General features: G+C 37.8%; 4 protein-coding genes, 1 long non-coding RNA gene and 1 pseudogene across 5 annotated transcripts; 3 read left to right on the top strand and 3 right to left on the bottom strand.

Annotated features, from left to right (window-relative positions):
* Positions 1-1,526: 1,526 nt before the first annotated feature.
* LOC116106433 (RNA-binding protein Y14-like) lies at positions 1,527-4,230 on the top strand. Its single transcript, XM_031392800.1, has 4 exons — positions 1,527-1,860; positions 2,599-2,735; positions 3,365-3,516; positions 3,826-4,230. Exons 1-4 carry the CDS (start codon positions 1,599-1,601, stop codon positions 3,869-3,871), a joined length of 597 nt encoding a protein of 198 aa, XP_031248660.1. The 5' UTR covers positions 1,527-1,598; the 3' UTR covers positions 3,872-4,230.
* Positions 4,231-25,707: 21,477 nt separating this feature from the next.
* Positions 25,708-29,890, bottom strand: LOC116106431 (annotated as a pseudogene).
* Positions 29,891-38,442: 8,552 nt separating this feature from the next.
* On the top strand, positions 38,443-39,359 carry LOC116106437. The gene is made up of 3 exons (XR_004124317.1): positions 38,443-38,697; positions 38,932-39,016; positions 39,333-39,359. It is a non-coding gene; the product is annotated as an uncharacterized LOC116106437 (long non-coding RNA).
* A 1,312-nt stretch (positions 39,360-40,671) lies between these two features.
* LOC116106436 (ATP-dependent zinc metalloprotease FTSH 4, mitochondrial-like) lies at positions 40,672-59,235 on the top strand. The gene is given in 6 exon segments (XM_031392802.1): positions 40,672-40,795; positions 40,909-41,033; positions 57,281-57,729; positions 58,158-58,575; positions 58,577-58,885; positions 58,888-59,235. Coding segments are annotated over 5 exon segments (1,449 nt in total). The 5' UTR covers positions 40,672-40,795; positions 40,909-40,940; the 3' UTR covers positions 59,068-59,235.
* A 3,483-nt stretch (positions 59,236-62,718) lies between these two features.
* On the bottom strand, positions 62,719-65,645 carry LOC116106434. The gene is made up of 4 exons (XM_031392801.1): positions 64,755-65,645; positions 63,641-64,228; positions 63,496-63,561; positions 62,719-63,361 (listed from the first exon to the last, which is right to left on the bottom strand). Exons 1-4 carry the CDS (start codon positions 65,544-65,546, stop codon positions 63,254-63,256), a joined length of 1,554 nt encoding a protein of 517 aa, XP_031248661.1. The 5' UTR covers positions 65,547-65,645; the 3' UTR covers positions 62,719-63,253.
* Positions 65,563-68,093, bottom strand: LOC116106430. Its single transcript, XM_031392795.1, has 7 exons — positions 67,159-68,093; positions 66,952-67,073; positions 66,656-66,718; positions 66,437-66,526; positions 66,176-66,341; positions 65,788-65,977; positions 65,563-65,594 (listed from the first exon to the last, which is right to left on the bottom strand). Exons 1-7 carry the CDS (start codon positions 67,735-67,737, stop codon positions 65,563-65,565), a joined length of 1,242 nt encoding a protein of 413 aa, XP_031248655.1. The 5' UTR covers positions 67,738-68,093.
* Positions 68,094-72,089: the final 3,996 nt, after the last annotated feature.

Here is a 72,089-nt window from a genome sequence, read left to right as displayed (position 1 = left end):
GACACACACACACGATCTATGTTGAAGTTCCTTGAAAGCTTTCTAGTCATAGAAGGAATCCCTATCCAAGTCCTTTTAGTACATCCACAAAGGCACGTACAGAACAGAAAAGGAAATGAAGACCACATGCTACACATTTGATAATTTTTTTCAAAATTTTCTTAATCAACGTTGAAACAGCCAGATTATAATTTCTAAGTCGTAGATCACTCTCAGAGCATGTTGTTAGAAGCTTTCACCAATTCAAATTTTCCCATCTAAACCGGACAAGACGTCCTTCTGAGAAGGCTAAGCCTAAAATATCAAATTAACACAAAGCAACCATTCAGCAGCAGCGAATAAACAAAACAGTTTCTTCAATAATCCAATAAATCCCAAAGCACCTTTCAAGGATCAAAACCCCCACTCTTCGCTACAATGATTTACATACATACACGCCCGACGCCATGAAACACACAAAACATCTCACCAAAACCCACCACCTTCCCCCATAACACTTCACATTATTATGTTTCTCAACAACCTTATAATCTATTATCTCTTGCCAATAGAAACAAGAAATCATATGAAATATGCATCTTCTCACTTCTGGTTTGTAATGATTAAAATTAGAATTCACATTTCTGTTGCAAAACATATCAAACTCTTCACAATTATCACATTTTGCTTCTAATAACACCACAACAAACAGGCAAGGGTTTAGGGTTTTAGTAATACTGAACAGCATAAAGCAATATGGAGTTTCAGTTGCTAGAATTCTAGAAAAAAAACTCAACCTTTTTGAAACGACGATGATTACCTGTCGTTTTGGATGGCTGATAGAATGGGATTGTCGAAGGGTGGAAGAAGTTTGGATATGATTGCGGCAAAGAGGAAGCCCAGAAAGGAAACGGAGCCAATCACGATGAAGAACCAGCCTGAATACGGTGTCGGTTTGGAGATGGATATCAGTTTCATTTTCTTTTACCAAAACAAGAAGACGAGGAAGAAGTAAATGGAGTGACAAATGGGCCGCATTCAACTTGGTCCGGGCCCATTAATTAAAGTCCAAAATTAATTCCCATAGGCCCATTATGAATAAATAACAAAAATTCTCATAAGATTTCTTAAATAATAAAATTTCCTTTGTCGTCGTTGAAACATCAATGAGTTGATAGGAATTATATTATTATGAATTGATAATATTTACATAATTACTCATTTGAGTATTTATTTTTAAGATCTGAAATTTAATGGTAAAATAATTTATCAATTAAAACGTCGTCACTTAGGCTTTTAAAATAACAAAAATTCTTTTGCAGTTAATGAACCGTAGTAAGCCGGTTTTATATTCGGTAAATAACTTTTACTTCGAATAAAATATCTAACAAAGCCTATCATGATGAAGAGCCATGTCGAAACGCCGTCGTTTCGAGGAAGTGATTGTGGGCCGCATCTAAAACCGGCCCAATAATAGAAGCCCAAAATTGATTCTGAGGCCATTTAATCGCAAACAAAGTTTATTGACTCTTTACCAAGCACAAAACGAGAGGCGAATACAGCTCGTCTTCAACAGAGAGAAATAAGAACTCGCAAAATCCCTAAATTGACAAAACAAAATGGCGAACACGGAAGTGGATGCGTTGGACTTCGAAGACGACGACTTGATGGACGAGGACGGTGCCGTCGACGTCGATGCTTCCTCCTCTCCTCGCGCTGCCGCCCCTCAGCCCAAGCTCAAGTCTGCCATCACCGGCGGCGCCCCTAAGAAGACCAAAGGCCGTGGCTTCCGTGAAGAAGGCGACAACGAACGCCATAGCCGCCTCGCTGACCGTAACTTCGACTCCCTTGGCTCTGATGGTGGGCCCGGCCCCCAACGATGTGAGTTTTACAGACGCTTGCGCATTCTAGGGTTTTGTTTGTTTTACTTAAAATTGTAGATCTGGTTTTAACATCTCTTGTAGTTTTGGTTAATTTCGCTCAGTCCCTTGGTTTAGAATTTTGGTGATGTACCTTCTTACTTTAGTTTTGTTAGAACGGATTGTTTTAGTTTACCTTGTTGATTTATTTGTCTTTGAGGTTTATGGTAGAAATTGGGGATAAAATCATTGAATTTCTCTAGAGTTGTGGTGAGCATCACATCAACCTACGTAGTTTAAATTTTGTTGAACCTCTATTCTGTTAGATTTTTACATATGAAACTGGTGGTTGAGGAGATATGGATGGACCATTCGAAACTGATTGTTGGGGTTGAGCTTAAGTGGGTTATTGACTGATTGCATACTTTTTGAATTTCACTTCGATGCGTGTCATCATGTATACTAGGAGTTCGAGAGCTAGTGGATAATTTTTAGGTGTGTAAACTATTAACATTTCCTTATATGAAAATTAGAATGAACTTTTACTTTGTTAAATGTAGCTTCTAGATGGTATCACCTAGGTATTATTGTTTAATGTAACTTTCATACTTTTTTAGGCATAGTTTCAAGGTGCATCTTGTATTTTACATTTCCTAATGGAAATGAATGTGTACAACAATTACAGGAGTTTATTATCTTCCTATTTTTTTATTTTATTGTACTAGGTATTTCATGTTTCTCATTAAAAAATTATGTGCAGCCATTGAGGGATGGATCATTTTGGCCACTGGGGTACATGAGGAGGCGCAGGAGGATGATTTGCAAAATGCTTTTGGTGAGTTTGGGGAGATAAAAAACTTGCATTTAAATCTTGATCGCCGTACCGGTTTTGTGAAGGTACTTTCTTTTGCCCCTTGGTTCTCAAAATTGTAAAAGTATCATTAGTTATTACATTCTTCTTTATGCTCAGAGTTGTTGCAAGTGATGTTAATGTACTACTATCCACATAATTAGTTTCTTCTGGATGTATCCACAATAAATTACGTTCTTTTTGGTTCATACTGATTGTATTCTGTTATGTTTGTTTGCTTTTAATGCTAGTTTCTCCTGGTGTATTTGCATTGCTTTTAAAATTTATATTCAGTGTAAATTTGACGTAAAAGATATGGATTCTGGTTTTTTTTCGCTGGATTAAATCTGGAACACCAGTTGAATTGGAGCCGTGATTGGTTATGTTTACTCCATTCCACATATGACATACAACATATGAGAATTATCAATAAAGTGAGCGATGTAGGTCAGGTTGATTGTGATTGGGAATGGGCTGAAATTAGGGTTTGGATTAGTCCTGGCTAGCTCAAAACCAATGTCTATTTTCATAAATCTTTTATCAAGTTATAATTTATTTGTTATGTTTTGCAGTTATTTTGTTGAGTATTCAACAATACCATTAACTAATTCTCAGTTCTGAAGGTTTATGATGATTTTTCTTTAACGTAATCTAACATGAAACTTTGATTTAGTAGGGATATGCACTGATTGAATATGAGAATTTCGAGGAAGCTCAAAATGCTATAACTGCTATGAATGGAACTGAACTTCTCACGCAGACTATTAATGTTGACTGGGCCTTCAGCAATGGGCCAAGCACTGGACCCTTCAAAAGAAAGAATATGAGGTTTGTTGCTGTTCTCTTCTTTTCGTGAAATGTAGATATAATTTTGTGTGCATAGGCAAGAGGTCTCTACTTGTAGTTACATTAAGGGAAGCTCCTCCTATTAGTATTACATGTGTAGGATGACAATATATGTCTAAATAAAAAACTGTTGTGCTGGCCAGAACTATGTTTATCAAGAGGTCTTGTGTAGACTGATTTAAAAGAGGAAATAGTGCTTCTTTAAATGACCATGGAATAAACCGTTTTAGTTGTATAAAACTTTTATTACGATTTTTAGAATATTGCTCTTACCTGCAAAAACTTTCGCAGATCTGCACGGACACATCGCTCAAGGAGTCCTAGGAGGCGATACTGATCTTCTTTTATGGCCTGATGCGAGTGCAAGAAGGGTTTTCAAAATTGATATTTTTGATGAAAGAGATTAAAGTTGATGCTTATGATTTTGTTTTATCCAATTGTGTTTGTTTGCGGAAAGTGCTCCACAACTCCATCCATTTCCGTATTGTTGTGGTGTATTATGTGATGGTTTATCCTAACTTTACATTAATGTAGTAGTGATTACTGATTAGTTTTATTTGATAACCTGCAACTTTTTTCAGAACTAAAAGTGTGGGAATTTCTAACTAGGCGATCCCATTTTGTAATGTCAGTTTCTTGTTTCAGAGTTTCTTGAGACATAATTTTCGGGGAGTAAAGTGTGTACATGCTTGAATTTCCCAGTTTGAGATGGGCTGAAAAATTCCCTTGGGATTGAGCTCAAAACTTGCTTTCTTTTGCATTTGCATAATGGCTCTATTTCTTTTACAATCAATTGAATATAAGAGTAAGGGCATTTTAATATATGGTGGGCGGCAGTGGGCGAATGTAAGTTCATAAAAGGTAATCACAGCTGGCCGCCTTGGTTTGCTGAATGATTTTTGGATTCTGTTACAGTATAACGTTGTATTAATACATCAATGTAAATTGAAGCATTCAATACAACAATTAGTGGTTAGCTAACGGGTCCTGCTAATTCTGGGTTTAAGCATCTCCTGAGCATCTATATGGTCAAGCATCCTAAAAATTGACTTGGATATTGATTAGATACAAGGCAATGCATGTGCATATGTTGCACCTAGGGTTTCTATTCTTCTTGTTTCTTGATGGGTAATACTATTCTGTTGTTTCTTGATAGATAATATTCCAGAGACTGCTGAATAGCTTTTTATTTATTATAAGCAAAAGTCTTTAATTAGTACATTAATAAACGAGCACAAGGGCACTCGTTTTTAAAACTGTAGCAACTCTTTCAACCAAAAATTGGGGGCAAATGATTGAAAGTTCATATTGGCTTTGAATTTAATTACGTAGTTTTTTAGTTTTTACTAAATGACTTTATTTTTTATTAAGATAAACTAACAACAATTAAATATTAATCATGACTTAATTAAGATTAAAGAAGTATTGCGTAATCTTTTAAAAATTATAATATGTACTAAAAAACTTGAAATTCTTGCAAATAAACCCAAACATAACATCTTCTTCTTCTTCCTCCCGCCATTAACGCATCCCTCCCCTGGTTCCTATTTATTCTAAGCTTCGTCTACATCTTCTTCTTCCTTTGCATCTTCTTTTTCCTCTGTATCTTCTTTTTCCTCTGCATCTTCTTCTTCCTTCTTCCTTCTTCATGTACATCTTCTTCTTCCAGCCATTAACACTATCTTCTTCCTTTGCCATTAACATCTTCTCCGTAACAGATCCTCCTCCTCCTTCTGACATTTTGTCAAAGCATGTGTATCTCCCCTTTCTATTTTATATTTCGATTTACAAAGATTTAATGATGGATTGGGTTTGGGTTATGATTTTGATTTAGTTGTTTAGGTTGTTGGGTTGTGTTTGATATAATGCAAGTTGAAAAGAGTGAATTTTGTTGAATATTTTCTTGCATTATGGGTAGTTGGGGGTGGTAGCACCGATTGTAGGTGGAGATGACTAAAAATGTGTTATGGATATAATGGATCGCTTAAGCGATCTGGTGTATCGCTTAAGCGATTTAGTATGTCTGGTATAATGTAGCAGATCGCAGATCGCTTAAGTGATTTGCTATAAGTCTGGTATATGACAGCAGATCATTTAAACGATAAGGTAAATGACAGAAGATCGCTTAAGCGATCTTCTATAATTCTAGTATATGACAGCAAATTGCTTAAGTGATCAAGTAAATGGCAGAAGATCGCTTAAGTGATCAGACTTATTTATACCAGATCGCTTAAGCGATATAATGGATCGCTTAAGCAATCCAGTAAGCGATATACCAGATCGCTTAAGCGATACACCAGATCGCTCAAGCGACTCTGTAGATGCTTTTTAAAATCTTTCAACCCTTAATACATCAGTTAATAATACTTTTTTTCTTGCATTATAGGTACTTGACTATTATTAGACATGGGACAAATTGTTTTGGGTGTTGAATATTTTGGTGAGTGGGTGGAGGAAGAAAGTTGTTGGAAGTGGATTAGGAAGAGCAAAGAAGTTATATCAATTGCTGTGAGCACAAATGTTAGTTTTGATGAGTTGATTGATGAAATAATTAGAAGAGGTGATTTGAGTTGCTCAAGTAGTGATATAGTTGTGAAGTATGTTTTAAGCAGAGTTTCTGAACATTATAAGGTACCTTCTGCTATATTAAAGTCAGATAAAGGTGTGAAGTTATATATGACTAATGTGGGCGATAATGGTTCAAGGTCGATTTTAAGGGTTTCTTTTAGAGATAAACCGTTGGAAGTTGGTTCAAAGGAAGGGGATAACGAGGAAGTTGGTGGAGAGAATGCTGGTTTTAATTTGAACTACGAGGGCATTGATTTCTTAGTTGAAAAATCAAAAGTAGGCGGTGATTTGAGTGGTGAGGAGGACACTATAGAAGAGGTTGGTCATGTGCGACAGAATGAAAATGTTGACGAGGAGGACCCTGTACATGTCCCCGCAGATGTAGAGATTCCTTTAAATACAGATTATGCAGAAGGTGTAGTTTGTGAGTAAGAGAACACTATGGTCCTTTATCCAGGTTCAGAGGCGACAATTGCAAGTAGTAGTGAATCAGCTTATGTTTTTACTGATGGATCGGTCTTGCGCATAGGGTATTTATTTGACAAGAAAGAGGAAGTGGTGAGGAAGCTAAAACTTGTTGCCGTGAGAGGTAATTTTGAGTTCATCACCAAAAATTCTAATTCATCGGTAGTGACGGTTGCATGTCGTAACCGAAAGTGCAAGTGGCGAGTTTATTGTAAAAAGTTGGCGGAGTCTGAAAAATTTATTTATAGCACATATACTCGTGAGCACACATGTGGTTTGGGACATATTTCAGGTGAGCATCGACAAGCCTCCGCTAATGTTATTGGACAATTTGTCAAAAATCAGTTTGTTGAAGGGAAATGTCCATCTCCTAAGGACATTCAAAGACTTGTGCGCACAGAGTTGGGATTCGTTGTTAGTTACTGGAAATGCTGGAAAAGGAGACAACATGCACACGATTTTGTGAGGGGCATGCCAGAGCATGGGTACGCAATACTAGAAGCGTACTGTTATATGCTTGAGTTGACAAACCAAGGTAGCAAGACGACTTTGAAGTGAGACAAGAATATGAGGTTTAAATATTTTTTTTGTTGTTTACGGTGCTGGTATAAGGGGTTTTGTAAACATGAGAAAGGTGTTGGCTGTTGATGGTTGTTTTTTGACGAGAAAGTATGGAGGTACATTGTTGGTGGCGACTGCACAGGACAATGAGAATCACATATATCCCGTTGCATGGTGTGTGGTTGACTCTATGAATGACAAATCATGGACTTGGTTTTTTTAGCAATTACGTACGATAGTGCCTAACAGTGACGAGTTGTGCATAATATCCAATGGGCACAACTCTATAAAGAAAGGGATTGCCACTATTTACCCTCAAGCACATCACAGATTCTGTATGAGGCACCTTGGTGAGAACATAAAACAAAAGTTTAAATGTGCTGGTCTCTTTCAGACATACTACATGGTAGCAAAAGCTTACGAGTTGATGAGTTTGAGGAGCACTTCTAGCAAATCCGAACCAAGGATGATAAAATTGCTGAGTATCTTGAGCATGATGTTGGTTTCGAGCGATGGAGTAGAGCTTACTTTCCTGGAAGAAGGTTTGAAGTTATGACCATGAACATATCCGAGTCCATAAATTCGAAGTTGTTAATAGAAAGAGAGTTTCCAATAGTTGCCCTTTTGATGCAATCTAGAGACATTATCATGGTGGTTCCATGAGCGTCGTACGAAGTCAGATAATTTTACTACAACCATTGTTCCGTCAGTTGAAAAATTATTGCGAGAGCGTATGGAACTGTCAAATACACTATTTGCCTATCCTTTTAATGTTCAAGAGTTCACCGTGCACAGCTATGGTCTGGATGCCCTAGTTAACCTTCTTAGTAAAACTTGCAGCTGTAAAGTGCTTGACATTCAACATGTACCTTGTCCTCATGTATTGGTAGCACTGAAACACCAACGAAAGCCAGATTTTGGTTTAAGAATTTACATGGAGCTTTGCTTCCTTCTCTATATGGCAAATCACTACATGTTGGCTTATTCGAAAATGATATATCCAGTTCCTCTAGAAGAGCAGTGGGTGGTGCCGCTAGAGTTGGGTGGCATTATCATCCATCCGCCATTCAAGAAGACAAAAAAGGGAGAAAAAGAGTTAAACATATTCCATCAGCCTATGAGGTTCCCCAGAGGATGAATAAGTGCTCAATTTGCAAGCAACCTGGCCACAAGAGAAGCAGTTGCCAGAATCAATCACATGTAGATTCAGAAAATTAGGTTCGAATTGATCAGTAGCAAAAAAGCAAACAATCTGCAGATAAGATCAGATCATCTAAGCGATAAGATCGTTAAAGCGATCGACTATTATCTGCATATTTGAACAGTAGATCGTTTAAGCGATCTTAGGTCGCTTAAGTAATCTGATGTTCAAATCTTCAGATAACAGCCGATTGCTTAGTAGGCATGTTGAATGTCTCCATTGAATATCATGTGATGGTATTAGTGTGGGTGATTATAAGAGGTATGTCACTAAGGCATTAGCATGGATAAACGGTTAGTGAACTTGTAATATCCCACTTGAGGTACGTATTTAAGATTTGTTGTATTAGTTAAAAGTTTATTGTTTTAATTTAAATTGAGTTTGTATGTGGAGTTGGTTGGATTGTTGCCTTGAAAATGGGTTGAGTTTTGGTGAAGTTGGAAATTCAAACTTCGCCGGGGCGAAGAAGAAACTTCGCCGCGGCGAGGAGGAGAAGTGGCATTCGGGTAGGTTCTGCCCAATTTCGCCGAGGCGACGAAAAATTCTTCGCCGCGGCGAAGAGCCTAAAATAAAGATTCTTGAGTTTTCTAGAGAATTCTTCTTTTGGGACACAATGACCATTCTACCCCTAATTAGTAGGAAAAGTGGGGAGTAAAATGAAAGGAATTAGTAGAGATTGTGGTTGTATGGGGGTGTAGTTGTAAGAATCAAAGGATATAGATGGAATTTCCAAGAAAGGACAAGGGCAAAATGGGAAATGAAGCTTATATATGAGCTAAAAGAGTAAAGTGTTGAGAAAGCCCTTGCTCATTCTTCATTCACAGCCTCTTCCAATTTCCATATTCCAATTCTCTCATTCTCCACTCATTTTCCAAGAGTTCTAAGGGTTTTAAGAAGCTTTTTGAGTAGAATTTATCTAAAGCTTTCTAAGGTAAGAATTCATGCTTTAGATGTGAGTTTTCTTGTATTATAGTGAGGTCTTATTGTGTTGTTGCTGCCCTGTGGGTGTTTTGGTTGTGAGAGAAGAGACAAGTCCACAAAGGGAAGGAAAAGTGCTAAGGAAGCCATCTTTGCACAAGGTAAGTAAATCCAACCAAGTTGAGTTATGACTAAGCTTTGAGTAGAGACTTATTTTAATTATGTATGACATGATATATCTACTGAAAATTGAGATGAGATGTGTGCTTAGTTTAGTAGTTGGGATTGATTATATATGAGAAGTGTTGTTGATATGTGTATTGAGAATGGAGTTTGAGATGAAGTTTGAGAGATGGTTTGTAATCTTTTTGGGAGTGTTTTTCTTGACAGGATATGAGTAATTGAGGGAGTTTTTCCCCAATTGGAAGGCTAGAAAAATGAAGTTTAGTAGTAATTTTCGTAGGTGTTTTATGCACATGAGATGTTGAGGAAATGCCTAAGTGAAATCTGCCCTGTCACTGCCGTAACGTTCAGAGTAATTTTTGAGTATCTTACGGTTCGAACTGGCGGTGACCAAAACAGAGAAGTTGTAGCCTGTTTCTAAGCTTTGAAACGAGACCAGAACCGTAGTAATCCGAGGTGTATAGCATAAGTTATGGCCGTTTTAGTGTGACCGTGCAGAATGACGGTTTTGAGGAAATCTGTAGTTGGCATTTCATTAGTGCATTAGGGGCATGAGTAGCCTACATTGTTTATGCACTTAAGCAGTAGATATAGCTTGAGATATAGTATAGAATATGAGTATATGCTATCTCTTAGAGAAAGAGATAGAGTAGGTTGTGCGATGGGGAACCCGTGAGTAATGGGTAGAGTATTCCCGATGTCGCCGCATTGAGAGAGCGGCATGAGTATCAGCTAGAGAGTGGTGTAGTCCGTGAGAGTGCATGCGGATGAGGGCTATACCCGAGTACCCGAGAGAGAGAGATTATAGACTCACATGGCCAAGGGTTCCGAATCCATGCATAACCGAGTCCGATCGGCTAGCATAAGTAAGAATCACGTAGAGTGGGAGTGAGTCCCGGCCGTGCCCCCGGTGAGATGGGTCGTGATTTATGAAAGAGTTATGAGAAAGAGTTCTAAGAGAAGAGAAAGAGGAAAAGAAAGAAGTACCCAAAGAGTTATTGAACGGGGAGTGTAAGGAAAGAATTAGAAAAAGAGAGTTACGGGGCAGTTTGAGTAGAGAGTACTTACTGAGCATTGTTTTAGTGCTCACCCCGTTGTTTTTCCCGTTTTTGCAGGACCTAGGTGAGGACACTGTCGGATGGATGTCGACGTGCGAGGAGGAGTGGCTACACTGTCCCTGATGTTTTTGATGACCTTTTGTATACCTGTACTTTGTGTAAAATGTTTATGTTGTAAAAAAGTATGTATATATGTTTAATAAAGAAAAGCTTGGGCCCAATTCTTATGTTATTTTATATGTATTTCATTATAATCTTTGAGTAGTAGTAGTTATTAATTTTTGGTACAGAGCCGGATTTGGGATTTGACAGTGTGTGCATTCTCGCTACGACGTCCGATAGCCGACGGTGTGGTTAATTCTTTTACTTTAGTGTTCTTTTGAATTGATCAAGTATGATTGTTTTGTAGATGAGCGTAGTAATGGAGGAAGGGTAAGAGTGTGATGCATGAGGGAGAATCCTCCAACCCACCAGAATCGACTCCCCCTACCCTTGATGAGAAGAGGATTCGAGCTATAGTACAGCAGGTCTTAGCTGAGAGTCAGGGGAGAGTTGTTCAGGAGAGAACTGGACTCCCATTAGAGTACCGCCTCCGAGACAAGAGCGAGAAGGGCCGGTACCTGCCATACAGACTCGAGGTGATCGATTCAGGGGCTTGTAAATCAGAACCAGCCGCCAGCATTTAAGGGTACAAGGGACCCGTTAGAGGCAGAGGAATGGTTTAAGTCCGTAGAGCGGACGACGGCATTGTTTCCCCTGAATGATCGAGAGAAGATCAGATTTGCTAGTCTTGTTCAAGGGAGATGCCGGATATGGTGGGAATTAATGGAGGAGACCCATGACATAGCCTCGATGACTTGGGAGGATTCAGAAGGTTGTTGAGGCCGAGTACCGAACAGAAGATCGAGTACATGAGAAAGTCAAGAGTTTATTTACTTGAAGCAGGGGACTAGTACGGTGAAGGATATTCCGTAAGATTCAACTCCTTGCTCGCTTTGCACCCGGAATAGTGTACACCCGGAGTTGAGGAGAGACAAGTTTGTGCAAGGGTTGAGATCGGATATTGCTCGAGATGTAATGACAGGAGTCGAGCCCTCATACCTACAGTGAAGCTTTAGCACGGGCTTTAAGGGCAGAGATTTATGGGAACAAGTATATTGCCGAGGGGTTGGCTTTGAACGTACCTAGTGAGCCATCCACCATTACAGAGGGAGAGAGTAGATGACACAAGAACAGAGAAGTAAGGGCCAAGAAGAAGTTTCATCAAGGAAGAATAGGAGAGGGCAGCAGTTCAAGCGGCCTAGAACAGAAGTGTTTCCCCCTTGTGCTAAGTGTGGGAGGAACCACCCAGGAGAGTGTGAGATCAGAATGTGTGCTACAAGTGCCGACAACCAGGGCATATGTGGAGAGATTGTAAAGTTCCCCTTCCACGCTTCTCTTCCACCTATGGCTCAGACTCCAGAGGTACGAATGCCAGGGTGTTTACAGGGCACAGGGTGAAGCCGAGGCCAGTCCACAGCGTAAACTGGTCAGTTGTTATTTCATGTGTTTCTTTATATGCTTAATTGATTCTGGAGCTACGCATTCTTTTATTTTCTATGGAATGATAGAGAGATTAAGCTTGAAACCTGTTAGAGTAGTCAGCCCATTAAGATAGAGTTGCTGATGGGGTTAGTGTGGTTGACTCAGAGGATGTTGATAGAGTCGTAGTGATTCATGGTGGGAGTTGGTGGTTGACTAATAGTTTTCGTATGCCCGATTTTGATGTAATTTTGGGTATGGATCTAGGAGGAATGGAGTAGAAATTGATTGTCGGAAAAAGAAAGCGAGATTTAATCTCGATATGGAGAAAGTTTAGTTTCGGAGAGGGCCACGATTGAGTATGTTGATTAGAGTGTAAAGGCGAGAAAGATGTTGAGAAAGGGGTGTTCTGGATACATTGCTCACGTAGTACAGAGTGGTGATGTCCACAGCCAGAAATTCAGAGGGTGCCGATAGTTAGAATTTTTAGGTGTTTTCGGAAGACTTACGGGTTTGCGCCGGAAAGAGAGTTGAGTTTAGTATTGAACTGGCACAGGAACAGCACCTATATCTAAAGCCCCTTATCGAATGGCCCCAGCAGAGTCAGGAGTTAAAGAAGCAACTCCAGGAACTTCTAGACAAAGTTTTATCCGACCGAGTCATTCTCCCTGGGGAGCCCCAATTTGTTTGTGAAGAGAAGGATGGATCACTACGGATGTGTATTGATTAAGAGAATTGAATAAGGTGACAGTGAAGAATAAGTAACGCTACCTCGAAAGATGATTTGTTTGATCAGTTGAAGGGAGCAGCAGTATTCCCAAGATTGATTTGAGTCAGGGTACCATAAGTAAGAGTGGCTGAGCAGGATGTAGCTAAACTGCTTTTCGTACACGGTATGGGCCTATGAGTTTGTGGTGATGGTTTGGTTGACTAATGCCCCAGCCGTCTTTATGGACTTGATGAACGGGTATTTCATGATTGTCTGGATCAATTTATAGTGGTTTTTATAGAGATGATCCTGGTTTATTCTAAGTCGAGAGAAGAGCATGAGGAACATCTGAGAATAGTGTTGCAACGGTTGAGAGAAAGGCAGTTGTATGCTAAATTTTCGAAGTGTGAGGTTGGCTCGATCAAGTGATATTTCTGGGCCATACAGTGTCGAAGGAAGGAATTTCAGTGGATCGAGTAAGATAAAAGCAATCCTTGAATGGCAGAGGCCGAAGACAGTAAAAGAGGTTCGAAGTTTCTTAGGCCTGGCAGGTTACTACAGACGATTTGTTGAAGGTTCGCCCAGTGGCTAAACCATGAAGCTCTTACCAAACAGAAGACTCCTTATATGGTCAGAAGCTTGTGAGGACTGTTTTCAAGAGTTAAAGAAGAGGTTAACAACGATCCGGTGTTAGTATTGCCCAGGAGGGTGTAGATTACGATATTTATACAGATGCCTCTTTCCAAGGACTTGTGCTGTGTTGATGCAGTTAGGTAGGGTAATAGCGTATGCCTTCGGCAATTGAAAGAGTATGAGACGAGATACCCTACGCATGACCTAGAGTGGCAGAGTGGTCTTCGCTTTAAAGATTTGGAGGCATACCTTTATGGGTGCCAAGAGTAATATCTACACCGACCACAAGAGTTTAAAGTACTTCTTTACTCAAAAGGAGTTGAATATGAGACAGAGAAGATGGTTAGAGCTGGTTAAGATTATGAGTGTGAGATTAAGTATAAACAGGGAAAGCCAACGTAGTAGCCGATGCCTTGAGCAGGAAAGCTATTTGTCCCGGCTCATAAACAAAGAGAGTTTAGAAGAGTTGTGTAAGGAACAGATTGAAGTGCTACAGGAGGATTGCCAGATTGGAGGTTAGTCCACTTTACTAGCGGAAGTCAGAGTTAAGCAAGTGGCGATGAGTGGTGGTTCAGAAAATAGTTCAACAAGTGCATGAGGGCAAGGTAACGGAGTTCCACTTGCAGGATGGTGTTCTCTACTTCAGGAATCGGTTGTGTTTCCTCAAAATGATGAGTTGAAGAAGAGAATACTTACGGAGGCTCATGACACACCATATACTGTCATCTGGAGCAACCAAGATGTATCAAGATGTGAAGAAGGGTTACTGGTGGCAGGTATGAAGAAGGATATTGCAGAGGTTGTAGCCAAATGTTTGACTTGTCAACAGGTTAAAGCAGAACACCAAAGGCCATCAGGGTTGCTTCATCCACTTAGTATTCCAGAGTGGAAATGGGAGAGTATTTCGATGGACTTTATCACAGGTCTCCCGAGAGTTCAGAAAGGGTATAATACCATTTGGGTGATTGTGGACAGGGTAACGAAGGCCGCCCATTTCCTTCCAGTGAAGGAAAGTACTACCTCCGATCAGTTGGCTCAGATTTATGTGAAAGAGGTAGTCAGATTGCACGGTGTGCCCAAGACAATAGTGTCAGACAGAGATTCGAGGTTTGTTTCAGCTTTTTGGACTAGTTTGCAGAGAAATTTGGGTACCGTTTGGCATTTAGTACAGCCTATCATCCTCAGACGGATGGCCAGAAAGAGAGAACGAATCAGGTGTTGGAGGACATGTTGAGAGCTTGCTGTATGGATTACAGAATGACATGGCACGAAAGTTACCTTTAGTGGAGTTTGCCTACAACAACAGTTATCACTCTACAATAAAGATGGCGCCTTACGAGGCTTGTATGGTAGACGATGTAGGTTCCACTACCTTGGGATGAGTTGGCGAAAGGAGTGAGTTGAGTACATCTCTGGGCCAGAAATGACGCAGAAAAGATAGAGGATGTAAGATAATCCGAAGTAGAATGAAGCAAGCCAAGATAGAAAGAAGAGTATGCCGACTTAAAGAGAAAAGAAGTGGAGTTCCAAGTGGGTGATAAGGTATTTTGAAAGTTTCCCCTTATAAGCGAGTAATGCGCTTCGGGAACAAAGGGAAGTTAGCACCAAGGATATTGGTCCATTTGAAGTATTGCAACGAATTGGGAAGGTTGCCTACAGGTTAGCACTACACCTCATATGGACAAGGTGCATGATGTCTTCCATGTCTCAATGCTGCGAAAGTATGTAAGTGATCCCTCCCACATCTTGAGTATAGAAGATGTCGAACTTGTAGAGAACCTTGTGTATGAGGAGCGCTGTACAGATTTTAGATCGGAAGATTAAAGAGCTCCGAAACAAGAGTATCCCATTAGTGAAGGTTCTTTGGAGGAATCACAAGGTAGAGGAAGCAACATGGGAGACGGAAAAGACATGCAGGGAGGTACCCGGAGCTATTTGTGTGGATTTGGGGAGAAATTCTTTAAGGGGGGGAGAATGTAATATCCCACTTGAGGTACGTATTTAAGATTTGTTGTATTAGTTAAAAGTTTATTGTTTTAATTTAAATGAGTTGTATGTGGAGTGGTTGGATTGTTGCCTTGAAAATGGGTTGAGTTTTGGTGAAGTTGGAAATTCAAACTTCGCCGGGGCGAAGAAGAAACTTCGCCGCGGCGAGGAGGAGAAGTGGCAGGGTAGGTTCTGCCCAATTTCGCCGAGGCGACGAAAAATTCTTCGCCGCGGCGAAGAGCCTAAAATAAAGATTCTTGAGTTTTCTAGAGAATTCTTTTTTGGGACACAATGACCATTCTACCAATTAGTAGGAAAAGTGGGGAGTAAAATGAAAGGAATTTAGTAGAGATTGTGGTTGTATGGGGGTGTAGTTGTAAGAATCAAAGGATATAGATGGAATTTCCAAGAAAGGACAAGGGCAAAATGGGAAATGAAGCTTATAATATGAGCTAAAAGAGTAAAGTGTTGAGAAAGCCCTTGCTCATTCTTCATTCCACCGCCTCTTCCAATTGCCAATATTCTCTCAATTTCTCACTCAATTTTCCAAGAGTTCTAAGGGTTTTAAGAAGCTTTTTGAGTAGAAATTTCATCTAAAGCTTTCTAAGGTAAGAATTCATGCTTTAGATGTGAGTTTCTTGTATTATAGTGAGGTCTTATTGTGTTGTTGCTGCCCTTGTGGTTGTTTGAGTTGTAGAGAAGAGACAAGTCCACAAAGGGAAGGAAAAGTGCTAAGGAAGCCATCTTTGCAAGGTAAGTAAATCCAACCAAGTGAGTTATGACTAAGCTTTGAGTAGAGACTTATTTTAATTATGTATGTACATGATATATCTACTGAAAATTAGAGATGAGATGTGTGCTTAGTCTTTAGTTGGGATTGATTATATATGAGAAGTGTTGTTGATATGTGTATTGAGAATGGAGTTTGAGATGAAGTTTGAGAGATGGTTTGTAATCCTTTTTGGGAGTGTTTTTCTTGACAGGGATTATGAGTAATTGAGGGAGTTTTTCCCCAATTTGGAAGGCTAGAAAAATGAAGTTTAGTAGTAATTTTGTAGGGTGTTTTTATCACATGAGATGTTTGAGGAAATGCCTAAGTGAAATCTGCCTGTCAGCCGTAACGTTCAGAGTAATTTTTGAGTATCTTACGGTTCGAACGGGCTGAGACCAAAACAGAGAAGTTGTAGCCCTGTTTCTAAGCTTTGAAACGAGACCAGAACCGTAGTAATCCGAGGTGTTATAGCATAAGTTATGGCCGTTTTAGTGGACCTGTGCAGAATGACGGTTTTGAGGAAATCTTGTAGTTGGCATTTCATTAGTGCATTAGGGAGCATGAGCTAGCTCTACACCTTTGTTTATGCACTAAGCAGTAAGATATAGCTTGAGATAGTATAGAATAGAAGAGTAATGCTACTCTCTTAAGAGAAAGAGAATAGAGTAGGTTGTGCGATGGGGAACCCGTGAGTAATGGGTAGAGTATTCCCGCATGTACGCCGCATTGAGAGAGCGGCATGAGTATCAGCTAGAGATGGTGTAGTCCGTGAGAGTGCATGCGGATGAGGGCTATACCCGAGTACCCGAGAGAGAGAGATTATAGACTCACATGGCCAAGGGTTCCGAATCCATGCATAACCGAGTCCGATCGGCTAGCATAAGTAGAGATCACGTAGAGTGGGAGTGAGTCCCGGCCGTGCCCCCGGTGAGATGGGGTCGTGATTTATGAAAGAGTTAGAGAAAAAGGTTCCTAAGAGAAAGAGAAAGAGGAAAAGAAAGAAGTACCCAAAGAGTTATTGAACGGGGAGTTGTAAGGAAAGAATTAGAAAAAGGAGAGTTACGGGGCTAGTATGAGTAGAGGATTTACTTACTGAGCATTGTTTTAGTGCTCACCCCGTTGTTTTTCCCATGTTTTGCAGGACCTAGGTGAGGACACTGTCGGATGGATGTCGACGTGCGAGGAGGAGTGGCTACACTGTCCCTGATGTTTTTGATGACCTTTTGTATACCTTGTACATTTTGTGTAAAAATGTTTATGTTGTAAAAAAGTATGTATATATGTTTAATAAAAGAAAAGCTTGGGCCCAATTTCTTTATGTTATTTTATATGTATTTCATTATAATCTTTTGAGTAGTAGTAGTTATTATGTTTATCGAATATGATCGATTACGATGAATCACATGGATGTGGTCAATGATGCATCATAGGATCGTGCTAGTGTTCCACTTATCCTTAGACCTAAGACATCATAGTTGGATTCAACATAAGATGCATATGGTTCATATGGTGTATAAGCAAGAGACTAGTCATGTCTTGTGTAATAAGCCGGTTTGGTCATATGTTATCCATGTGCGAGGACAAGTGTTGGTCAAGATGGGATCCGTTAACTCAAAATAGTCAAATCTCAAGTTCCCAAACGAATGTCAATAAACATTGGAAAAGGGAAATCTCTGGCCAGAGTATAATGAATGTCAGATAAAAAGTAGTTTCATGTTTATGAGTTCCATTGTATTGATTGACAATTCGATTAAAGATTAAGTTAAAGGTTTTGACATACCATGAACCATTCTTAATTGGGATTAGATAACAGAGGGATTTGACTACACGGTACGTATGATCATAATAGGTTCATTGGAGTTTACACTTCATTGTGGTTTAGGGGTTATGAAACATTGCTAGACGTCTACCATAATTAGTGGGAGTTTCGATTATAAAGAGTTATAATGAAACATATCAAAATTTGATATTGGGCCCATGGCTAGATCACAATGAACTAAAATGGTTACACATAAACCAAGTTCAAGGAGAGAGAGTAATACATATCATTATTCAGATTAATGATGTTCGGACGTAAACGGTTGCATCTGAATTAATGTATTGGTGAGAAATGATTATCCATGGATAGCTAGCACTAACCAAGGGTAATAAGGATTTATTAAATATTATTATTGAATTGGATTCAATGATGGGGGCAAAAGTGCATTGGTTTTATTCTAAAGGGTTAGAATATTTAATGGAATTAAATTTTGGTCTAATTATGAATTAACCATAAAACCAAGGACTTGACATAAATGTTTATTCTCAAGTTAATTTTAAATTGTTTGAGGCCTTCCCAAAACAATTTAAAATTACACTTTGTGCCCATGGTATATAAATTAAGTATATACCATTTTAATGCAATTGCAACAATTGAAAACAAAAAGCACTCTCTCGGCTCTCTCTCATCTTTGGCTTGGGTGGATTTCATATTCTCTTTTGAAGAATCTAGACTCTAAGTTTCAACATCAACCTTTTAATAGCAAAAGGAGTTGGTAATTTTCTATCATTTTCTTACATTAATAAGTTAATTTTTTAATGGTTTGTTTTCTACCTTATGTTCATCATCTCGATCATCATTTTCTCTCCATTTCCATGTCCAAAATGCATGAAATACAATAGATCTAACCAGCAGATCGCTTAAGCGATCTGATGAAGTTATTATGTTTCTCTTTTGTGGTGCATTAAACTGATTTTATGTCCCTGTATTTCCAACTATGTCATCAAGAAGAATGATGAAATCGAGAGAGTTTCCAAGGCCAATCGTTGAAGAGTTGTTTTCAATTTTTTATGTTTTAAATTGAATTGTTACCTTGAATAAATCATCCTTTATAACGTATTAAATCAAATTAATTATTTTTCATTTTCATCCATTTTAAAAAGGGTTTAAGTAAGTAAAATTTCACATATTACCTCTGTACGACATTGATTGCTGCCCAAAGAAGTAAGATAGACAAAATCAATATTATTAACATAATTGTCGTATCAAGTCAATCAATCAATCAAATTACTGAACTAGTGATGAGTGTGGCATGTTAGTAGAAATGTACCTCATTTCACAAATATTGATGGTCATGATTGAACATGGAGCTCACCCACAATACAGAATATAATTTCTCACTCAAATGTGCACAATATGAAAAGATCGGCGATATAAGAAGCAAAATGGCCTTGGTCGCTTAAGCGATCATGAATCGCTTACCAAGGCCAAAAGTGAAGAATCGCTTAAGTAATCTTGATTCTGCCTTGGACATGACTGCTTAAGCGACCAAGGGTAAAAGTGAAGAATCGCGTAAGCGAGACCTTAAATCGCTTAAGCGATCATGCACTTGGGGTGACTTGATTCTACCTTGGACATGATTGCTTAAGCAACCAAGGGTAAAAGTGAAACATCGCTTAAGTGATCTTGATCCTGACTTGTATGTGATCGCTTAAGCGACTAAGGCTAAATATACTGGATCGCTTAAGAGAGACCTAAAATCACTTAAGCGATCTAGTATAGTCGAATGACCTTTATTCTGCCTTTGACAAGATCGCGTAAGTGATTTATTACTGCTTAAGTGAGCAAGGCTAAATAGACAGGATCACTTAAGCGAAACCATATATCGCTTAAGCGACCAAGGCTAAATAGACACGATCGCTTAAGCGAAATCATATATTGCTTAAACGATTAAGGATAATTTACTTTGGTACTTTAAAAACATTAAAATTTCTATTATATAGAATCATTCTATACTTTAATATTTCTTTTCCATGTTTATGTATAGACGTAACAAAATTAGTTTAATTAAAACATAATTTTGAAACAAAATTGATTAAGTGGTATAAATAATCAAATCAATTGACATAAGACAGATCATGGTCCACTGAACTAATCGTACAGTCAAAATTGAAGCTTATTTCAATCTAATCATTCTCAAATACATCATCCATAATTATGAAATCGAGGTACGTTTCTACTATTGTGTCACGCTAGTGCGCTATGACATTCATCCATATATCATACGGTTGTAACCTTAATACGTGTTGATGGAATTAGGTTGCAAATAATCCTTCTTAATTGGCCTTAATAAGTGTTAATAACCGATGTCGCTTAATATTAACGTTAATAATCATGTGATGTTATGAACGTCCGAAGTTCACATTAACGTCACTTGATATGGGGTTGACAACCTACTCAAAAAAAAAAAAAAAAAAAAAAAAAATATATATATATATATATATTCCAAATACACTAGATTGTTTAAGAGATTTCATGTCTCGCTTAAGCGATCCTATATATTTAGCCTTAGTCGCTTAAGCGATCTAGTACAGTCGCTTAAGTGATCACATACAAGCTAGAATCAAGATCACTTAAGCGATGCTTCACTTTTACCATTGGTCGCTTAAGCGATCATGTCTAAGGCAGAATCAAGATCACTTAAATGATAATTCACTTTTACCCTTAGTCACTTAAGCGATCCATGATCGCTTAAGCGATCACGTGCAAGGCAGAATCAAGATCTGCCCAGATGCATGATCGCTTAAGCGATTTATGGTCTTGCTTAAGCGATTCTTCGCTTTTACCCTTGGTTGCTTAAGCAATTTGGGATCGCTTAAGCGATCAAGTCCAAGGCAGAATCAATATCTGCCTAGATGCATGACCGCTTAAGCGAGAGCATAAATCGCTTAAATATTTTTTACCCTTGGTCACTTAGCAATTTTGGATCGCTTAAGCGATCAAGTCCAAGACAAAATCAAGATCTGCCCAGATGCATGATCGCCTAAGCGATTTATTGTCTCGCTTAAATGATTTTTTAGTTTTACCCTTGGTCGCTTAAGCGATTTGGGATCACTTAAGCGATCAAGTCCAATCTAGAATCAAGATTTGCCCAGATGCATGATCACTTAAGTGATTTATTGGCTCGCTTAAGCGATTATTCACTTTTACCCTTTGTAATTTAAGGGATCACGTCCATGGCAGAATTTAGATGTTTCCAGATGCACGATCGCTTAAGCAATTTATTTTTTCACTTAAGCGATCCTGTATAGAAAACCCTTGGTCGCTTAAGCGATATATGTAATCGCTTATATATTGCTTAAGCGATCATGGGCAATACATATTTTTTCCAGCTTTTCTCTTGAATTTTGACAAACTAAAATCACCAACACATATTAATTCTATATTTTCTCCTGAATTTGACAACCTAATTTCATCAACATATCAATGCTATGTAACAAGAATACTAAATAAACTCAAACTCAAAAGAGGGAAATAAATACTGAATTGCTTTTGTACAAATCTGAAATGTGTCAATTATATTAAATTACAACATTATGTACAACAAATAAATGTCCTATATACACCCAAAACAAAAGTAGGGCCAACAGCCTCCATCCCCCCTCTTTATCATTCTTTTCAGTCACTTCCCCATCCTCCAAAATTATCCAGCAAACCTTCAGCAGCAGCAACAACAACCTCTTCATCTTCTTCTACAGCACCCCTTCCAACATTATCCAGTTGGCCTTGACCACAAAGCATACATAACACCACAACCCAAGTATCAATAGCCTGACACCTAACAACACTAGCTGATCCAATTCAAGACAATCCAATTATTCAAGACAACCCAATAAGACAACATCACATAAACTAAAAAATTCTAAGTTCAACTTCTATACCTTTTGATGATAACATCAACAATGACTTGGATTGGGTTCTGATCAGTCAAAAGAGATCTATATGCCCATGGAAGCACTCAACAGCCCAACGCTCCCGATAGTTGCTCATTGTTTCATCATTCAAGCTGTCCGTCAGGGTGTTGGTCATGTCGAACTCAATAAATTTTAGTGCATATGCCCTACAATAGCACTACAATAGGAGAAAGACATTAGCATTAGAATCAGCTTATAGAACAATTGTATTATATAAGTTTAATACGAAATTTACCTTGAGTCATTTGTTGGGACAAGAAGGCACTTGAGTGACAACTTTCCCGTCAGTAGCTCATCACCCAAGTGCTGAAGCATCCTGCTTCGCGTAATAACCACGAGAACAATATACACAGCGGCTACAACTCTGTCTCCAACTACCTCTCTCGACAAATACTTGGGTTGCAGTCAAGGATCTGCAGCAAGCCCTCATCTAGTAGCGCAACGACGGTTATCCAATGCATATCCTTGATGTTCATGATGCAATATACTCTTTTAAAGTTTTCCCAACTGTTGCCACTTTTGGAGCCTTTCCCCCCGTACATAGTGAATCATCTTATCATCAAACTAAAAATCATCAGGGACATTGTCGAAGTCATCTGTGGCCAATCTTTTCTGCTTGCCTACCCTTGTTGCACCTCTACCATTGGCCTTTTTTAGTAAAGTGTCATATGTAGTTACTAGCATTTGGCCAAAGGCCACATCAGTGATGGCACAGTGCAGATACAAAATATCACCTTAATTGCTTTGTTGTAGCCTCATAAGTACCAATACCTTATCAATGTGCTGCATCAAATAAAATCAACATGATAAGTATAAAATACCTCATGGAAAAAATAAGGAAAAATAAGGGAAAATAACTCACTGAGTCGTCGAGCCACCTGCCCATTGTGAACATTTTTTCAAACCACTCCTAGGGATAATCCCCAGTCTTGCACTTCACATGTCCATCACTTCCAGAATCATTGTAAAGGCATAGAAGAGTTTTTTCTTTTCCTCATCTATTGGCCTATACAAATCGACCTTTAACTCCTCCGTTTTCACTTGCCCACTTCCTCCGCCTTCCTCCTCCATTTTCACTTCCCCACTTCCTCTGCCTTCCTCCTTACCGTCCTCCATTTTTGCTTCTCCACTTTCATAGACTTCCTCATTTTTTTCTTCGTTTCCTCTTCTTTCCATACGTTACTGCCGTGTAAGGAGAAATTACGTGCTTACTCTTTCGGCTCTCTCTTTTATGCTCAGGTTGCACTTCAACCACTTTCAATACCCCACTAACTTCTTCCTCCACCCTATCAACTCTCTCCTTCACCTTTTTCATCATCTCTTCCATCTTCTCAAACCTCTCATAAATGGCTATTGTAAAACTCTCAAACAGACCGTTTATGAGGTCAGCCACCTCATTCTCCCGACCCCGACGCCTCGGCACAACGGTACTTGTTGTATCGATTTTCCAATTGGGTGGAGGCATACAAACTCTTCATCCTCCTCCTCCTCCTCCCTCCCGTCGATTGGAGATTCATTATCCTTGACGTCAACAACATTCTTAGGCAGTGGCCCTACAACTACACTCACATGCGTAACCCCTTCTAGGTCCCGCATTAGGTGATCTATCCCTTCATCTGCTACATTGCCAGTACTTTGAGCAATGTAACATACTCCTCTCCTGCTTCACCCCTAGTAGCGGTGAGGAAGGGACAAACAACTCTCTACAATAAGAAAAAAATAAATCAAATTTAAGCCACATTTAAAAGTAAGTGCATATTCAAAAGATTAATTCTTTAATCGTACCCGAGCCGCTTGAATTTCCATAGATATTTTGTCGTAATTCTAATGGGTACAGTTCTCGATGTGCCACCGCAACATCCTAGGAAATTGTGATCACTCATCTGAAATCTTCTTCCTCCCCCCCGCTTTAGCCAGGATAGGGACAACCTCATACATCCAAGCTTACATTGCAAAAAAACAGTCCATATCATAATTAAAACAAATATAATACAAAAAATATAACAAAAAGCTACTAATATTTACCTGCATTGCCTATGGGAAGTCAAACAAATTGTACATGCTCGGTCTATTCTTCTCGACAGATTGGCGATGCTTTAATGCCATGTCTTTTCCTTGCAGGGAGTCCATGGTTAGCTGAAATGATACCCGTCCCTACAAATAAGCATTAAAGAAGTCCATGTTGCTTGCAATCTTCACCCAATCCATATTAACAACTTTTGTTGAGTCAAAAGCCATTAGAATCAAATGCACGAACCATACCAGGCACATCTTGAACCTCTCTGAAGAGGTATACCCACCTTCTCCTAACCTCTCCTCTAAATCGTGTCCCATAATAGATGCCTTCCCCCCCAAAAACCTTTTTAGCCAAGTTATCGGCTGCCCTACTTTTCTTTACTCTCTCCTACTCTTCTACATCTGGAAATGCCCTACATCTTTATCCTGTCATCAGGGCATATTCCATCATCCCAAAACGTAGTGGCTTCCCATCCACCACGAACCATATTTCATTTTTTTTTGCTTTTAACTAAGTGCAGCAACATATAATGCACTCCTTACCCCCAGAATGCCTTTTTCCAATTTTTTTCGATGTTCACAAAATGACCGAAACAACTCTCTTTGAATCGGTCCATACCCTTCTTTTGGTCCTCTAAAATCTCCATTATTCTCGTAAAAACTTGCCAACTTGACCTAACTTTTACTCTTACGGTAAAATACGGTACCTTATCGCTTACAACCTCCAACCCATAGTCTTTATAATTTATGCTTTGGAAAATCTGCACAATTGATATAAACTAAATATTAGCAAAAAAAAAAAAAAAAAAAAAAAAAAAAAAAAGAAAGAAACCTAAACAACAAAAAGGCTGCTAATTTGGGGATATGTGCTTTGAGGGCATTGGGGAGTGGGTGTTTTTGGCCTCGAGAGGACCGGGGAAGCTAATGTACAGAGGCTGTTGTGGTAGGTTCCATGAGGTTGGAGGGTTGAGGATGGCAGGAAGTGGCAGAATAGGGGGGCTGGAGGGCTGCCCTGCATATTGCCGGGCTGGCCACGCACAACTGCGTGCTTGCCATCCCCAACCCTCCAACCTCCCACAAACAACCTCCCTATGACCTCCTTTGCCTTCCCCCATCCTCTAGAACCCAAACAAAGCCATTTACCCGATGCCCGCCAATTGCTCGACAAAATGCCATAACCACCGTAACAATAAACCAACTACATATCCCCCAAATTTGCACAAATCAATCAATTTTCTCATCAAATTGAAAACCACAAGTAAAAAACATACCTTTCTTCACTGTCGTCCTCCTCCTCGCCTGAATTCTCGCCAGCGTCCTCCTCTTCAGAACCATTTTCTGATTCTTCTCTTTGTTCTTGTGCCGCCATTGTCTCCTCTGCCTCTGGACCACCTTGACTCATCGGATGCTCCACCCGAGCCTCTTCTTCGATAGCCTTTGAACAACTACCACCGTCGGAGTCTAGGATTTGGAGTGGGGTTGGGTTTTCCTCCTCTTTGTGAATATCAGCCATGATTTTGTGAAAGGAAGCTTTAGGGTCGAATATTTGCTGGAAATAGGGCACTTTTATCACTAAAAATTGCAGAGAAATCAAAGGTGTTCATGGGTCGTTTTTTGGATATATGGCTCGATTAAGCGATTTTGAAGGGTGGGGGTCATTTTAATTTTCAAAATTTAAAGAAACTTCTGTTAATTATAATATTACCCACATATGTTTAAATCTTTTCAATTTAACCCGTTTTGCATGTTTAATGCATCGTAAGTGTGCCATGTTAGTTTTTCTAACTTTAAAAAAAATTACAAAATCTTTTCAGGGTTATTTTTTTAAATGCAAACTAGGGAGGTCTACCTAGTTAAATTTCCTCCCAAAAGTTGGTTGATACTTCTGCTGTTTACTAGGCGAGAAGACACCAAAATGCCACTCAATCTCTTATGGTCCTTTTTGGTTCTCATCAAACAATGTAAACAAATATGTTTCTATAGCCTTTCCAGGCCTCCTAGGAGTCCCTGTATTTCCCTTCATAGGATCAATCGGATTCCTGTAATAAGTTCTTGCATTTTCCACAGCGGCTGTGGGATTTCCTTCCAATGGCCACCTACTTGTCGATACAACAATCTCCAAATCCCGCGGGGGGGGGGGGGGGGGGGGGGGGTGTGTCACTGGCCTTCTCCAAAGCAGCATAGAGAGCATCTGTTATTGCATCAAACAGATTCCTTCATTGATATTGTCCATCTTGTACTACAACTCCTAGAGCTTTAAACAAGGCAAAAGCTATGTCAATTTGCACAATGTAATTGGTGTAGGCAAAATAAGGGTACTCATTGGCAAGAAAGGGAGCTCCGTTTTGTGCCAAGAATTGAATTATTGGGGTAATATAGGAGCTTGCTTTAGGATTGAATGTTCCCTTAGATGAAGCCGAGGATTCGCCTAACAAAGTAGTGTCTATTGCGGTTGAAACCTTGATCTGGCCTTGTAAATTTGCTGCAGCTATTGCATTGTAAACGTTCTACACTGCATGAAGAACAAATGAAGCTTGTGCCTCCCAAGGGTGGACTTCGTTTCCGACTACAATGTATCAAAATTTGATGTCAAGCCACTAGGCCAAGATATTTTTTTGGACCCAATCTCCAGCTTTTGCAGGGTCTATGAGGTCCTGGAGATTGTCTTTTGGGAGGTCGAGGATGAGTTCAATGTTGGATCCTCTCAGGGCCTGGAGGATTTTTTGATCTGGATCATAGATTCGCATCCTCCCAATGTTGTTTGCTTGGTAGAGGCTCATAGCTTCAGCTTGTGCTGGTAAATTGCCACCTTTTCTTCCATAGCATACACCTATGGCACCTGCAAAAAAAACTAAAAGTGCTTTTCAGTTTGTGGTGCTTTATATGTAAAATTTAGAAATGCTTTTAATCTTGATGAAAACAGTTGAAAGCCTTAAAACTGTTTGTAACTGACATACATTATTCTCCCCCTAGTGGCGAAAGTTCGGAGGAGGGTCCATATAAATTTCTTCATGAAGATCGCCATGAAGAAAGGCATTGTGAACATCCATTTGGTGGAGAGATTAATCACGAATATTAGCAACAGACAGAAAGGCTCGAATAGTTACATGTTTAGCAACGAGAGAAAATGTTTCTTGGTAATCAAACACTTCCCTTTGAGTGATGCCTTTGGCAACCAAACAAGCTTTGTAATGTTCAATGGACCCATCAGCTCAATGTTTTATCTTATACACCCATTTGCATCCAATTGGTTTCCGATGAGAGGGCCGAGGTACAATGTCCCAAGTATGATTTTGTGCTAGAGCATGAAGTTTATCAACCATGGCTTGCTGCCACTATGCATGAGGAATATCAAGAAAATTCTTGATCTGCAGAGATCTGACTGATACAAATACTGTGGGCAAAAGATAGTCGATTATAGCTGACATAATTGGTAGTAGGATAAAGGGTACCTGGAGTAGTCTAAACAGTAGGGCAGACATAATCGACTATCCAAATGGGTGGTTGGGTGGACCGTATGGATTGGTGGGGGGCTAGTTCATTCAGAAGGACTTTCTAGAGTAGCAGGTGAAGAGTCTATTGATGGGGAAGACCTTGTGGAAGGATCTATGGGATCAACAGTAGAGTTAGAGCGGTTAGAGAATTACCTAGATTTGCTACAGGTGGTATTAGGGGTGGAAAAAAAATCCGAAAACCGAACTGAACCGCAAAATCGAATGGAAAGTTATGTTTTTTGAGCAAACTGGTTTGGTTTCGGTTCAGAAAAAATGGTGAATCGATTATTCGGTTTGGTTACGGTTTACTTCCTCAAATAATTCGATTACTCGGATCTGATTTTTTAACCTGGTTTTTTTAAATTGCCCTAAAACCTAAAATCCCTTCTAAATATTACATATAGACTATTATAGTATTACTAACTCTTACCTCTCAAATCTCTATCCTTAATAAAATCCTTAGTAAATTCTCATCACCTATTTGATTTCGACAACACCTCCACACCAAGCCTTTGATCTGTTTGATTTCCTCATCACCCATTAGTTGTTTACATCAAGAGATCGGAGACGAGAACCAAACGGAAGCTGCTGAGTCGCTGACAACACCATCAAGCACCACAGAGCAGGCCGATGATTGAGCAAGGTGACTTTATTCATGAGCTTTCAACATAGTGAAAGTAAACATGTATATCAATGGAGATAACAAGTTAACAACTACTACTATGTCTATGAAATTGATTAATAATTGTCCAAAACTCCTTCAATTTCATAGCCCTTTACTTCAATGCCATGCACCAGTTTAAAATTCACTTCACTTTCCCGTTATTTCTCATTCTACTGAATGGAATCCTCGTTTTGTCACAATGTCTTTCTAACGAGAATACTTCCGATGAGCTCCTTTCGCTTGACTTGTGTTATCTTTTGTGGACTTTTGATAGTTTTCAATTTTATTTGGGTTTTGTTGAGTTGTTTATATCTACGCCAAGTGTTTGTAAGAAATCTGGCAATGAGATTTTTTATTTAAATGTTAAAATTTGTAACATTTACAGTTGAATTTTAACTTGTTAAGTTATGAATCCAAATAAAGTAATATATTCACTCAATTAATTGTTAGAAAGCTAACAGAGTTTAATATGGTATAATATATATGAAGAATTTGGGAAAAATAGACAGTGCGCCAAATTGAGTTTATTGTGTTAGACTATATACCAAAGTGAGTTACATCACATTAAACAAGAAAGTTCAAAAGATGGAAAGATTTAGAAAGTTGGAAAAAGTTGAGCTAGTCTTTGTTTTAAAGATAGAATCGAGATTTGAAAAAATTGATTTAAAACCGGTTAACCGAACCAAATTTTTGGTTCGGTTACAAACCGGTTTAAGTGGAATTTGGTTTTCCACTTAAACCGAAATCCGGTTCGGTTTAAATTTATGGTGAATCGGTTCAGTTAACCAGTTTTTTCCACCCCTAAGTGGTATCATAAAATATGTGCTGGAAGGAGATGGTTGATCTTCCTCGAAAAATGATGTCTGCTGGGAAGTAATGTTGGGTTGATCATGAGTATCTATAAAGGGGAATGAATCTTCATAAAAAATCACATCTCTAGAAATCAGGAATCTATTTTCTGTTTGATCATATAAACGATACCCCTTTTGATGCATAGGGTAGCCCATAAAAACACAACGAGTGGCTTGAGGAGCAAACTTTTCACGAGCTCCAAGATTAGTAGCATAGCATAAACAACCAAACACTCGGAGATGACTAATGTTTGGGAGTTTCCTAAAAAGAAGTTCATAGGGAGTCTTATCATTAAGAACTCTGGTAGGCATTCGATTGATCAAGTAAGTGGCTGTGAACACACATTCACCCCAAAAGGAGACCAGTATGTTGGCTTGGTATTTGAGGGTTCTGGCTAATTCTAAGAGGTGTCGGTGTTTCCGTTCAACTACACCATTTTGTTTTTTTTTTTTTTTTTTTTTGGGGGGGGGGGGGGGGGCTGGAGGGGTAGACACAAGAACTTTCATGTATAATGCCTAGAGATGTAAAATATGATGAACAATGGTGATTAAAGAAAATATGGGCATTATCCGTTCAGATACTCTGAACAGAAAAATTGAATTGTGCTTTGATCATGGAAACGTATGCCTGAATTTTGGAAAGTGTTTGGGTTTTGGAGTCCATGAGATGTCCCTTGGGAGAAGTCATCAACTATGGTAAGAAAGAATCGGGAGCCATCATGGTTAGGGGTGTGATAGGGCCCCCAAACACCAAGGTGAATAAGGGAAAAAAGACGAGTAATGTTTGATGTGCTGTGTGGAAAAATAGTTCGGGATTGTTTGGCAAGGGGACAAACTGGACAATGAGGTTGTGGAATAGAAGCACTATAACCCAATCTTTGGTGCAAAAACAAGGAATTTTTATTGAAATTTGTATTACAATCAGAGAATTTATTTTAGTAATACAAGACAAAATATTTTGAGACTTTTCCATGGAATCAATGATCCAATAGTAAAGACCGTTATGAACTTACCTGAGCCCATCAGTTTTCCAATCAAAGGGTCCTCAAATTCACATATGTTAGGAAGAAATTTTAAACAACAATTGTTATCTTGACAAATTTTGGAAACAGAGATAAGGTTAAATCTAAAGGCTTGGACAAATAAAACATTACGGAGGACTGAGGTTTTGGTAAGTTGAATAGTCCCTATTTAGGTAGCGGGAGCCATGGTTCCATTGGGCTTACGAACATATGTGTATGATTTTGTGGGTGCATGGGTGAAATACTTGGAGTTGCAAATGATGTGGTCACTTGCCCTTGAATCAATTATCCATATATCATCTTTATTTAAATTGAAACAACAAGATGTACCTGCATAAGATGTCGTATTAGCCTGGGGAAGTTGACTGATCATCTGAATTATTTGCTGATATTGTTTAATACTGAATGTGGGTACAGAATTCCCGGTGGTGTCTGTATGGTTTACAGTGGACCCAGATTTCTGATTAGATAGGCATCCATGTAGCTTCCAACAAGTTTCACGATTGTGATTTCTCCGTTTGTAGTAATCACAATAACGTGCACTTCTTCCGGAATTATTGTATCCTGACTCATTAGACCCACTTGCTTGATATGGCCTATTTGAATTAAATGAAGGTGGCCCATTAGGTGTGGAGAAACTTGGCCCATGTGAAGTAGTAAAAGGATTGGGCTTGGTATTATTTGGACCGTTGGATTGGGGGAAAAAAATCTAAGCCATTGGATTTTGCCCCATATAAAATAACTTTATCATTTGCTTGCCCCTCATGAACCCTTTTTTCTCATTGTCGCCTTCACTCTTCTCTCCATCACTGAACTTTCTCTGTGTCACGTTGAAAGCAGCAGTGTCACCGGTGTGAGCTCATGCATTGGCTCTCATCTTGCACAGCCAACTGGTAAGTGCGGCGAAACATCGACATCAGCATGGTGGCCAGCATCTATGTTCTGAAAGGGAAAAAACTATCGTTTAAACCCATTAAAAAATGGATCAATCGATCCTGATCCTTTATTCGTTTGACTTGTTGAATGACCATTGTTGGCGCTTCAAGAGGTTTTGTTACAATATCTAATTTGTTCCAAACTGCCGATAAGCAGTTGAAATAGGAAGTCACCGGTAAGTTATGCTGTTTAATTTTGGCGAGTGATTGTTGTAAGGTGAATATCTTGGCCAAATCAAGCTAGTCATACATCTCACGTATGTTTGCCCATATTTCTTGGGCATTTTTTTGTGTGTAGTCTGACGACAATCTCTTGGGTCAGGGAGTTGCTAATCCATCATCGGACGAGTGTGTTGCAGTTAAACCTAGCAAAACGGGTCCAGACCCACGGGTCGACCTGTACTTGGGTAAAAAATATAAGGTACGAGTCTAATGCATTGGACCTATTTTTTCTAGACCTATACCCGACCCAGCCCGGCCCGACCTGGCCCAGCTGTATTGTCAACGAGTTATACGGGTAAACCTGCAGGTGCCTATAGGTCCCTGTTTATTATTTGAAAAAAAAAAGGATTTGAAATCCTTAAATAAGTAAATCCTAATCCTAAAAAATATTAGTTCAACTCTCATCCCAGTTCTCACCCAGTACAGACGCAAAGCAACTCTCTCACCATCGCCATCTCCTCTATCTCACCGTCGCTGCTTCAACACTTCTCCATCTCCACCTTACAAACTCAACTCCATCTCCTAACATAATCACATTACACTTTTACCTTCTCCAGTCTCCACCTTACAAACTCAACTCCAACTTCTCCACCGTCGCCGCTTTAGCACTTCTCTAGTCTTAGTCCAAATAGAAAACCACTCTTTCAATCATCTACCTTTCAAATGGCTTACACGAAATGAACAGCAAGGAAGTCTATTGAAGGCAAGTCGCCATATAAGCAACTAGCCATTAGCTTCGGCGACGGGAGGAGTGAAGAAGCCACATCGTTTCAGGCCGGGAACTATGGCTTTGAGAGAGATCAGAAAGTACCATAAGAGCATAGAGCTTTTGATTGGGTTTGCAGGTTTTTGTTATGCTGGATAAAAAGGATAGCAGCAGAAATTGCCTCTTTGGGTCCTTGTTAGGTTGTGTAGATTTTTGTTGAGTAGGTTTTTGTGGGCAATGGAGTTGTCTAGCTATGCATATGTTGGTTTATGCTGGCCATTTATAGGGTCTGTGTGCTGTTTGTTTTTGCTGCAATCTAAGGATCTTTTTCTTCTCCTTTTGATTACTTAGTTGCTAGGCTCGAGGGATGGTTTGACGAATGGATCTATTGATTTGGTCTGAAAAATGGGTTTTTTTGTAGGATTAATTTGTGTTGCTTTATTTGAAAATGGGTTGTTTGCTTTGTATTGTTTTTTGTCGAAAAATTGGGCTGCTTTAATCATGTTGATTTGAATTCATTTAAATGTGAGAAATTTAGTTTTACTGAGTTTGGGTTTACTTTATTCATACTTGGAAGATGAAAAGTGAACGAGAGAAACTTTTTGTTTTCAACCAAGAACGAAAAGAAGTGAAATTAATTGAATTTGGAGTAGATGATTATGGGGGTGTAACTGTAAAATATTAAAATGGCATAAACTGTGGGGGTGTAATTGCAAGAATTGGAAACTAGAATGAAGAGTGTGGGCACCCATGGGTCTACCTGTACCTCCATAGGGTAGGGTATGGGTCCAATATTTTGGACCTATTTAGATCGACCAGTTTTGGGCCCATACCTATAAGACTCGTACCCGTACCCGACCCACCCGCCCGTTTTGCTAGGTCTAGTTGCAGCGTTACCAGTGCTTCAGGAGATACGGTTCTACCAGTGGAGGAAGGGTTCCATCGATGAACCCTTCCTTGTCCTTTGTGATCAATGATCAGCGGAAGTCACGGGCCCAAGTGGCATAGTTTCTGGATCCAATGAGTGCTTGCTTGACAAGTACCAACTCAACACCATCAGATGCTAGGGAGTACATAGGGTTGCCAGGTTCTGGTCGATTGGGATTATTTTGGATGATTTGGAATAACGGGTAGGGACTTTGCCCCGTCAGGTTGGATGTTTGACCCATGAACCCGAATAGGTTTGGGCTAGATTGAGTTGTTGGGTTTGGTCAGAATTTTGACCCAAACCTGAATCTTGGTCTTAATTTTGGTTTTCGGTTGATTGGTTTGATGGTGGTAGAGTTGTGATTTGCGGGTTGGTGTTTGGATCCATAAGGGAAGTTGTTTGGTTAAAATTTGGTAGTATTGAGAATTTTGTGGTTTTGGTAAAAGAAAAATACTAATCCAAGTGCCTTGTCTACATAACCTGGAAATCTGGCGAAGAAGGATTTGCTAGGAAGAAGGATAATCGGTTCAAAGGCCTTGATTCACTGACTCTGGAAATGTTGGCTAGAGAGGGTTTGTTGGGCAGAAGTAAGATTAAATAGAATGCTCTGATACCATGTCAGCAGGGCTGACCCAAGGGTAGGCAGGTGATGTTAGAGTAGATGCCCTAGAGCCAATCAATTATTGTAAAATTGACTCTGTAATAAATGTTTATTTATCAATAAAAAGCATATTCTTCTATATCGTGTATATAATGATATATGTCCTTAGGATGGTAGAACCGTGACGAGGGTATCAAGTGTTTCAAATCTTGATAGTGAGAACCCTATGATCACATATGATGGCCATTCTAGAAACGTATTATTTTTTTAACCAAGGACACAAATAATACTGTAAAGCTATCATAGTGTTCAATGACCCTGTCGAAAGGCAGTGACTGATCTCACATGTCAAAGTTGTTTGCCGACAACCTGGTGCAACGCATGGGTGCTTGCTAGAGGCAAGTTCACTAGACAGACCCACCAGAGGATTTCATATGGATGGTAACCCTAATGTTTGGAATAAATCCTCTAACGGATGGTGATGCATGTGATCCTTAGACTTGAGATCACCAAAGCACCTTGTGCACCAATTGGTGTAGTTTGACACTAGCCCAACGTAGTTCTATTCAGAGCTATCAATACAATAGTGATTAGCTACATTGAGAAGTGTATCGAGACTATGGTGGATCGACAAAGTATTCATCACTCCTCGGTACGAGAGAAGTTATCTCACTAGGTAATTCAGTAAATGGCAATGACATTAAATCTGTGGTCACAGTGGGATTGAGTTGATGCTCAATCCAATTTAATATTCTTGTCATTGGTCCAATAACTAAATACAAACATGTTGAGGATATCTAAGGTTGACACTATTTCTGTACCTCAGTCTCGATGATATAATAGTTGATGAAAGGATTTGATTGCACGGTAACCTTACTATTGACAGGCTGCGATTTCGCTGAATCCGAATCTATCGAGTGGCCATGATGCCTTGCTAGGGGCCAACCTTAGTCTATGTGTAGTGAGACAATTAATTGGTGTTAATCGCAATACTACACACTGCCAATATGATGAGGAGCCTACGGGTCATACACTTATAAGATAATTTAAGAATCAATTTGTGATAAGGGTATTTTCGTCTTTCAGGATGAAAGGGTATTTTGGTAATCTAACAGTGCAATTAAATTTGCTAAGGTTGTTGCTTGTATTTAATTTTAATATTAAAATTAAATTAGTGAGATTATATTTAAATATATCTATGTATATATATTTAAATGAATTATTATTATTAATTAAATATTAATATACTATTATATACATTAATTGATTTTAATTATAATAATAATTAATTAATTAAAATACCATAAATGGTGTGTTTGGTTGCAAGGGTGAACTAAGGCTGGAGCCCATGGCTATTCCTAAGTGGAATAGGGTTTTAATTATCGCACTATATAAGTGCAACTTAAAATTAAAACAAGAAGGGATTATTCATTCAATTAAAACCCTAGCCACCCAAAAGGTTTTCTCTCTCTCTCTCATGTAAGAAGAAATTTTTTCAATTTTGATTGTTCTTGATTCTTGATACCGACAATTGTTCTAGCTAAACAATTATCAATTCTTCGGATTATCTTTGTGTGGACTCCTATGAGTGCGATCCTACATTGGATCGATTAGCGAAGAATCACGTGAACAGTTGATGGTGAACAGTAGACGGTGAACAGTACCCAGTGAACAATGTTCGTATCCGAAATCAGAGATACTCAGAGGAGTCTCCAAACGTCGGTAATGTGTTTTTAATCCTTGTATGGATTATTTACTATGATTTATATTGTACAAATTTTTCTGTTTATTAACCTGTAAGCAATTTGATCTATACCCGGATCTTGGGGTAGAAAGTGATTGATTTTTTGGTTTAATTTATTGTTTTTCCGCTGCCTTTTCAAGATCAATCACTTATAGGTGAGGCATCTACCTAGGCCCCCCACAAAATAGGGCAAAAAATGGCCCAAATTTTAATAAATCTTTTTTTAAATATATTACAAAAATAAAAATAGTGTATAATTTTTTATTCAGGCCCGGCCCAAGGGGCCCCAAAAAAGAAGCCAAAATGCCCAAATTTATTATAAACTTTTTACATACATATTCCCACCCAAAGTTTGACAAAATAGCAAGTTTGTACCTCTAGTTTCATATATTCCAATTTACACCCTTAAATTAACACATTGAATTTCTTTTAACAATGATAGGCTAAAATGGTCATTTACATATCTCAAATTACTCACCCTCAATTCAATCTCAAAATTTGACATTCACATAAATCATCTCCAACCCTCTTCCGCCGCCAGCTGTTTGGAGGTGATTTCGGTCGATTTTCTCACCAAAATCGACCAAAATCATCACTTTATCATTTTCCAAATGTTTTCCCAGCATGATAGCCCTCAATTTGGCTGATTTTTTTTTACAAATCTTGCAACCCAGTTCCATCGATGGCTGCAAACGAACCGAACACGAATTAACACTCCCGTTCGAAAATCATTCGATAAGCACAAAAGGGTGTTTGAAATTGTGTTCGAACTCGAACAAACACAGAATGGCCGTTCGAGTGCGTTTGATTAACAAAATGTGCAGTTCGTGATCGTTCGAATAATCGTTCGAATAATCGTTTAAATAGCTCGTTCGAATAACTTGTAAATACTTGTTCGAATAACTCGTTCTAATACCCGTTTGAATAAAAAATATACACCAACTTTCCAATTCATGCTCTAAAAAACAAATATACAACAATTTATAATTCATACCCATTTAATTCAGCATTTGAAAATAAACCAACTCTCTCTCTATATGTATATTTTAAATAAATCAATAAAAACTTAGTAAATTAAAATAAATAGCCATCATAAATAATAAAACTTCAAAATAAATTGAACAAAAAAAAAAAAAAAATCACAACAAATAAATGGATCTTATTGAATGTTAAAACCAATAAATGGTTCAAAAAAATTTTGGTTCCATATCAAACATGACATTACAACACAACCAAAAGGAATTTGCTTACATATATTAATCATAGATTAAATATGTTTAATATTTTATTAAATTATCAAAATTATAGGTTATCATATATCTATATATATTATCATTACATAAATTATTATAAATATTTTAAATGTCTACATATATATTTTGTATCAACACCCATAAATTCATAGTGGAATGAGAGTTTATTGTAATATATGATCAAAACATATGCGTGACAAATTTGTTATATATATAACTTAGGTTTAATTAAGCTATTATGTTATTAAATTTGTCATGCTATATATCATTTGATTATACAATATGTTATGTTCATCAATTTACCATACTATATTTAATTAAGCTATTATGTTATTAAATTTGTCATGCTATACATCACTTGATTATACAATATGTTATGTTCATCAATTTACCATACTATATTTAATTAAGCTATTATGTTAATAAATTTGTCATGCTATACATCACTTGATTATACAATATGTTATGTTCATAAATTTGCCATATTATATTTAATTAAGCTATTATGTTATTAAATTTGTCATGCTATATATCATTTGATTATACAATATGTTATGTTCATCAATTTACCATACTATATTTAATTAAGCTATTATGTTAATAAATTTGTCATGCTATACATCACTTGATTATACAATATGTTATGTTTATTAATTTACTATACTGTATTTATTATTTATTAATTGAAATGCTATTTCATAATATTTAACTATTGATTACATTTGGAAAAATATGAAGCTATTATATTATTAGATTCGCTATGTTTTATATCACTTGATTATACAATCTATTATGTTATTAAATTTGTTATGCTATGTATCAAAATAATTTATTATTTTTTAATTAAAATTCTATATACTTATATATTTAATTATTGATGACATTTGAAAAAAAAAAAATCCAAACATATTATATATATAAGAAAAACAAAAGCATCATAATATTTTATTATTGATTACTATAAAAAAAAATTCATCCAAAGTCCAAACTAAACCAAAAATAATATAAAAATGAAAAAAATATAAATATATATATATATATAAAAATGTATACCAAGTTTTTTGAACATAAACGAACGAATAAGCGAATAGGTTGTTCGCGAACGGATGGATTAGTCGAACGTAGTATATTTGCGAACATAATCAAATAAACATCTCATGTTCAAACTCAAATCGAACACATTATCGAACGAACATCGAACTGTTTGCGAACAATTTGTTATCAAGTTGAATCGAGCTGTTATCGAACGAACATCGAGCTGTTGACGAACAGCTCAGTTCGTTTGTAGCCTTAGTTCCACTGCGCAACAACCATTTTTGGCCTTTTTAGCATGTACCTAACGTCGTTGGCCTTCCTCAACACGACCATCTTCCTCCCCTCAGCCCTCTCACCAAAACCCCTATCATACCTCATCTGTTTACTCCGCTAATCGCTAGCCAATGATACCTTTTGGGCCACAACTTCTCAAGCATTTTCCGATCAATCCTAGCATTGGAAATCGCCCATTTCACCACTCATTGCTTCTCCAACATCTAGTCTCCAAAACCCTCCACCAACCTGATCCCATTAGCTTATCGGTCGCTGTCCACCTCTTCTAGTGATTTTGCATCTCAAAAGAGAAGAAAAATAAATTTGAAATAATTTTTTTAATATATGTTTATATTATTAGAAGACCCCCAAAGTAACTCTTATCTAGGGTCACAAATGTTCTTGAGACAGCGCTGTATGTCAGAGTATGAGCAAGAAGAGGCAAAAGGAGCAAACGTAGTTGCTGAAGAATGCCAGAAAAGAGAAGAAGAATGTATTTCTTGTATATTTAAGTTTACAGTGTTGTATGAATTTATATAAAAATGTAAAACCAGTTCAATGGTGTAACTATAGAATATTTCCAATAAAGAATTTCCTAGAGTCACTCCTAAATATCATGTCAATTGCTTGATTGCAGGATGCATAATTCCAGCAACAATAATCTTCTTTCCATATTACATCATAGAGTTATTTAATTAAACAGAAAGACTCCACTAGTCCACTTACAAAAGGGTTTTGATAGAAGCCCTATACAAAGTGATATGATCATTCGTCACATCATCACTTGTTCAACTCAGTCTTTTGTAAAATATTTAATAACTAATTAATTATATTAGTTACAATGTTTTGGGGCGATTCGTGTTGGTTTAAACGGCTAAACTTGGCCCCGTTAGGCACCACCGCCGTGGGTTACCATGCTTGGCCTGTTAGTTGCTCGCCCGCACAGAAAGACCACAAAAAAGTAGCTTAAAAATCAGCATCGGTTCACCGGAAAATGAGTGTAGAGAACCCATGGCGGTTGCCATTCACGGAGTGGTGGAGGGAGCTCCTCGGGCTGCAGGTGGAGCGTGGTTGATTGGGCAATTTCACACGGGTGGAGCTCTGTGTTAAGGTAGGATTCAGAATAAAATATTGATGTAATTTGGATAGGATAGGGAGATATTTATCAGGTCTCGTTTGAGATTGCATCTTTATTTAATATGAATTAGCTTGTGTTTGGCTAAATATTGTTAGAGCTGAATCTTGATCGAACATTCATGTTTCACAGCTGATTTACTGATATTTTGTGTTTTCCGCTGCTTTTTTTTTTTTCCCATCAATTGGACTCCATATTTTGCTTCATTAGGTTTCTAAGCATCGATATGATTTGGGGCAAGTCAAAAATCTGTTTGTTAGAACTTATACTGTCAACAAGTTTGGAGGTGCTGGAGGTATGCATTTCTATGTCATCTAGAAGTTATGCATTTGTCTCACTTTTATTATTAATTTTTGTTTTTGAATATTTAATTGATTGTTGTTATTTGGTTAAGACTTACTTTGTTTTGAGGAAGTGTGTTGCTCTGGTAGTTTTTTTGATAGTTTGCTGTTCTGCTTCTAAATATCTTAAAAACAGACTTGAGTTGCTCTATTTTCTTCTTCGCCTTTGGACTTTGCATAGGCATTACATGAAGCAAAAGATTAGGCAATCTTTTTTGTTTATCTTTGTTTTCAGTTACAAGAATACTTTCCTTTTCTTTCTTTTTACAGGTAAAAGCAGTGTTCTGAAAATCGGACCGGACCATCCGGTTGGACCGCCAGCTGGCAGTATCTCCGGTCCGGTATCTTCTAAAAATCGGTATTTTCAGTTAAACCGGATTGAGCCGTAGTTGGACCACCGAAATAGTGCTGAGTCGTGGTCCAATCGCGGTCCAATCGCAACTCAATCTTGTCGGATTCCGGCATCATTTGAGGGAGAAAACACCACCATTCTACTTGATAGCATCTCTACGACAAAACCCATCCATTTTCAGTGGCTATCGTCCAACCTTCATCGCTCGCCATCCACCTAAAGTTCACACGACCATCGGACTTTCTTCCTGATTCTGACAATTTCTGACGCCGATGGAACTCCCTAACACCACCATCAAATTCGCCGGAACCTATACATCAAAAGCCCCATGATTCCAAACTTCGATTGGCTGTCGATTGTCACTGCCGCCACCACTCACCAGCCTCTTCACGTGACAGGGGTGTTTTAGACATATTTCAAACCTTAAGGGAGTATTATAGCGGTGTTTTTCATGAATTTCAAACATTTAGGGACTAAAAGTAATTTTATAGGATACTGTCCAATCGACCAATCCAACCGGAAACCTGACCCTTGAACGGGTCATAGTCCGGTTCGGTTTTTGGAACATTGGGTAAAAGTGCTCAACAAAGGTTACAGTCAAATTATGCTGGTAATTTCGCTCATAGAATACATGATGCAGATGAAGCAAGTGAGGTTGCCCAGCTTCCAAAACTTGTTTGTCGAAATGATCCTGAAGCAGTGATTAGACTATTTGATAGCCAACCGTCATTACATTCTAACCAAGCAGCACTCAATGAATATGTTAAAGCATTAGTTAAAGGTGACAGGCTGGATGACATTAAGCTGGGTGGGAAAATAAATTTCTTATTTTACAAATATATCAGCATTGAGGGCATTGAATATACTGATGGAGTGCAAAGTTGGGCAAAATGAAGATGAGATGTTTAAATCATTTTGCAAATTATTCCTGGTTTTCACAAAGACATTCCTGATTCAGATATGCATGTTGCTAGGTGGGCATGCTAGTATTGTTATGAAAAATTAAGCAAAGAAGATACCTACTAGTTTGAAATCTGGCCTGTGTTTATCTGTTTAAATTTTGGAATGTGTTTTTGCTTTGTTACAGATGTTATTTATTTTATTTTTTATTTGTTAAGCAGGAGGTTTCTATGATATTTGTAGGTGTTGCCAACTCAGCAAGGGAAGAAGAAATTATAGGAGCCTTTTCGGCTCTTAAGAATGTGGGAAAATCAACAAAAGATGCTATCCTTGGAACTGCCAGGGCTCCTGTACACATGGTGCCAGCTAAAGGAGGGTATTTTAAAGAGCAGTTGTGGCGTATGATTCGCACAATTTTTACTGGGTTTTCTATTGATTTCTGGTGTTGGAGCACTTATTGAGGATAGAGGAATCAGTAAAGGTATAACTATATATGATACCTTTTGGTTTTACTATGATATTGGTCACTGGGACAGATTCAAATTGAAGTTAATGTAACACAGTTTTTCATATTCGTAATTCTCTATGTTTTAGGACTTGGTTTACATGAAAAAGTGCAGCCTAGCATGGAATCTAACACAAAGTTTAGAGATGTAAAGGGTGTTGACGAGGCAAAACAAGAGCTTGAAGAAATTGTCCACTATCTTTGAGATCCAAAGGTAAATCACTAATAATCATCTCTCTATGTATGCGCGAGTGCATACAATTACACTGCTGTTAGTCTATCTCTGTGTGAATGTTTATGTGACTGATAGAACACTAACCCGTTAACCACCAAGAAACACACAACAAATCTATCCAATACGAATTCGCAATCAATAAGCACAGTAAAGAAAAGGAAAAAAAACTCTATATTGACATTAAAATAGAACAGTACATCTAGAGATCATGTTCTATCATTTACCCAGCAAACAAGCAACAAATTGGAACAATTCTAAGTACAGCAAAAACAAAGATAAGACTGAACTTCGAGAGTCAGTCACCTCCCTTTCTAAACCTTAGCCTTCTTTTCTCAGTATCCCTCAATTCCCTCTATCCATCACTTTTATTCCTTGACACCTTTTGCTCTTAACCGAATTCTTCTTCCTTCCAATCTCCTTAATCCACCAGTCCTCCCAAAAACAACTCCTAACACTCATGCAAAACAAATATTCCTCTACTTCTCACCTCTACCCTTCCTACTATAGACCAACCTCCTAAGTGGCTTATCATTACCCTCCCCAAGGAGAACCGCATTGTCCTCAAGGTGGAAGGAAGGAAATTGAGAATGGATTGTGTCAAAATCCTCCCAAGGGTTTTCATAAGGAGGTAAGCCTTTCCATTGAATTAGTACCTCCCATTGTCCATTCAAGAGATTTCTTTTCTTGAGTATAGCCTCAGGTTCAACCTGCAAAATAAAATCTTCATTGAGGGCTGCCGGTAGGGGTTGGCTATTGGGGAGTGGGGAAGTTGCCTTCTTCAATTGCGAGACATGGAAAACGTCATGAATACGAGCTGAGGGAGGTAATGCTAGCCTGTATGCCACTGCTCTAATTCTGTCCGTGATCACAAATGGATCATAAAGGCTCGGACTAAGTTTCTCATTATATCGATGAGCTAGAGATCTTAATCTGTAGGGCTGTAACTTCAAATACACAGATTCCCCTATCTCAAATGTAACTTCTTACTGTTGGTTATTAGCATAAGTCTTCATTCAGTTTTGAGCCTTGAGGAGATTCACCTTTAACTCCTCCATGATATTGTTGTGATTCCAGAGTTGGTGGTTGACTTCATCGACTGAGGAAGTGTGGTCAGCATACCTCAACACCGTTGGAGGGTCGCGTCCATATAGAGCCTTAAATGGACACATACCTGTGGAGCTACTATAAGTCGTGTTGAACCAAAACTTTGCCCATGGAACCCATCTCGGCCACTGTTGGGGTTGGTTATTGACAAAACACCTGAGGTACGTCTCCAAACATCAATTTACCACCTTGGTTTGACCATCCGTTTGCGGGTGGTAAGCTGAGCTCATGTGCAGTTGGGTTCCTGACTGTTTAAATAATTCTCCCCAAAAGTGGCTCATGAAAACTTTATCACGATCTGAAACAATGGTGCAGGGAAACCCATGCAGCCATACTACCTCTTTGATAAACAGATCAGCTATCCCTTTAGTTGTGTAAGGATGTTTGAGAGTTAAAAAATGGCTGGTTTTTGTAAGACGATCAACAACTACCAGAATTGTATCTACCCCATGAGCTTTTGGAAGCCCCATAATAAAGTCCATAGAGACATCTTCTCACACTTGGTTAGGAATGGGCAATGGCTGTAGCAAATCCGTTGGACTCAAGGCGTTGTATTTGTTCTGTCAGCAAATAGTGCAGGCTTCCACAAGCCCCATAATATCTTTCTTCATCCCCTCCCAAAACACTACATTTGTGATGCGTTTATATGTATGAAAGAAACCCAAATGGCCCCCAATGGGCGAGGAATGAAACTCATGTAATATTTTCTAGATATGAGGTCTAGATTTAGGCACCATGTAACGCCCCACTTGAGGTACATAGTTTAATTGTGTTGTCTTACTTGAATGCTTATTGTTTTTTCCTCATTTGAGTTGGTTTGTTGTTGTTATAGTTTGGTTGGTCCATGGTTGAATTGATATTGGGAGTTGGTTGAGTGGTTGCCCTGAAATTTGTAAAGACTTGGCGAATTTTTGTGTTACAGACTTCGCCGGGGCGAAGAAGAAGCTTTGCCGCGGCGATGAAGTTCTGCAACCTATGGTATAGGTTGTGTAAGTTTTCACCGGGGCTAAGAAAGATTCTTCACCGCGGCGAAGGGCTTGACAAAATGTGTATTGAGTTTCTAGATAATTCTTCCTTTGGGGCACAATGACCATTCTACCCCTAATTAGCAGGAAAAGTGGTGAGTGAAATGCAAGGAAATGGCATGGAGAATAGTTTAAATGGGGGTGCATTTGCAAAGAATTAAAAGGGCAAAGGTGGAATTCCTAAGAAAGAGTAAGGGTAAATTAGGAAAGAAGGTGTAAAATATGAGTAAATAAGGGTTAAGTCTTAGAAACCCCTTCATTCTTCTTCTTCCACCGCCATACTCATTCACCATTTTCTCTCTACTTTCCATCCAATCCTTCAAGGATTTTAAAGGGCTTTTGAGTAGTTTTTTTGTAGAGATGTTTTTTAAGGCATCCTAAGGTAAGGACCTTTATTCTAGATGTGAAATTTTGCTATAAAGGTGTTAAGGTCTTATTGTGTTATTGTTAAAAAGTGTAAAGAAAAGACATCGACCAAAGGAAAGAGAAGTGCTAGTGGAATCACACCATCTCAAGGTAAGTAAATCCAACTCAAGCTAAAGTTTAAGAAATCCTTGAGTAGAGATTTCTTTATATATGTATAAATGATGCTTGTTGAGAAATTGAGTAGAGACATATGTTTATTTGTTGAGAAATTGAGTTGAGACGAGTATTCATGTTGTAGTGTTGGATATGCTCTCTTTATGGGAAGTGTTAATGTGTGATGAGTTGAGATAAAGTTGGAGGAGATTGAGTAAATATTTGGGAGTGTTCTTTTATGATAGGAGTTATGTCCATAGAAGGGAATTTCTTCCTATTTTGGATGGTTACAAAGAGAAATAGAGTTGTAGTTAGAGAAGAGTTTTTGTATGCACATGAGTTGTTTGATGAAATGCCTAAGAGAAGTTTGAGAATGATTTATGAACTTTATTTCTTGCAACATTGCATATTGGCATTTCCTAAGTGCATTAATGAGCATGAACCATCCATATGCATTAATTGTGCATTGAGAAGTAGCTTGAGAAAGAGTAGAGAATTTTGGGAATAGACTACTCTAAGAGTTGAGAAAAAGTAGAGACCTTTGTGCTTAAACTACTCTAAGAGCTAAAGAAGAGAATAGAGTAGGTTGTGTGATGGGGAACCCGTGAGTGATGAGTAAAGTCACGAGAGTGGGTGCTTTGTGATCCCCAGCCGTGCCTCTAGTCAGATGAGGCTGTGACCGTCACGAAGAGTGGAACATGAGGTTCCAGCCATGCCTCCGGTCAGAAGGGGCCATGACATTCGATAGATAGAGAGAAAGAATATACACTCACATGGCCAAGGGTTTCGAATCCATGCATAACCAAATCCGATCGGTACAGAAATGAGTAGAAGTCACGTAGAGCGGGAGAGTTCCCGGTCGTGCCTCCGGTAAGATGAGGCCGTGACATACACTAGAGAGTGTATAGAAAAGAGTATGAGAAACAGAAATGAAAGATAACAGAAATGAGAAGAGAAGAGCGTAAGGAATGAATTAAGAGAAAGAGTTACGGGGTATAGACGAGTAGAGGATTTACTTATTGAGTATTATTTGTGCTCACCCCGTTGTTTTTCTATGTTTTTGCAGATTCTAGATGAGGACGCAGTTGGATGGATGTCGGTGGGCGAGGAGGAGTAGTTACACTGTCCACCACACTTTTGAGAACTTTTGTAAATAATACTGACTTTGTGTAAAGAATATGTATAGTAAATGAAAGAAAATTTTTGGGCCTAACTATTTTTATTAATGTACTCATATTTCATTATATGTATTTTTATGAGTATAGTAGTATCAAGCAGTTATTACACACCACCAGTCTGTCATGATACAACAAATGTCGTCCCACCAATCTGAAATGAGGATGGCTATTTGGGTCGATCAAAAGTTGTTCCATGATCTCGCGTAACTTGCATCTTGATGAATGGCATCTTCTAAATCTGTTATACCCGAGAAGCAACTCATAGAAAGAGCGTGATTCTCAACAACTTCCGGCATTCTAGAGAGAGTATATGCTGCCTTGTTTAGTAGCCCAGGTTTGTACTGAATTATAAAATCTAACCCCAATAACTTGATAATCCATTTTTGCTAATTCTCACTCAACAATTTCTGGTCAATTCAGAAGTGAAGACTTTGCTGATCTGTCCTGATAACAAAATGTCTTCCCAAAAGATAATGGCGCCATTTTTGCATAGCCATAACTATAGCCATTAATTCTCATTCATAAACTGATTTAAGTTTGGAATTTAGAGACAAACCTTTGCTGAGAAAGGCAATAGGTCGCCCCTTCTGCATCAACACGACCCCTAAACCATTCCCAGAAGCATCAGTCTCTATGATAAATTCCTGTGTGAAATTAGGCATTTAGAGGATTGGGACACTCATCATGAGTCTTTTTAAATCTTCAAAAGCACCTTGAGCTACTATACTCCATACAAATGAATCTTTCTTTAATAGAGCAGTGAGTGGGAGGGCTATCTTTCCATAATCCCGAACAAATTGTCGATAATATCCCGGAAAACCAAGAAACCCTTTAAGGGCCCTGATGTCCCTTGGCGCTGGTCATTTAGTAATGCTCTCTATCTTTGAGGGGTCAACCGCCACTCCTTTTGCTGAGATCACATGCCTCAAATATTCTAACTGTTGTTGTCCAAAAATGTATTCCTTCTTACTGACCACCAATTGATTATCTAATAGTGTCTTTAAGATAATGCTTAGATGTCTTGCATGCTCACCCATCTCCTTACTGTAAATCAATATGTCGTCGAAGAAAACTAACAAAAACTTCCTCAAATACGGCTTGAATACATCATTCATTACTGCTTGAAAGGTGGCTGGTGCATTGGTGAGGCCAAAGGGCATAACTATAAATTCTTAGTGCTCTTCGTGTGTTCGGAAAGCTGTTTTGTGTGTGTCCTCTGGTTTAACTCTGATTTGATGATAGCTTAATTTCAAATCAAGCTTGGAAAACACATTTGCCCCTTCTAACTCGTCGATAGTTGGAATTGGGAATTTGTTTGGAACTGTCACCTTGTTAACTGCTCTATAATCCACACAGAATCTCCACCCCCATCCTTCTTCTTTACTAGTAAAATAGGACTTGAGAATGGACTTATGCTAGGCTTTAAAATCCCAGAGGCCAACATTTCCTTGACAATGCGCTCTATCTCATTTTTCTGATAATAAGGGTACCTATAAGGTCTGAGGTTTGGTGGTTGAGTTCCTGGAACTAATTGAATGTGTTAGTGAACGACCCAGTTACGCAGTGGAAAACAAAAACATAAACTACATGGATCGTTCCTTAGAACCAAGATCCGGGTACAAAAATCACAGTTTATATAAAAATAATCAAATATGCAGAAAAATCAATTCAAGGTTTAAGAACCATACCCACGTTGGAGGCTCCTCCAATTTTATCTCTGAACGTGTTTTGCTATCGACCCAAGTGTAGGATCAAACCGATGAAGTCCACATTAAGACAATCACAAAGAACTAAGGAGGGATTTGCTAGATTCTCCTTAGCTTTAAGAAACAAGAAGAAAAATCAAAAGAATTTGATTTCAAAGCAAAATAGCAATGTGGCGTGGGAAAGAGTGTTTTTGGGGTTGTGTGTTTTCTTTCTCAATCAAAGAATGAATCATTTTATTAAAAATCACTCACACACCTTTTTTTTTTTATAGTTATATTTTAGTTGCCTTATTCCCTTATGGAATAGGCTTGGGCTCCAACCCAAACACCTCATGTTTCCAAACACTCCAAATTAGATATTTATTTTAATTCATCATTATCTTCAATTAAAATCAATTAATACATATTTAATATATATATTAACATTTAACAATAATGATAATTTATTTAAATATATGCTAATACATATTTAAATGTAATTTCACTTATTTAATTTTTCTAACAAATTAAATAAAAGGCTACGACCTTAGCAAATTTAATTGCACTGTGAAATTACCAAAATACCCTTTCTCCTAAAAAGATGAAAACGCCCTTCTTTCTTCTTGAGTCTTAAATTATCTTCTATGTGTGTGACCCATAGGCTCCTCATCATATCGGTAGTGTATAGTATCGTGATTAACACCAATTAATCGTCTCACTAATACACAGACCAAGATTGGCCCCTAGCAAGGCATCATGGCCACCCGATAGATTCGGATTCAGCAAAGTAGCTACCTATCAACGATATGGTTACCGTACAATTCAATCCTTTCATCATACGTTATCTCGACGAGATGAAGGCATAAAATAGTGTCAACCTTCGATTACTCTCGATATTATGTATTCAGTTTTTGGACCAATAACTTGTATTATAAACCGGATAGAGCAACAACTCGATCTCACTATGGCCACAGTTTTAGTGTCATTACCATATACTGAATTGTGCCGTGAGATAACTCTTTCCCGTACCCAAGAATGATGAATCCTCTGTCAATCCACCATAGTCTTGATACACTCCTTGATGTAGCCAATCACCACTGTATTGACAACTCTGAATAGAACTACGTTAGGCTAGTGTCATACTGCATCAATCGGTGCACAAGGCACTCCGGTGATCTCAAGTCTAAGGATTACATGCACCACCATTCGTTAGAGGATTTGTTCTATAGACACTGGGGTTACCATCCATATGGAATCCTCTGGTGGGTCAGTCTAGTGAACTTGCTGCGGTATATTCGCCTACAACAAGCACCCATGTGTTGCACTAGGTTGTCACCAAACAACCTTGACAAGTGAGATCAGTCACTGCCTTTCGATAGGGTCGTTCAACACTATGATATCCTTATTGTATTATATGTGCCCTTCCTTCAGAATAATATTGGGGCTACGGACGTTTCTAGAATGGCCACCATATGTGCTCATAGGGTTCTCACTATCAAGATTTGAAACACTTGATACCCTCGTCACGGTTCTACCATTCTAAGGACATATGTCAATACATATTGCAATAATAATGATTTACGCGATATAGAATAAAATGTCTTTTATTGATTAATGACCATTATTATAAAGAGTCAATTCTACAATAATTGATTGGCTTTAGGGCATCTACTCTAACAGAATGGTGTGGTCTCTCGATCTGGCAGGTGGTAGTCCTGAGAGTGGGTTAAAAACTTGACTAAATTTCTCCAACACATCCAGCAATCGATCATCAATATCCCCATTTTCATCACACTGTGTCTGAATCTGTCCAAATTCTATCAAACAACCTTGGCCCTCACGTTGCAATGCCTTAATCATAGCTTTGAGAGACACTATTGTTTTGTTAACTGGTGGATTTCATGCAAACTAACTGTCTGATCTCCCAATTTAAACCTTATTGTTTGCTTTCTCCAATTAGTGACTGTCTCACCTAGAGTCTCCAGCCACGCAATTCCCAGAACAACATCAGCACTACTCATGTCAAATGGAAAGAAGTTTTGAACAATGGTAACACCTTGTAAGTCCATACAAACATTTCTACACTCTCCTTCATACCTCACGCTATACCCATCACCCACTCTAGCCCCAAAAGACCGAGTTCCTAATATCGGTATCCCCAACATTTTAACCACCTCAAAACTGATAAAATTGTGGGAAGCCCCACTATCAATCAATACAATCAACTCCTTACCTTTGATTCTTCCTTTAAGCTTCATTGTCTTTGGACCATTGATCCCCACCACCGAGTTGAGAGAAAGCTCGACATTACCTTGTTGACACTAGACTTTATGTTCAATTGTTTCTCCACCACCAATCGATTCTGGTTCATCTTCCTCTTCATCAATTTAGATGATTTGGAACTGTTTTTCACCACATTTATGTCCAAGAAAGAACTTACCGTCGCATCTAAAACAAAGGCTCTTCTCTTTTTCCTTTTGGATTTCTACATCTGTCATCTTTCTAAATGGAAACTCTTTCCTTTGAAAGGTTGGTCGATCAAAGGTTCGAAAAGAAGATGTGGCTAGTCATGAGGGGAGTAATTGTGCGACAAACTCTGTATTGAGGATTCAGGTGTTTGTTGGTTGTAATTGGAAATAGGGGTTGATTTTAGGGATTTTTGGAGAATTTGGGAATTTTGGGTTGTCATTGGGTTAGGTCAAATTTCTGGATCTATGGTTGTTGAACTCGTATAAAAGCCCAGGTCCATTCATAAGGGAAAACTTAGCTGCTCCTAATCGGGCTTCTTCTAAAGCCTTGTGAAATCAGAAGAATTTTCTTCATATTGATTGTGAACAAAATACAACAATATATACACATTCAACAGTCCATATAAGGAAATGAAATAATCTAAACTGGGAAAGGGAATGATCTAATTTCCTATTCTAAAGATCCTATTTCTAAAACATTTGATTTGTACAACTCAACACTCCCCCTCAAGTTGGGGCATATAAATCATATACACCAAGCTTGTTACAAATAAAGTCAATACGAGGACCCTTAAGTGATTTAATGAGGATATTTGTTATCTAATCACTTGAGCTGACATGACTAGTGGTAATACAACCAGATAAGATTTTCTCTCTGATAAAATGACAGTCAATTTCTATATGCTTAGTCCTCTCATGAAACACCGGGTTGGAGGCAATATGGAGAGCAGCTTGATTGTCACAAAGTAACTTCATCTTTACTACTTCTGTAAACTTCAATTCTTGGATTATTGCTTCAACCAAATGAGCTCAGAAGTTGCAAGAGCCATTGCATGGTATTTTGTCTCTGCACTCGATCTGGCAACGACATCTTGCTTCTTACTTTTCCAAGATACAAGGTTTCCTCCCACAAGAATACAAAACCCTATAGTGGAACGTCTATCAATGAAGAACCTACCCAATCAGCATTAGAATATTCGACAATCTGTGTATGACCCCTGTTTTCATATAATAGACCTTTGCCTGGTGTACCCTTGATATATCCTAAAATCCGAATAATTGCATCCCAATGACCGTCATAAGGAGACTGTAGAAACTGACTAACAACACTGACGGAGAAGGAAATATCAGGTCGTGTAATGGTGAGATAGTTAAGTTTATTAACCAGTCTTCAGTATTTCCCAGCATCTGCAAGAGGCTCCCCCTGTCCAGGTGAGAGCTTTGAATTAGGATCCATAGGAGAGTCTATCAGTCTACAGTCTGACATCCCTGTTTCTTCCAAAATATCCAGTGCATATTTCCTCTGAGAAATAACAATACCTGAGCCAGATTAAGCCACTTCGATACCAAGGCAGACTTCCCCTGAGCAACAAAGCCAGGCGGTTGCTCCATATAGATTTCTTCTTAAAGCTCACCATGAAGAAGGACATTCTTAATGTCTAATTGGTACAAAGGCCAGTGGCAGAGAGCAGCCATAGATAAAAACAAGTGGACAGAAGACATCTTAGCCACAGGAGAAAATGTCTCATAATAATCTAACCCATAAGTCTGAGTATACCCTTTTGCAACCAACAGTGCCTTCAGTCGATCAACCTGACCATCTGAGCCAACCTTGACAATATAAATCCAATGAAAACCTACAGCTGATTGGCTGGGAGGCAAAGCAACTAATTCCCAAGTATTACTATGATGTAAAGCAGTCATCTCTTCAACCATAGCTTGATGCCAGTCGGGATCAGTTAATGCCTCACGAACATTAGAAGGAACAGAGACAGAAGAAATGGTTGACACAAAAGCATAATATGATGGAGATAAGCAGCGATAACTAAGAAAATTATAGATCGGATGAGGGTTGCGAGTGGACCACATACCTTTACGAATTGCAATGGGAAATTGGTCTTCAAGAGGTAGGGCTGCAGCAGTAGAGGAATTTGACGCAGGAGGATCAGGAACAGGAGCCTCAGGAACATCATCAAGAACAGTGTCAGTAGCCGTACTCGGAACAATAGCATCACCTAGAGGAGGAGACTCACCCATAGGGGTAGAACTTGGAGGAATAGTAACAACCTCTGCTAGATGATTATAAGTAGACTCAATGTAGGTGATAAGAGTGTAATTTACATATTTTTTGTTCCTATCATATTATGTTTTTGTTATGTTTTATGCCTAATTGAGTTGATTAGAGTTTATTTTGTAAGTTTGGCATATTTGGATAGACTTTAGGAAATAATTAAGAAAAGATTAGGAAATTCCAGATTTTCCAGATTTTTCGTTATTCTGACCAGTGCTGCGTTTTTCAGGTTTTTCATGGAGTCAGATTTCTCGATTGCAAAAGTGTCCTTCAGAAGAAGTAAAGTTGACAAATCAAGCTTTCTAGGAAGGTATTATGGGCGAAAATCCGAGTTCGTTTGGGTTCTCAGTAGTCGTTACAAAACCGGACCTGGAATCCTAGTCGCGGTAGGATTTCCTAGCTGAGCATTGAATCTTCGAACGGACCTAACTAGAGCGTCAGATATCGAAAGTGGGTAATTCAAAAGCCCAGATTCATCTAAACATCTGGGACTACAATTTTTATGAAGTGACTGAGCCCAGAAAAGAACTTTTACATGGCGAGAATCCTGGTGCAAGCTGGAGACGAATTCTGGAATCTATATCTGATAAGATTTTGTCAAATCTAGAAGTCTTATCTTTTAGGAAACGTCTAGGAAAGATTTTCCGTGATTCCTGGGATAGAATTAGGAGAAAAACATGTTATTTATTCAGGAGTGTTAGGTTAACCAGGAGAGAGGAGAGACAGCAGTAGTTTTTAGTTTTTTTTCGGTTTTCTTTTACTTTCTACGTCAAGATGTGAGGCTGATCTTTCTTCTTCAGTTCAAGGGGATTTTGAAGCCTAAATTCATGTCATTGGTGTAGCCTAACTTCAGTAACATTGTTCTTAATCTTGTTTTTATTGGAATTGTTTATGTTATTCTGTTTTAATTGTTTATAATTTTCTGTTTGGGTGATTTAGTAATGGCCTGCTGAATTATTTCATCGGAATTTTATCTGTTAGAGTTAGGAATTGTGATCCGTAATTGTCCTTTTTCTATTCAACAAGTGACACATGATGATAGCTGATTATGGACAAGTTTTCGGTCTATTGTCTTGAATAACATAACCTAAGTTAAATAATCCGAGCTTGCGTGATTGTTGCTTAGATTGATCTATTCTCCTATTTCTTAAGGCTGCCATTGAATTAAATTTAGAGAGCTTGTTCTAGGTTGTTCAAGGGTTAGTATCTACTCGAAGAGCTTATTTCAGTAGTGACAAACTAAGGGAGAATTCGGGTAACAGAACTTGTTGTTTCCTAGGGTCAGTAGTTCCACAAGAACGAGATAGAACAGTGTTATGGTTACTTTATGTCCAATGCATGTTTAGGTGGATCTTGAACCGAGAACTAATTGTGTTTAATTTGATATTTTCTACCATTTGAGATTTCTTTGTTTTACTTTAGTTTGCGTTGTCTACAACCCGCTTTCATTACCGTTGTCATGTTTACTGTTTAGGATTTTATTTGTTTTGTTATTTTTGTTGTGGTTATTGGATAGAACATAGGAATTAATCGAACCATTCCCTGTGGGATCGACCCTTACTTACCCTATATATAATTCAGTAGTTAGGTTAGGAAGGTTATTAATTTGGAGCATTCGACACGCTACCAGTAGGGTATAGAAGGACAGTGGTGATAGAATCACTGTCTGATGTAGAAAAGAAAGGAGAAGACTAAAAAAAAGTAACATCGGCGGATAGAAAGTATTGAAGAATGGATAGAGAATAACACCTATAACCCTTTTTAAGTCTTGAGTATCCTAGGAAAATGCATTTGGTAGATTTGGCAGACAGTTTGTTGGTACCTGGGGTAAGGATATGGACAAAACATGTGCAACCAAAGATACGTGGAGGAAGAGAGTATAACTGTTGATTAGGAAACAAAACATAATGAGGGACCTGGTTTTGTAGGACAGAAGAAGGCATCCTATTAATCAAGAAACAGGCAGTTAACACAACATTTGCCCAGAACTAGAAAGGAACCTGATTGTGTAAAAGCAGGGTTCGGGTAGTTTCAATCAAATGTCTATTCTTACGCTCAGCAACTCCATTTTGTTATGGAGTATAAACATAAAAGGATTGATGGAGAATACCCTGAGATGACATGAATTCGGTAAAGGGAGCGAAAAAATATTCACGAGCATTATCACTCTGAAACACACGAATAACAACATTAAATCGTGTCTTAATTTCAGCACAAAAGGATTCAAATATAGAAAATAATTCGGAATGACTTTTTATTAAAAATAACCAAGTGCAACGAGAATAATCATCAATAAACCTAACAAAATATGAAAACCCTAAAATGGATGAGACTCGACAAGGACCCCAGATATCGGAATGAACTAACTCAAAAGGGGACGTAGCCTGTTTATTGACACTCTTTGGAAATGTACTACGAGAATATTTTCCAAGTTGACAGGACTCACAATTTAAAGACGATAAAGTAGATAAACCTAGAACCATCTTCTGAAGCTTTGTTAAACTAGGATGACCCAAACGATTATGAAGAAAAGAGGAGAATCGAAGACAGTGTAGGCAATGGGGGCAGAAGGTAACTTGAGATGATAGAGGCCATGTGACTCATGTCCTACGCCAATCATTCATCCTGTGTTGTAGTCTTGTATAACAACAAAATCATTAGTAAAAGTGATAGAACAATTTAAAGAGCGGGTGAGTTTACTGACAGATAGAAGGTTAAAAGGGCAATGGGGAATATACAAGACCAAATCTAAAGTCATGAAGGAAAGTGGTTGTGGACGACCTACTGCTTTAACAACTGCTTTGGTCCCATTGGCTAAGGTAACATGAGATAAAGAGGTAGTATTAATAAGGCGAGAAAGCAAATGGGGGTTACCAGAGATATGATTCGATGCACCAGAATCAAGAACCTAAGACCCTTGAGGAGACAACTAAGTGAGGCATGCAATTGATTTTCCTGACTGAACGATGGAAGCAACAGATGAAGAAGACTGCTTATTTACCTGGAACTAGAGATATTCATCATAATCAGCACCTGTAAGAGTCAAGGATGGCTGACTTGGTTCTTCAGAAGATTCAGAATGATGATAAGGATAAGCGACATTGGCAACCCGAGGAGGACGCCCATGTAATTTGTAGCATTTTTCCCGGATATGCCCCCACCTATGACAATAACTACACTTGGGTTGACCTCCCCTGCCAACGATCCCCTTGTTCTCCTTTAATAAAAGTTTGAGACTGAGAGGCCAGGACAGAAGAATCAACTGAGGAAGATCCAACCACAACACCAAGGGAGGAGACTCGAAGTAGTCGAGCAAAAACTTCATCAAGAGAAGGCACAGTAGCACTTGCTAGAATCTGATCTCGTACTGGAGTGAGAGCAAGACTGATAATGGCAAGAGTAAGAACCATAAAGAATTTGTCTCGTTGTGCCAGATCTTCTACTTTAGACTTACCAACGGGTAATAACAAATTAAATTCTGCCTTGAGAGAGACCATCCTGCCAAGAAAGTCAAACATGCCCACATCTTGCTATTTGAGATTTATCAAATTGGACACAACATAATAGAGTCTCCGGATAACATTAGAATAAAGCAATTTGGCTTGTCGCCATACCTCAAAATAGGTTCGATATATTTTATAAGTAGAATGAAGGTGAGGGTCAATAGATTGCCATAATAAACCACAAACCAAAGCATCTGTCTTTACCCAAGTAGTCTAATCATTCGTAACATCTTCAACCTTAGTGGTCAAGTGATCCTCCAGACCATGTCCCATACACCACAGTTCAACAGAGGCAGCCCATGAGGAATAATTGGAGATGCCTATTAATTTTTCAGTTGTGATAGGAGGAAAAGACAAAAAAGAAATGGAACCTGATTTGGTGTTGGATCCTTCAAGGAGCATGATTGTCTTATGGGAGAGATTTAACTGATCTAGGATGAAAAACAAAACTAATTTTGGGCAGATAAAAAAGAGAGGATATTCTGACGATAATGGGCTATTTCTGACGCTAGTGATGACAATGCAGCGTCGGACGATGATGGGTGTGCTCGCCGGCTGTGTCTGTGCATAGATGCTGGCGGTGAGACCTCACGTTCTCCGAAAAATATTGCCAAAAAAAGAAAAGAATTTTTTTCTAGGGTTTCTGATTTCTTAGCTCTGATACCATGTGAAATCAGAAGAATTTTCTTCATATTGATTGTGAACAAAATACAACAATATATACACATTCAACAGTCCATATACGGAAATGAAATAATCTAAACTAGGAAAGGGAATGATCTAATTTCCTATTCTAAAGATCCTATTCCTAAAACATTTGATTTGTACAACTCAACAAGCCTGATTCCTCTCCTCTATTCTTTAGGCCAATTCAATTATTTGTGTTAAAAAGCTGGGTTGGGCTAAATGAACTTTAGCCCTTATCTCAACTTTAAGCCCATTTAAAAATGCAGCCTGTAATATCTCTTCTTTCTCCTCTATCAAAAGTGCAACCACTGCTTCAAACTGCCGATGAAATTCAGCCACTGAACCAGTCTGTCTCATAGCCATTAAGAACTCATAAGGATTATGCTCCTGTGACCCACTAAACCTCTGAAGGAGTGCAAGTTTAAACATGGCTCATGAACTTGCTGGAGCTTTGGATTTGGTCCATTGGAACCAGTTGATGGCCTCACCTTCCATACAAATGGTCGTCGCTGTCAGTTTCCCTTCCTCAGATATTCTGTTAAGGTTGAAGTAACGCTCCACTCTAAAAATCCATCCGTAAGGGTCCTCACTAGAGAATATTGGCATTTCCAATTTTCGTCCTTCCATTTCACTTCGATTCTGGCTATTGTGACCGGACCCATTAGCTCCATTAGGATTTTCTACTTCGTGAGAGCGAACATCTCTCGATGAGCGCATTATTGTTCTGCCAGCTTTTTCTTCATCCTTTCTTCGCACCCAGGATTGTATCTCTAATAAACATTCTCGGATAGTACCCATTTCAACCCCTAACTTGGTAACTTCTTTCTCAACATTGTCCATTCTAGAATGCATTCTCGTCACAACCATTACCCAGAAACCAGTGCTCTGATACCACTTGATAGAACACTAACCTGTGAATCACCAAGAAACACACAACAAATCTATCCAATACTAATCCGCAATCAATAAGCACAGTAAAGAAAAGGAAATAAACTTTATATTGACGTTAAAATAGAACAGTACATCCAGAGATCATGTTCTATCATCTACCCAGCAAACAAGCAAAAAATTGGAACAATTCTAAGTACAGCAAAAACAAAGATAAGACTGAACTTCGAGGGTCAGTCACCTCCCCTTCTAAGCCTTAACCTTCTTTTCTCAGTATTCCTCAATTCTTTCTATCCATCACTTTTATTCCCTAACACCTTTTGCTCCTAACCGAATTCTTTTTCCTTCCAATCTCCTTAAGCCACCTGCCCTTCCAAAAACAACTCATAACACTCATGCACAACAAATATTCCTCTACTTCTCACCTCTACCCTTTCTACTGTAGACCAGCCTCCCAAGTGGCTCATCAGTGACACTGACACTTAAATGGTTGTGCTAGTTGCACACTTAGAAGAGAAATTATGTTGGGGTCTACACTCAAAGGTAATCTATGAAAGAGAGAGAGATTGAATCTTTCTTGATGAAGTCCCCAAACAGTCAACTTTGCCTCTTTTTAATGGGGCATCTTAATGCAAACAATATCTTAGCCATGTCCTCATGGCTTTTGTGTCAGTTTGGGTCCTAGACAAATTTGACACGTAGTTGTCTTCCTGCAAACTGTTCTTAGTATCAAATTCCATGAAAAGAGGTGCTTGTATGCTCGTAGTTGCATACATATCTAGGTGTCATCAATAAGTTAAATTAGGACCTTTGGTTGTCTTGCTTCTGACTGGGCTAGCATGTTGCTTATTCTACCTATGTAAACAATTGATCTTTCTTCAGCAGTTGAGAGTATGTAAATTCTGTTTATATACCCTTCTCTCTTCTCTCGGTGATATGACAATTTGAGTGCATAGAATGGGTCTAGAATCATAAATTAAGATGCAATATCTATGATATTTGTGATTGAAATGTTGGACATTCCCTCTTTCAGTATGTTTCTTAACCCAAAGGAAGGTTGATTTTGATTCCCTGAGTTTTTGGCTTTCCTTGTTACAGCACTTCACTCGTTTAGATGGCAAGCTCCCAAAAGGTGTTTTGCTTGTTGGTCCACCTGGCACTGGAAAAACCATGTTGGCAAGAGCTATTGCTGGCGAAGTTGGGGTTCCTTTCTTCTCATGCAATGGCAGTGAGTTTGAAGGTATGTTTGTTGGTGTTGGAGCTCGGAGAGTGAGACATCTCTTTTCTGCAGCAAAGAAGCGGTCACCATGTATAATATTTATTGATGAGATAGATGCTATAGGTGGAATCCGTAATCCTAAGGATCGACAGTACATGAAGATGACTTTGAACCAGTTGCTAGTAGAGTTAGATAGCTTTAAACAAAATGAAGGAATTATTGTGATTGCTGCAACTAATTTCCCCGAATCATTGGACAAGGCGCTTGTAAGACCTGGACGATTTGATTGCCACATTGTTGTTCCAAATCCGGATGTAGAAGGACGAAGGTGTATTGGAAATCTGAGGTTAAGTTGACAATCACCAGCTCTGCTGATCCTGGACAGTGCTTTGGTTTGGGAATGTCTACCTGACGGTCCTGGCTGAAGTATTTGTCCTATTAGCAATGGGTTATATCCAATTCCAATTGATGCTAGTGTCATAAACTTTTACCGGAATTGTGACTTCTTCCATTTTCTTTAACCAGCTGACATACAATTAAACAATTGCTGGATCTTGATAATCTAATTAAGCCACGAAATTCATGTAAATGTTCTGTTTTTTGTGAGGATATTTTTGCCCATGCTTATATTGCACTTTTATCGTAACCTTGCCGGCTTTGCGGTCTTACAGCCCAGAATATTAGCCTTCATGGGATAGTTCTTCATTGGATGTACTAAATATTTCAACTCGTGCTACTACCATCATTAGTTTTGAGTAATATTCTCTACCTATATGCTCAAATACCTAATTTACCTAATTTTTTTCTTCTTAAATTACAGGTCTTGAAGGCTGATGATGTTGATTTGATGATAATTGCTAGAGGGACTCCTGGCTTCTCAGGTGCTGATCTTGCAAACCTAGTCAATATTGCTGCGCTGAAGGCTGCATTGGATGGAGCCAAAGCTGTGACAATGGCTGATCTGGAGTATGCAAAGGACAAGATCACGATGGGAAGTGAACGCAGGTCAGCTGTCATCTCTGATGAATCACGGAAACTGACAGCTTTCCATGAGGGTGGTCATGCTCTTGTGGCCATCCATACTGATGGGGTGCTTCCAGTTCACAAAGCAACAATAGTTCCCCGAGGAATGTCCCTTGGCATGGTTGCCCAATTGCCTGATAAGGATGAAGCTTGCAAGCATTTCCCGCAAGCAGATGCTTGCTCGGCTTGACGTTTGCATGGGGGGAAGGGTTGCAGAAGAGCTCATCTTTGGAGAAAATGAAGTTTCTTCTGGTGCGTCTTCTGATCTACAGCAAGCAACTAAACTTGCAAGAGCAATGGTTACAAAATATGGCATGAGTAAGGAAGTTGGTGTTGTCACTCACAATTATGATGACAATGGTAAGAGCATGAGCATAGAGACTAGGCTCCTTATTGAGAAAGAAGTGATATACTTTCTGGAAAGGGCTTATAACAATGCAAAAACTATTCTCACCACCCATAGTCCCATAGCAAGGAGCTTCATGCACTGGCTCATGCATTGCTTGAGCACGAGACGCTTACTGGAAATCAGATCAAAAGTGTACTTGCCCAAAGTCAATTCACAGCAGCAGCAACCTCAGCAGATAGTTGCACAATAGAGCAGTTCACAATCCAACCCAGTGCAACCTCCATCAACTCCTAATCCAGCCGCATCAGCTGCTGCAGCTGCAACTGCTGCAGATAAGGCCAAAGGGATTGCACCTGTGGGATCTTAGTCTGGGAGAGGCTGGTAAGGCCTCGGCTATTTATTGAATTGAATGTGCATAGTTTAGTTACTGACTGGCCTTTTTGTTCGAGAACTGTAGTCCCTTTTCTGGTAGACTATGTCATGTATAACCATGTTTTTCAAAATTGAAGAGAAGCTATAGAAGAAGTTAATGGCAGTAGCATTACTTAGACAAGTTATTTTTAGAGTGAATGACAATTTCCCACCCAAGGTTTAGCATAATTACATTTTCCTACCCTTGATTTTTCATAAAAACACTTTCCCATCCATCGTTAATATGTTAGTGAAATCTGTTATCTATTAAGGATACGATGATTGAAAAGAGATAATACCCTTTCCTATTTGACATTGTAATTTTTAACGATTTAATTTCATGTAAGTAGAGACAATTACCAGTCTACCCACTTTACAATAATGAAATTACCAAATCCCCTTCCATTTGCACACGAATTTGAACATCATCTTCAACCTAACCATTGCATCTCATCCTCTGTCTAGGCCTTCACCAAATTGGAAACCATTCAATATCCGTCATCAGACCATGGAAGATCGGTAGTAGAAGGTAAATAAATAGACTTAGAGAGAGATCAAAAGCAATATTTTAAAACTCGACCGGTTTAATCGGTTCGACTAGGAACAGGTCAGTGAGCCGAGCCGGACTAGGCTTAAAATTGGGGGTCTGAGTTCACCCGATATGACCCGGGGTTGGACCGCGGTCTCTATAGCAAATCGTTGGTCTAATCGGTTTCGAGGCAAAACCAGGTGAATAACAATTTATATCACGGCAACTTTTGGGCGGCGTTTAGTGGGCAAACATGAATCAAGTTTAGGGGGTTTTGAAGGGTTGATCACAGTGAGTCGAGAGGTGGTTTCCAATTAAGTTTTAGTCGTCGGAATCGCTGGAATTTGGCCAAGAAACAGTGAAACCCTAGCTTTTGATTGACCTGGGAACTTTGGGGGATTTGTAGGGGAGTAGCCAGTGAGTCTAATGGTGGTGGTGGTGGTTGGAGTTGTCGTCGTTCAAAACGGATGAAAACTGGCAAATGAAATTCAATTGACACTGTTGTCGTGGTCGGCGATCGGCTAGTGATGAGAGGAGATAAAGTGTATGTTTTTTAAAAGGAGAGGGTGGGGTTCTACTGGTGGTGACGGGGGTGATTTTAGGTGAGAAAACAACCAAAAAAAAGGGAAAAAAAGGTCATTGTCGACAACTGCTAATGTGCATCAATACAAAAAAATTGAAAATATTTTTATGTGACACGTCACCGGTTTGACCCACTGATCAAACCGGTTAAACCAGTCAACCTGAGATCCGACCACTTTGCTGGGTTTAGTATCGGATTGGTTTTTAAAACATTGATCAGAAGTGAAATTCGACAAAAAAATGGTTGAACCTGTGGTGCGGTTGCTATGTGCTATGTGATTTTTGCGGCTGATAGCCGCTGCTAGTGTGTGACCATGCTCACCGGTGAAGGGCGAGCTCAGTTGCCCGTAGAAAATTGTCGCTAGCCACTACATTAAGCCATTGAAGCCGCCACACAATCAACCTAAAATTGCTAGAAATCTCAAACAATTGGAACCCAACTTCAATCATCAATCAATAATCAAAATAGCAATAATCTACACAAAAATTGCGAAATCTCTAGGGTAGCTCACGATTGCATAAAGGAGAAAATAGGTTTTGCTTTGTTCATTTTCTTTTTCTTCAAGTTGAGGATGAGAAAAAGATATCTGCTACATTGACTTATTTGGTGACAAAGTTATATTTTAATTGTTTAATATGTAAGCATTTAGTGAAGTGACTTTATTGCCCTTCTCACTTTAAAGTTAACGGTTTTCGTTGAGCAAGGGGTGGAAAATTGTATTTCTCAAAGTTTTTGGGTGGGAAAGGTAAGTACGCCAAACCTTGGGTGACAAATAATTCCCCCGAAATAATACTATTGGAGTTATTGTGTTGCCCCTGCTTCATATAGTTTTATGAAAAACCATTACTGGTTCTTATGTTAAGTTTAGACCTAATCGAATACACAGTTTGTCTTAGATTTGGCGTTAACTAATTTATTTTTTAGGTACCGTTTATCGAAAACACACCTTCTTATTGAAAACACGCCTTCTTAATTAAGAAGACTAAATATTTATAAATTGATCTAAGCTTTTATTTGCTAACGAGGTGTGATGTGATAAAGTTTTTGTACTCAATAATGTAGGTTTTGTGGAAACCTTGGACATCCTTCTATTGGTGTAAAATAATGCTATTTTTGGCCGGTCTTCTTTGTTTGTTCTTGAAGGTGTAACCATACTTGAATAGATATTATCCGTTTTAAATTTAGTTTTGATTTCATGCACACATTGTAAGTTTTTATTCACTTACAATGTATAATGTGACAAAAATTCTATTCTCAGTCTTCAATTTCTTTTTACGGTGTAAAAGTTATATATATATATATATAATCGGGGTGCTCGGGTCTTATATTTGAAAAAAGCATTATCTAATAAAATATTTTCTTTAGCTTATTGCTACAACAAACCTATAATATAAGGCATCAGCTTGATTGAAATCTTAACTTATTTCTAGTCAACGTTACTTAATAAGTGACAAAATGAGTCTCACATAATAGGCTTTGATGATGATAGAAAATCAAAGATCAATTAGAATTGAATCTTCTGTTTATTTATTTTACTCTTTTTTCATATATTTTTGACATTGTATACAAGATTTCTTGAAAGTAATTTTTCTAAATCATAAAATTTGTCGATTTTTTTTAGGATTTAGGGTTTATGATTTTTTGAAAGCAATCTCACTAGTTTAATTAGTTGGATTGTACAAGAGGTTCTGCAATCAAATTTGATTCACGTTATTAATTTATTTAAATTTTTTTGGGTTGATTATATTTATAAATTTTAGAGATAAAAAAAAATAGTCGTGAAAATATAAAATTAAAACAGTCATATATAGGCCTATTTTAGTAATAAGTAAGCACATAAAATTGGGCCAAGATGGGCCGGACTCCCTGGCCCAAATCACTATTTAGACATGGTTTTTGAGGTCGAAGGAGCCATTTGAGGCCTCCTTTTAATTTTTTTTTTTTTTTTTTAAATCTTAAATATTACTTTTTAAAGGTAAAATAATTAACCAATTTCTCTGCAATTTCTTGAATACCTTCCTAGATAAACCATTTTCTATGGAAATGGATAGAAATTTTTTCAGAATGTATCATTAGGGATCTTTTATAATACTTAACAAATTTATTGTTATAGTACAATGCTGTATCCATATCAACGTAAATTTCGTAAGCTCATAACTTATAATGTAAAATTTTGTAAATCAAAGCATTGTAAATAGCCAAAGCCTTTTCTTGGCGAAGTTCAGGACACCTGAATCCTAGTTCACTAAGAAAATGCCGTTGCTTTTTGAAGTAACTTGTTCTTCTTACACTATTATAAGTTGAAAAAACATGCTTTTGTTTCTAAAATCAATATAAATTTTACTCTCCATTTTTTGTTCATAATTTTGCTTCCATGTTATCAGAACCCAGAACATAATATTTCATTATGATTCTTCTTCAATACAAGCAACAAGCTACAGTAAATTACACTTGAAAAAAGAAATGCTCAGGAATAATCCCATTTACCTCCCAGATGCTTAGATAAATTAGGTTCTATTTTAGGCTTGACAGTTTGAAACCCTCATGGAAGTTAAAACTGATGATCAATGTGTAGCTTTCACTGTCAAAAACCATTCATTCATATAACAAAATCAAGGATCAGTCTCACCAGGAAGAGGGTAAATTCAGAAATTTAAAAAGTTCCATTTTTTCTGTCAATATGATGCCTTTTATTTCTTCTTTTGATTGGTAACTGTTTACATCTATGTAACTTTTTTGTTTGGATTCTTGCATTATACAAGCAGTTGAGACACTGATCTTTTACCTGTATGATTTCGCTCCTCAATTGTGCCTCCCGCTGCCCGTGGTGAGGCAGATAAAAGGTATGAACCTTCCTAATTGTTGTCTTTGTTAACTGTACAGTGTGTGTAGATTTGTATTTTGTACATTCATGTGTTTCTGATGTGTGCTTCCTGATTGAAAGATTGTGTATGATTTCATGATGCCAAAGCAGTCCAATAATTCGCAAAGCATACGCTTGTTGGAGTCGCAATGGTACGCAACCATACCCAGTTTGTGTCCTCTGCTCGTTGCATTTCTGCCAACTGCCATTAAGTAGAATTTTAGCCACGACTAATCTTCCAAAACCGTATGAACTAGAATGAAATGGAATCCAATTTATTATGAGTCATTGTTATGAAGTTATATATACCAGTTGTTTGAGATAATGATTACTTACTCTACCATCTCTTAGCTCGAAAATCATCGAATCTTCAGAGAACGAAACTGGTCTTGTGGCGGCTACCTGCATGCGGTTTAAACACTCATGATTAGTTTCACATCGGTAGTATCCTGTAAATCAGTGAAAATAGTTACATGCATACCCTTGGGTCACAGTTTTTGTTATGATCACTAATGTATTCATCTTTGTCAGGGCAAACTTCTTCCATTGTATATTTGGCCTCAACTTGTCCTTGATCATCAGCATTCTTTTTTCCCATATATGGAAAACCACAGTTTTTCCATCTCCATGTCATTTGAGCCATGTACCTGAGGTATACTTTTCCATCGGAACCAATTAGGAACAGTTGATTTCCTTCAAAACACGGGCCAGGTGCGCCAACCAGGGTCACGTCTTTGTCTGGGGTGCCATGTTCCACCCAATTCCACCCATCCCAGGAATTCCAATGATATTCAACTAGTCCACCATCTTGTGAAAGCATAAAAAGGGAGCCTGTTAATGATGCTGATGATGGCCTCATAGCAGTTCCAGGCACTACCGATAAAATCAAATGCTGAGACTGATAATGCTCATGCCACAATCCTGTCACTTTGTTGTACTGATATAACCGACCGTTTCTTCCAACAACAAACACTATATTGTCCCGGAAAAGTTCCTGATCCACTATGCATGCAACTTTTGTCTGTGGAGGGTGTCGACAATCTTTCCATTTAAACTTCCTTAGGGCAACCTACAAAACAATTGTGCTGGTGTTAGAATTATTCTGAATTATCACTCTCAGTAAAGTATAGAATAAGTGTGACCTTCTCTGTTTCTTGGCTCTACCTTGAAGTTTGAAACTATTCCAAAATGATTTTATCTATCTATATTTCTAAAGAAAACTATAATTTATTAATAGCCCTGATCAAATTCAGCATTGCTTTATGTGGATAGAGATATTTACATGCTTTCACTTGCAATTTCGAGATTGATAATGGTAATGAATATATGAAACTTCGACTGGATTATGTTGAAAACTATGCCGTACTTCATATAATGTCTGATGAACTATAATGGAAGAAAATAAGTGAACTCTAACGGCAAAATTTTAACCTATGTTTTTGTATCTTTCCAATAAAGAAAAAGTTCCCCCAACTTTGTGAGAATCTGAACCACCAAAAGAAAAGGGGCATGGCTAATATATCTATCTTACTTGTTTCGTATTGCAGTACTTGAGCTAATCGACATGCTTGTTTTATTTGGTTTTTGCAACTTACTGTGAATTGTAGTAATCTTCCATTTTTGCTCACAAAGAAGAGTGCATCTTCTGCTGTAACTTTCATGGCTTTACCTGTCATTCCATCCCAGGGAGGACCTCCTATAACTTGCTTTCCTTTCCTCATTGCAGTACAATTTATCCACGACAGCTCGGTGCTGCTCCTTTCTCTGATAAGCAAACTGCCATAAGTGTCAACCAAATATAAGCTTCCATTGTAGTTTCCCAGTACCCCTTTCATAGGCGTTGAGTGGTCATGCCTCAGCCAAAGCCATATATTTTCGGAAAAAAGATACTCAAAAGTAAAACCACCATCTGTTATGAGGAAAAATGATCTGCCTCCATGCATCACTCTCAAACGAAAGTTAGTGTTGATCCAATTATCCGGTAAACTATATTCTTCCATAGTGTTCTCTGGCTTACCTACTGATGAACTTGGAAATACATAGTCATGGTGTGCTTGGCTTCCCTTTCGCCTTCTTGTCATTCTTTTAAGTCCTGAATCATTTGGTTCATCTTTTATGCCTGTGATGCAATTCATAGGTCCGCGTTCTTCTGTGCAATACTCTGCATTCCATCCTTCAGTCTCGGGGGCATCTAATATAGACCAGACATACTTAATCGACGCCTTTCTTCTGACATTGACTTGATTATTTGGCCCTGAATTTTCGCCGCCTAGTCCTGATAGATGCAGTTCTCCTAGTCTACCATCATCCAGTGGAAAAAGTATTCTGCCTATTTGAAATGGCAGCCCAGCAACACCTCTTGCAGCTTTCGCTTGTGGGGGATGCATATGAGATGTCCATCCTTCAAGAATTTGCTTCTCTTGAGCAGTACCTGTCTTCACATAAAAATTTACACATCCAGGATATCACATATATCACTACCACTTAAGAGGTATGAATCACTCAAATGTCAAGGTTTATATGTATTTAATTTTATTTTATTTTCATTTAGCAATCAGAAATCATGGGAAATGTTATAAGATATGTAAAATTTAGTCATTGTTTTCTTATAATACCAACTTGACTCACCTGAACGTTTGGATATTCGATACTCGAACACAGTTCCTACAGATGTAGTGAAAAATAATGGGAAGAAATTCTCATTTGTTTCATCTTGCAGAACTGGTGCTATGGATGTCAGATGATGATCCTTTGGACTTCCATGGACTATCCATTTCCACTTTCTTTGCTGTATCCGTCTCTCTACCAATTTACCGCCCTGTAAATTTACAATATGTTGTGAGCAAAGGACCTCAACCTTGGAAAGAAAAATGAATTTACAGCATACTCAGCTGCAAAGAGTTTCTAGCCTCGGCAAACAGATGATATTATGTAAATAAAGTGGCAACTGTAAATGTTTTTTGTTTCTGAATTCTTATTGATACTGAGATTATCTTAACAACTGGCTTCAGACTACCTTAGTTAAAAGAAACAGGGAGATAGAGTGATCTCCAATCAAGCCATACACAGTACACCCCATCGACGGTATCAAAGAAGCGTTGCCTGCTGTTCCTTTGCTCCATATATGCTTCTTCCAGGACGGTTTTGAGGTTCTATCATATTCATACAGATCACCTGTAGAACTGCATTTTCATAGGCTCATGTTTAGCTCAATGAGTATCATTTAGGCCCCGAAACAGGTTGTGTCTGGGTGTGTTAGCCAGATAGTAGAAATTACCTTATAGTATATACAGCTTCTGGTCTAATACCAGCAGCATCAGCTATTGCTGCGACGTTTGCTCCAGGTGGTCGGCCATGATTTACCCATCTGTTCTATGTTTATAGCAGTGAACATTAGAGTCTCCTCATTGGGATCTACAGAATAAATAGAGACTGGAATTCAAATTTAGAGAACTATCATTAGTACTGATGGCTAATGCTTGTATTACAGTTCTACCTGGGAGGCTCAACCTCACTAAGTTCTAACAACAATCCATTCTTTGTGCAGAAGTAAACCCTCCTGCAAAGCAGTGCAGAACAATCACCAAGAAAATACTAAAAATGTAACTTCTTGTACCCACTTTTCTCGGTGGGGCTTGGATATGTCTCTTACCCACCTCAAATAGTGGGGCTCAAAGCACGTCCCCTTGATTCGAACCAATAACTTCATCATTAGAAACTAATCAAGAGTACTAATTGAACTACATAGAAAAAGTTTTAAAAAAAAATTTGTGGCTAAATAGATTTACTCACTCCCCATCATATGAAACAACACCAGACTTTATCTGGATCAGTTCTGACTCTTTATTTGTGGTTTGATCAATTGCAGGGATGAACTCTACCCAAAGTGGCTGTGAGTTCTCACCGAGTTGCATCTGAAAGAGATAGAATAACATCAGGAATGGAGAGTTTTCGCTTAAGATTTGGTAGTAATTTTCAGAATTGTGAAACAAATGGTACCTGATAAAGAACTCCTGCTTCTGAAAGAGCAAGAATTGTTTGATTGACAATAAACACAGACACTGCAGGGCCTGCTGAAACTGGCAAATCATGGGGAGCAATCACCCACTGAACTCCATTCCAAAACCTTTCATACACAGAACCACTCACACCAGTGATCCAGAAGGATGTTTCTGACATTCTTGTCAAAGAAATTCTTTTTCTTAGAGGCAAAACAACATCAGAACTTTCCTCGAAAACTTCACCACCACCACCATCACCATCACCAATACCAATACCATCTTTGTTTCTCAAACTTTCCTTCTCTTCTTCTTTGGTTCTTGTTATTCTATGATCAATCAAACCCACTTTAGAACAGTTGTCATTAACACAAGATACAAGATCATAAGGGAGTTCCACTTCAACCCAAGTGTTGGTTTGCTCTCTGAATTCCCAGAATCTATCAGTTTTCTGCTCAAATGGCCTCCCACTTTGCTGGAAAATCTGTTGTGGGCAACAGGAAGAGCCAGAGCAAAGAAAAACAGAATAACTTAAAGCCAAAAGGACCCAGCTGAAGAATATTAAATTGAACATGGACATGGTGATGAGTGAGTGCAGAACCTAGAAAAAGAAAAAGGCAAGATATTTAAGGAACAGTTCAAAACTAGATATTCTAGATGGTGTCAGTGACAAGTTTTTTGGTTGGTTTTATTCCATGTATGGTGACCCAAATGGACCATAACTTAGGAAAAGATAGGCAGAACTAATCAAAAGACTAATATTTTTTCATTTGTAACAGAACTCAAAGCTGGTTTGATGGCCTAAACTAAACCAGGGCCATGAAAGAGAAGGAAAAGCAGGGTGTTGGGGTCCATCAAGTGGGGAAGATGGTAGTTTTATTGCAGATGCTTTTCCTTCGTTTAGATCCTAACTATCTCTGTTGTTGCAGAGCTTTTTGTAATTTGTCAACTCCAGTGACAACAATAACATACTGCAGTGAAATTTATTTGTCTATTTGTTTATTGATTGAGTTGCTCAACTCCCCTTTTTATTTATTTTTACTTTGTGAAAGTGCTTTCATTTCTCCGGTACTACTCGTGTTTTTCTTACCCACTCTGATGACTTTTTGTGAATCTTCTTTGGCTATTTTGTACCATACGGTAAAAGTAACCCTTTTCCAATGTAAAAAGTCCTGTTATAATATATAGACTAGAATGCACCCATTATTGTTTTATACGGTATCACATTTACGTAATTATACAGTAATATCAAGGAGGTGTTTTTTTAAGCTTATAAACTGATCAAACTAGTTTATAAATTCTAAAATTAAGCTGATATATTTGTTTATAACTTTTTTGAGCTTATAAGCATTGACCTAATATATTACCACATTATCCTTGTTTAATTTTAAAATTTTATAGTATACTCTTATTTAATGTAGTACAATTTTTAGTCATTTTATAATAAAATGTACTTATAAGTTATATTTTACCAAACACGTCAACTACTTATCAATCACTTATAAGTACTTTAATCAAACACGTAATTGCTTAAAATTTCAAATGCTTATAAGCTAATTTTCATAAGCTCAGATAAACACCCCCTAAATCCATAACTCAATCTCACAACCTCCAATACAGCAATTCGAAATTCGTCAAGGTCTCGTCTATCCATTTGCGAGTTGATAAATTGTAAGCTACTACATCGAGAGTTGTGAGATTAGATTATGAACTTAACATTACTTCATAATCAAATATTATATCTAGAGAAAGTTAATTGAATCATCGAACATGTGTTGTGTTCCAGTTTTGATTAGTTGGACGGTTAGGCATATGGTTCACTCTCACAAAATCCGAGTATTAGTCATCTCATAGATTTTTTACATGACTAAAGGTCATTATTTCTCGTTCGTCAAAGATTATAAGATTAAACAGGATTGGACTCCAAAAGTAAGTGACACGTTACACGCTAAAGAAATATTTTATTGGGAATCTTGAGTATGTTATGTGTTGCATTCAGGTGAGTTTGTTTTACCTAATTAAAAGTTTAAAATGATCAAAGTTCTTGTGGGCTCTACTTGATGGAAGAACTTGGTGACTTTTGCCCTCTTGAATCTTTCAACATTTATCAGCTGAGGTTAAGAGGTCTCTATATTCTACTTTGGTCATTGATGATTGAATAGACTTCCAAAGTTGGGCTAAAATAGTGTTCAAATTCAATCTAGATAGAGTTACATTTTTGCTCCTATGGTTTTGGATTATTATCAAGGATGCTTACTTTAAATATTAACATTTTGGTCCTTTGTATAGCCACTTATTGTTAATTGACTCAGAAATTACATAAGAAAATGACCAATATACCACTCTAGGTAATTCAAACTCTTTCCCTTAAAAGTTATTAAACATACTGTACAGATTATATACTGTGATGTTTATGTTATGTATTTTTCAATATTTTTAGAAAGGCATTTTTGTCATTTCAATATGACTTTCAAATTCGTTTGGCGATCAACTAATGGTTTGTTAAGCCAAAAGACCAATATGCTAGAATTTGAAGCTAATGTTCTTGCCCGCAATACACTAAAGCCATAGGGATAAAAATGTAATTCTTCTCTAAATTTGACTAGACAAAGTCAAGTTAGGCACAACATAATTCCATGTATTGATTATACATAAATGACTAGGGATAAGAATTTTGACACCAAATTTTGGTATTCATAATTATGATAATATTGGTAAGAGCAAATATTAATGAATTTAAAGAATTTTCATTTAAAATCTTCGTAAGTATTAAAATATTAAAATTAAGATCGAGATAACCGACTCCAGATATATTTTATTTTGTTAATTTATGAACACACATAAAAAAATGTAATTAGACGAACAAGTTGATGTACCTCTGATATCATCCCTAGTTGAAATGAATTAGGTATATATTACTAGTGTATATAAAACAATAAAAATAGACCCGAGTTAAATTTGGGTAAAAATAATAAATTCTTTTGCGGGCCAGAATCTAGATTTCAGTTTACTTATTCCAAACTCAACTTGTTTCTTGTTCAGTTGGTTGTACATTAAACAATTGAAATTCCAATTTTGAAAAGACTTATATTCATAAGACAAGCCAAATTATATGAATCTTATCTATTTATTGTTTTGACTTAAAAATACATTAATTTAATAGCTCGAAAGCTACACTATAATTTATCAATATTACCAAATTAAACATATATTAGATCTCTCGTTCAAGAAAATCTTCGGTACATCAAATTTACGATTTGACTTACGTAAATTTGATCTTATATTAGTTGTGTTGCTATTATCCTCCATGGGTCCACCCATGATCATGATAGGCCTTTTGATAAGATTGAATGAATATAATCATTATCATGATTATCATTTCACGGTCATTATTGTCCAATGCAAGGTCTTGATCTGAAGGTGACAAGTGGGGACCCATAGAGAATTCCAGCCCGGCATGTGGTGGGTACTTGTTGATAAACAGAATCTCGGGTCGGCCACGTGGATATTCTAGAAGGAATCTTTAGCGTATCGTGTGGTTCTCTCTCATCAAGATTCTAAAATATCTTTAATAACATTAAAAAAATCAAAGAGATTAATTGACTTTAATTATTTAAAATTAAATTATGAGTACCACAATTAATTAATTGTTTTAGAAAACTTCTTCTTCTGGTTAAATATAGATAGATTTTATATAATTTTTTTAATTATAGAAAACTTGCATTAATTAATTGCAAAATTTGTGAGAAATAATTTTGAAAATTTAAATACATATGAAATCCAGGAGTGGCAGAGGCAAGGAGAAATATTATATTAGTTAGTGGCATTTATATTTATTTTATTTTTATAATTTTAGATTGTCTTAAACTAGAATTAAAAAACCCATCTTTAAAAACATATGCTAAAAATTATCTTAACGTGATTGTTAAGAGCACGCCTTAAGAATATTAAAAGAAAAAAAAATTATTATATCGATTCATAAATTTTGTTTTTCTTTTTTATACAAAAAGTGTATTGAAATAAAAAAAAAAAAAAAAAATCTAGTTAGTGGTCGGCACACTTTAAGATAACCCTTTTATTATTTTTCTTTTTCAGTCATAATCTTTTATTAAAAAAAAATATATATTATCTAAACAATTTCCTTTTTTTTTTTTTTTAAATTTGAGTTGATTTATTTTTTGGTGATCGGGGGTGTTCATGCTAGTTTGCGTGCAACCTCGACTAATCCTTTAGGATCGTGAAGTTAGCGACTGAGTAAACCCTTTAATGCACACTTGTTAGTAACCAAGAAGAATCGAGTTCAAAATCTTTTGAGTAATACACGAAAGATGTCCGACCCAATCACCAAAGGCTGGTTAATTTGATGGCCTTTTTTTTAGAAATTGCCATGAGTTATCCCTTGTGTGGATTTTAGCAAAATTGAAGATGTGATATTTTTATATATTTAAATTTCATAGTGGGCGTCGCTATAGCAGCAAAAATGGTGAAATACATGATTATTTAATGCATAGTGCTGTCTTGCATTTTGATTTGTTAATAGGCAGGCAAGGTTTTAGTCCATTTATTAATGTGGCTAATGGCTTCCCATGTCATTGATTTGAAAGAAGATAACAAATCTTTGAGGGGGAATTTGAAAAATATCAAAACATTCTATTGGAGAGGTCAATCTATAATATATAACATTTCAATTTTTGTTATATCATGTTGTAAAATTTTATAAAATCAAAATGAGAAAAAGGAAAGAAAAGATCGGCTCATAGATTTCAAGGGTTTATTTCATCTCATATGAGATCGCTCCGAATTAAACTCATCTGATTCATTCTCTTTTAATTATCAAAACTCTCTTTAAAAATATCGAACAATTCTTTACAAAATTATCAGAAAACCCTTGAAATAGGGGTATTTATTTTTTAATACCTTTTGAAGAAGCGG

Source organism: Pistacia vera, unplaced genomic scaffold, assembly GCF_008641045.1.
Source record: "Pistacia vera cultivar Batoury unplaced genomic scaffold, PisVer_v2 Contig514, whole genome shotgun sequence".
NCBI classification, from domain to species: domain Eukaryota; kingdom Viridiplantae; phylum Streptophyta; class Magnoliopsida; order Sapindales; family Anacardiaceae; genus Pistacia; species Pistacia vera.
The sequence above is the reverse complement of the archived record's forward strand: the minus strand, read 5'-3'. Positions and strand labels throughout refer to the sequence as shown.

What these genes read in the sequence shown, in the direction of transcription:
- LOC116106433 (XM_031392800.1), top strand. Translation starts at nt 1,599, where the DNA reads ATGGCGAACACGGAAGTGGATGCGTTGGACTTCGAAGACGACGACTTG. An exon ending in TGGGCCCGGCCCCCAACGAT is followed by an intron (nt 1,861 to 2,598) that starts GTGAGTTTTACA and finishes AATTATGTGCAG; the next exon opens with CCATTGAGGGATGGATCATT. An exon ending in TTCAAAAGAAAGAATATGAG is followed by an intron (nt 3,517 to 3,825) that starts GTTTGTTGCTGT and finishes AAACTTTCGCAG; the next exon opens with ATCTGCACGGACACATCGCT.
- LOC116106434 (XM_031392801.1), bottom strand. Translation starts at nt 65,546, where the DNA reads ATGCATCCCCCACAAGCGAAAGCTGCAAGAGGTGTTGCTGGGCTGCCA. An exon ending in GAAGATTACTACAATTCACA is followed by an intron (nt 64,229 to 64,754) that starts GTAAGTTGCAAA and finishes ATTGTTTTGTAG; the next exon opens with GTTGCCCTAAGGAAGTTTAA. An exon ending in ACAAAAACTGTGACCCAAGG is followed by an intron (nt 63,562 to 63,640) that starts GTATGCATGTAA and finishes AACCGCATGCAG; the next exon opens with GTAGCCGCCACAAGACCAGT.
- LOC116106430 (XM_031392795.1), bottom strand. Translation starts at nt 67,737, where the DNA reads ATGTCCATGTTCAATTTAATATTCTTCAGCTGGGTCCTTTTGGCTTTA. An exon ending in GAAGCTGTATATACTATAAG is followed by an intron (nt 66,342 to 66,436) that starts GTAATTTCTACT and finishes ATGAAAATGCAG; the next exon opens with TTCTACAGGTGATCTGTATG. An exon ending in TCGAATATCCAAACGTTCAG is followed by an intron (nt 65,595 to 65,787) that starts GTGAGTCAAGTT and finishes TTTTATGTGAAG; the next exon opens with ACAGGTACTGCTCAAGAGAA.